Here is a 72,089-nt window from a genome sequence, read left to right as displayed (position 1 = left end):
AGAATTGCCTCGCTGGTGCATTTACCCTTCCTAAAGCCAAACTGATCGTCATCTAGCACATTCTCAATTTTCTTTTCCATTCTTCTGTATTACATTCTTGTAATCAACTTGGATGCATGAGCTGTTAAGCTGATTGTGCGATAATTCTCGCACTTGTCAGCACTTGCAGTTCTTGGAATTTGTGGACATGATGTTTTTCCGAAAGTCAGATGGTATGTCGGCAGACTCATACATTCTACACACCAACGTGAACAGTCGTTTTGTTGCCACATCGCCCAATGATTTTAGAAATTGTGATGGATTATCTATTCCTTCTGCTTTATTTAGTCTTAACTCCTCCCAAGCTCTTTTAAATTCTGATTCTAATACTAGATACCCTGTCCCTTCTAAAAGCTCTCTTAAATTCTCATTCTAATAGTAGATCCTCTGTCTCTCCTAAATCGATTCCTGTTTCTTCTTCTATCACATCAGACAAATGTTCCCCCTAATAGACGCCTTCGAAGTACTCTTTCCACTAATCCGCTGTCTTCTCAGCATTTAACAGTAGAATTCCCGTTGCACTTTCTGTGTTACCACCCTTGCTTTTAATTTCACCAAATGTTGTTTTGACTTTCCTCTATATTGATTCCGTCCTTCCGACAATCATTTTTTCTTCTTCACATTTCTCATGCAGCCATTTCGTCTTAGCTTCCCTGCATCTCCTGTTTATTTCATTCATCAGCGACTTGTAGTCCTGTATTCCTGAATTTCCCTGAACGTTCTTGTACTTCTTTCTTTCATCGATCAACTGAGGTGTTTCTATTACTATCTACATATTTATTACAATACATCTACGTCTATACTCTGAAAAACCACTGTGAAGTGCCTGGCAGAAGGAAGAATCAGTTGTAGCTCACAGGGCTTCTTCTCGTCCCGTTAACGTAAGGAGAGCGGGAAAAACGGCTGCGGACATGCAAGAACAGCGCGGCAAAAAATTGTCACGGGCAAGAGACATCACGCGAATACCGTGTAATACCACCTCAGTAAAAAGATGCAGAGGGGCCGCAAGTTTCTTCGGGTATCTCATATCCATATGAAGCCACCGATTGATGACTGGACCCCAGAGAGCTACCAAACTGCGAGGATGTTGCTTACTCCGTTTCACCCACCGTTGCGAAGTTCAAACATTTTCTACGGAATTAAAATCGAGTGATTTACAGGGGCAGCCCAGCCCAGGAACGCATGCTGCCGCCCTAAGAACACAGCCGTTGTCGTCTTTTGTCTTGTCCGTGCTGTCCACGCCATACTCATCATATGCTGTCAGAAGAAAGGACAACACTTGGTAATTGAGAATTATGAAATATAAATCCTGTTTCATGAACATGGTAGCCTGAATGCGTGGACACAAGTCTTTGTGCGAAAGAAAAGACCCCTAAAACATAAGAGAGTGGTATGTGATCTGAACTGCACCTTCCACAGACTTTGGGTTAAACGCCTTCCATCGTTTGAGAGGAGGCAAAACTGCGACTCGTCGATCCATACTACCCGCCCTATAGCTAAACGCAGTCGAATTTTTGTGCTATGTTAATCTTCGTATAGACTGAAACTTCGTGGCAGATTAAAACAGGGGTTCGACGTTGGAACCTTTACCTTTCAGCGGCAAATGCTATTACCATCTGCGCTATCTAGGCGCAACTCACGATCCGCCCTCGCTGCTATGGAACGTAGCAAACAGTAGCGATCCGGTCCACACTTTTAATCTCCCAGGAAGTTTGAAAACATTGTACACTCTCCTACAGTGCAGAAGAGTAATTCTGTTAATCTTAAATTGAAGAGCAGAAAACCATTTCTCAGTTATTTGGGAATGCTTCTGTATGTCTTCCAAATTGTTGGCCATTTGGTTCGTTAAATATATGAAGAGTAGAAGAAGAAAACTTTCTAAGTACCAAACTGATATCACTCAAAAAAAAAAAAATTGGAAAAAATTAGAAAATAAATATTTTATTACCAATGTTCTACGTACCACACCAGGAAACTGGTTCTAGGTTCCAATAAAAAAGTTTGTTTTACATTCGGTGCTGTTTGTGTTAGTAATTGGCTGTTTTTCCCTAAAATTAATGTAGACATCAACAGATGAAATACAAACGTGAACAGTCTCCTGAAGGCGAACCCGTCGATTCGAAACCGTAACGGCGCTTTTTGTGCAAGTAATTAGCGGTATTAACAGTAGCTGGTTGCTGTTTGTTTCTTTGCAAAAATCAATTTATACTTTATACGCAGCCACTGAAATGTCAGTTTTCGACAAAATAGCAGGAAGAAAGTTTTTGTTAGAAACGTCATTAATACTAAGCCGCTATATTTTATTTGCGATGATATAAGTACATAAACACAGCATTAGGCTTTTTAAGTATTAGAACTGCGGTCAACAAAAAGTGCTTTTCATAACTCTTTGGAACTCCAGAGGGAAGAACAGCCTGGCACAGGGACCATGCGACATTTTGTCACGAAATCTGGCAGAAAATCAAAAGAGGCTAGTGGTATGTAAAGCATGCTAGCGGCAAGACACAAACAGTGTCTTCTCTGGGCGATAGCAGTGAAATACTACCGATGACAGTGCTGCTAAAGCAGAGTTACTAAACGCAGCCTTCCTCAATTCCTTCACCAAAGAAGACGTAGTAAATATTCCAGAATTCGAATTAAGAGCAGCTGCCGATATGAGTAACCTAGCAGTATCCTCGGAGTAGTGAAGCAGCTGAAATCACTTCATAAAAGCAAATCTTGCTGTACAGACTGTACCACAATTAGGTTCCTTTCAGAATACGCTGATGCAATAGCTCCATACTTAATAGTCATATACAACCGCTCGCTCGACTAAAGATCCGTACCCAAAGAATGGAAAAAATGGTTCAAATGGCTCTGAGCACTATGGGACTTTAACATCTGTGGTCATCAGTCCCTTAGAACTACTTAAACCTAACTAACCTAAGGACATCACACATATCCATGCCCGAGGCAGGATTCGAACCTGCCGTAGCAGTCGCACGGTTCCGGACTGAGCGCCTAGAACCGCGAGACCACCGCGGCCGGCAAGAATGGAAAGTTGCACAGGTCAACAAGTATTCAAGAAAGGTAGTAGGAGTAATTCATTAAATTACAGGTCCATATGATTAACGTCGATATGTAGCAGGATTTTGGTACATATATTGTGTTAGAACATTATGAATTACCTCGAGGAGAACGGTCACACATTCAACACGCATTTAGAAAATAGCGGTCTTGTGAAATACAACTAGCTCTTTATTCACATGAAGTGCTGAGTGCTATTGACAAGGGATTTCAAATTGATCCCGTATTTCTAGATTCCCAGAAGGCTTTTGACACTGTACCACATATGGCGGCTTGTAGTGAAACTGCGTGCTTATGGAATTTCGTCTCAGTTATGTGCTTGCATTCGTGATTTCCTGTCAGAGTGGTCACAGTTCGTATTAATTCTAGGAAAGTCATCGACTAAAACAGAAGTAATTTTTGGAGTACGCCAAGGTAGTGTTATAGGCCCTCTGCTGTTCCTTACCTACATAAACGATTTAGGAGACAATTTGAGCAGCCGTCCTAGGTTGTTTTGCAGATGATGATGTCGTTTATCGACTAGTAAAGTCATCGGAAGATCAAAACAAATTGCAGAACGATTTAAATTGGTTCAAATGGCTCTGAGCACTATGGGACTTAACATCTGTGGTCATCAGTCCCCTAGAACTTAGAATTACTTAAACCTAACTAACTTAAGGACATCACACACATCCATGCCCGAGGCAGGATTCGAACCTGCGACCGTAGCAGTCGCGCGGTTACGGACTGAGCGCCTAGAACCGCTAGACCACCGCAGAACGATTTAGAAAATATATCCGTATGATGTGAAAATTGGCAGTTGACGCTAAACAATGAAACTTTTTAGGTCAACCACATGAGTGCTGAAAGGAATCCTTTAATCTTCGTTTACACGATAAATCAGTGAAGTCTAAAGGCCGTAAATTCAATTAAATAGCTATGAACTACATTTACGAACAACTTAAATTGGAAACAACACATACAAAATGTTGCGAAGAAGGCAAACCAAAGATTGTGTTTTATTGGCAGAACACTTATGAAACGTCCTCTTAGAAAAATTATAAATGACTGTGCTTAAACTGACACACAATATTTTTAGCGCAACGCAATCTGACTTTCAAAAATCCCTACAAAAGAATGGCCCTGACTAACAATATCCTATACCTTTCATGAATCACTTACCTCACAAAAATCTTCGTTACTCAAACTACTGCAATACAGCGTGCGCCAATACTGCCAGCTAAATAAAAGATTCTAACTACTGAAGGCACTAACTAGTGATAGGTATAGTTAGCAAATGAAAGATTTTGATGAACAAACAATGTATTTACTTCAATAGTGTTCAAAAGTCATAATATATATATCAGTTCATGACATCCAGTCTTACAAATTTATTCTCTCTGATGGACACACGTCCAGATCATCCGCTCTCAAAACTCCGCCATCTCTCTCCCCACATTCACCACTGCTGGCGGCTCACCTCCAACTGCGCAACGCTACGCGCTGTTCACATCCAACTGCCCACCACTACAATAGCAAATATTGCAACAATGCCGACAAGCCTCAGACTGCACATAGCACAGTCAGTGATTTTCATACAGAGCGCTACATGGCGTTACCAACATAAAAACCTAAACAGCCTACTTACATATAGAGCGCTACATGGCGTTACCAACATAAAAACCTAAACGGCCTACTTAGAATATGTAACAGATCTACTAAAGAGACTGCCTACACTACGCTTATGCGTCCTCTTCTGGACTACTGCTGGGCGGTGTGTAGTTCTCACCAGATATGATTAACGGAGGACATCGAGAAAGTTGACACCGTCCCGCATTGCCGTTTAATGAAAAAACTACTAGCTTACGGAGTATGGGAGCAGACCTGCTATTGGATTCAAGACTTTCTTGCAGATAGAACTCAACACGTCGCTCTTGACGGAACTAAATCGACAGATTTAAAGGTAATACCTGGAGTACCACAGGGAAGTGTAATAGGACCGTTGCTGTTTACAATACACCGGGTGTCCATAAAGTTCCTTTACAACTTTAAAATTTTATTGTTGTACGCTTACAAAGTGCAACTGTACAGACACTTGAGCCAAATGACAAGCCAAAAAGGAAACAGTTTGCACTCAACATGCTGGAACGTCTTTCGGAGGATGAAGCATTCCTCAAGCGAGTTTGTTTCAGTGACGAGGCAATTTTTCATGTTTCTGGGACATTAAGCAGGCACAATGTGAGAATCTTGGGATCTGAAGACCCCCATGTAACTAGGGAGCTTCACCGGGCTAGACCAAAAGTGAATGTGTGGTGTGGAATCATGTGCAACCGAATAATTGGTCCCTTTTTCTTCAATGAGTCAACAATTACTGCAGATGTTTACCTCGACGTTCTGACCGAATATGTAGCACCACAATTGATTAACTTACAACAAACTACCATTTTGCAGCAAGATGGTGCACCACCACATTGCGGACTGCATGTTCGTCGGTTCCTCAATGAAACATTTCCAACCAGATGGAATGGGAGGGATGAGCCAATTTCTTGGCCACCGCGTTCGTCAGATATCACTTCCTTGGACATTTTTTTATGAGGGTATGTAAAAGATATCGTGTATCAAACACAGATGCGGGACACTGCTGACTTGAAGCAAACGATTCGTAATGCCATTGCCACCACTGATGACGCTATGCTACAGCGAACATGGCAGGAAATCGAGTACCGCTTGATGTGCTTCGTGCAACTAAAGGCGTCAATATAGAGGTCTATAAACACTGTCAAAACATCTTTTATAAACACTGATTACAGTAAAAGAAATGTTGTTAAAATATTTCAACAACTGCCGTTGTAGTAAAATTTTAAAGTTGTAAAGGGACTTTATGGACACCTCGTGTATACAAACGATGTAGTAGAAAGCTTCGGATGCTCTCTAAGGCTATTAACAGATGGTGCAGTTGTCTATACCAAAGTAGCAATGCCAGAAGATAGTAAGAATTTTCAGAACGACCTGCAGAGAACTGATGAATGATGCAGACTCTGGCAGTTGATCATGAACGTAAATAAATGTAAAATATTGCTCATACATAGGAAAAGAAATCCACTATTGTACAGCTACACTATTGATGTCAAAAAGCTGGAGACAGCATCTGCCGTAAAATATCTAGACATAACTATCTAGAGCAACTTTAAGTGGAATGACCATATAAAACACGTAGTGGGAAAAGCAGACACCAGACTCAGATTAATCGGAAGAATCTTAAGGAAATATAACTCATCCACGGAAGAAGTGGCTTGTGAGGCGTTTGTCCGTCCGACTCTTGAGTACTGTTCACCTATCTGGGATCCCTATCAGGCAGGACTGATACAGGAGATAGAGAAGATCCAACGAAGAGCGGCGGCTTTCTTCACGGGATCGTTTAGCTGGTGAGAGAGCGTTACGAAGATGCTAAACAAACTCCATTGGCAGACGTTACAAGAGAGGCGTTGTGCATCGCAGAGAGATTTACTATTGAAATTTCAGGACAGCAGTTTTCAGGACGCCAGTCTGTATAGCCGAGCGGTTCTAGGCGCTTCAGTCTGGAACCGCGCGACCGCTACGGTCGCAGGTTCGAATCCTGCCTCGGGCATGGAAGTGTGTGATGTCCTTAACTAGATTTAAGTAGTTCTAAGTTCTACGAGACTGATGACCTCAGATGTTAAGTCCCATAGAGCCATTTGAACCATTTGAACTTTTCAGGCGGAGTCGGACAACATATTACTTCCCCCCACATACACCTCGCGTATTGACCACGAGGAGAAAGTTCGACAAATTAGAGCCAATACAGAGGCTCACCGACAATCATTCTTCCTATGCACTATTCGCGAATGGAACAGAGCTGGAGGGATCAGATAATGGTACCGAAAGTACCCTCCGCCACACACCATCAAGTGACTTGCGGAGTATGATGAAGAGCAGCACATTCTCTATTATCGCGAAGTAGGGCAAAGAGGGTCACTGACATGATACAGGATTTGGGGTGGAAGTCATTACAACTAAGGCGTTTTTCGTTGCGACGGAAACTTCTCAAGAAATGTCAAGCACCAAATTTCTCCTCCGAATGCGAAAATATTTTGTTGTCGCCGGTCGGCGAAACGATCATCATAATAAGATAAGGGAAATCAGAGTTTGTACGGAATGATATAAGTGTTCGTTTTTACCGCGCGCTGTTCGAGATTGAAATAATAGAAAATTATTTGTGAAGATGGTTCGATGAACCCTCTGCCAGGCACTTAACTGTGATTTGCAGAGTATCCATGGAGATGCTTGAAAGAGTATCTCCATAGATCAGTCATAGGGATATGCCACAGAATTTATAAAACGCAGTAACAATGGAAACGTGATTTTTAAAAGAGAGAATGGAATTTGGAACATTCTGCACTTGCGACTGCTGGTGTGTAACGCTGACTGTGCCTCGTTGTTGAAAGCCGAAGGTCGCATGCGCGTGTTTCTCGTCCTGGCGCCTGCTGAGGACTGTTTTCACTACACGAGCGAGTACAATGTTTGCTCTAGTGATATTCCATTCATCACCTGTGAGGGGTTAATGTTTTGTGGAATCTTGAATGGGCTTACGTCAGATGAGTAGCAGCCGCCCTTACCGGTTTGTTCCAGTTCGTAATGCCTGACAGCGATAAAGAAGGCAACGAAATGGCAGTGGAACCTTACTAGCACCGCAAGGTTACCTAACAGAAGGCATTTCGGGAAACTACGTCCTGTGTTATTACCTCAGGAGAAGGAAACAGCTGTACCAGACGTACGAGGGTTGGAACTTAAATAGTGGCAACTATTTATTCACAGCTCGTACAAAATAGATACGTGTTTCAAAGTTTTACTGACTTTCAAGGTAGACACCAGCATTGTGTATAACCCGTTGCCAGCGATGTGGAAGTCGTAGGATACTGCTGGCAGTAGCAGTTGTGTTGACAGTTCGAGCGGCGCGGTCTAATGCCCGACGAATTTGTAGCAGTTCTGAAGCGAATGCCGTGAAGTGTTTCCTTCAGTTTAGAAATCGAGTTGAACTCACGAGGGCTTAAGTTAGGGGAGTGCAATAGGTGGTATAGCAATTAGCAGCCCCATCTGTCAAACAAATCAGTAACAGCTTGTATTGTACGTGCTTCAGCATTGTTCTGCAAAATGATGGTCAGTTCCTGCAGAAAGTGTCATTACTTCTGTCTCTAGGCTATTCATTTTTGGAACACAACCTTCGACCAATTTAGAAAAAGAAGTGATGACACTTTCTGCAGGACCAGACCATCATTTTGCAGAACAATGCTCAAGCACGTTCAGTGCAAGCTGTTACTGATTTGTTTGACTGATGTGGCTGCTAAATGCTATACCACCTACTGCAATCCCCTGTCTTAAGCCCTCGTGAGTTCAAAGCGATTTCTAAACTGAAGGAAACACTTCGCGGCATTTGCTTCATAACTGCTACAAATTCGTCGGGCAACAGACCGCGCCGCTCGAACTGTCAACACAACTGGCACTGCTAAGAGTATCCTACGATTTCCACATCGCTCGCAACGGGTTATACACATTGCTGGTGACTCCTTTGAAGGTCAGTAAAACTTTGAAACAGGTGTCTATTTTGTACGAGCTGTAAAATAGTTGCCACTATTAAAGTTCCAACCCCCGCACTTGTGGAAGGGGAAACTTGTAGTAAGTCAGCATTACTAATTGCAATGGGACGTTCAACAGTATAGGGGAAAAGACGGCTTCAGAACATTCATTCATTTGTATTTACGAGGGGAATTTGCAAAGTAGTAATTATCATCTCTGTTTAAAGAAGTTATAAATACATGTAAAGAAGTCGTCTGGATTGGCCTGACACAGGTGCAATATTTCCGCTGCTCCTAGCGAAAACGTATTAGCAAGCAGTTTTCCACATTATAAACAGGCAGTATGTTTTGCTGCATCTAATCGACAGTCCGATCTCTGCAGGCCACGGACTAATGTCACCCACAACCCAATTCAGTAAATAATTTAGTTTCGGCTCCTCTAGCGGAGTGAGGAGTTTAGTGTTTATCATGACTGCAAACATGTACCTGCAAACAAAACAAAAAGTTAACCACATTGTTTTTTGGAGGTGTTAATACTTTATGACTATCCTGCCATTTTTTACTATGAAAAGCTTAGCGGGTGACGATATCCCAATTCCATCACCAAGGATCCTATTGTAAAGATTCTGCTATATTTGGACACAGTTTTCTTTTTAAAAACGAAGTTATCAAATACTGTGCAGTACTGTTAAGGCAAAAATACGACGACACCTATGTCGCACTTCCAGAACCGATACTGCAGCGTTCATATACCTGAGGAGAATGGTTACTGGGAAATTGTTTAAGACAACGAAATGAGGAAGCCTACTTAAACGTTGAAAGCCAACTACTCTTTTGTGTATTGCTCTGACTACATAAAGTACGTCTTCAGAAAAATAGCCTGAATAATTGACCCTTTCTGCAAGTAGTACGAAGTTCGTTCAATAAGTAACACCCTACATTTTTTAAAACGGTATTATTATACATAGTCAAAACGTCCGTGTTGGTGCTTCTCATTTGATGTTTGTTCTGTGCGGCGGTGAAGTTTCGAATAGTTTTGGCTGATGACTGAGCCGTAGTACAAGGTCAAAATGGCGTCTATATACGACTCAAGGTACAAGGAGCGTGCTGTTATTGAATTCTTGTGTGCAGAAAAAGAATCCGTGGTGAACATCCATAAACGTTTGTGTGCAGTGTATGGCGATGCTACAGTTGATAGGAGTACAGTTGGGCGATGGGTAAAGAAAGTTACAGCATCAGGAAATGCAAAAACAGAGCTTCATGATAAAGCGCACTCGGCACGGCCTGTCACAGCCACTGCTCCAGGCATGCTGAATCGTGCGGATGCCATTATTCGTGCCGACCGGCGCCTCACAACTCGACAATTGGCTCTACAGTTGTCGGTGAGCATTGGAAGTGCATCTGCAGTGATCGAGATATTCAAAGAGGTGCTCACTGTGGGTTCCACGAATGCTCACAGCGGACGACAAGATTCAAAGAACGGTCATTTGATCTGAATTGTTGGAGCTTAAAGTTTCTCTACGGGGAACACACTTTGAAGATGACGAGAGTTTGTCATGCATTGAAAACATGGCTGCGTCTACAGGAGAAGAGCTTTTACCATCAGTGGTCCGCCCCGGTAGCTGAGTGGTCAGCGTGACAGACTGTCAATCCGAAGGGCCCGGGTTCGATTCCCGGCTGGGTCGGAAATTTTCTCCGCTCAGGGACTGGGTGTTGTGTTGTCCTAATCATCATCATTTCATCCCCATCGACACGCAGGTCGCCGAAGTGGCGTCAAATCGAAAGACCTGCACCAGGCGAACGGTCTACCGGACGGGAGGCCCTAGCCACACGACATTTCCATTTTTCCATCAGGGAATACATGCTCTTCCACAACGTTGGCGTACGCCCATAGAACGTGATGGAGACTACGTAGAAAAATAGGACATGAACAAGACATGTTGATGTATATTGTCACTAAATTCTGACTCTTAACAATAAATATGATCTGAGAAAAAAATGTGGGGCATAACTTATTGAACGACCGTCGTAATTTGTAACGCGACCTGACCGTATTTCGAAAGCATATTCAAGAGTAATTAGGGCTGACTTTGCGCAACAAAAATAATTGTGGGTATAAATTGATACTTAACTGACTTTTATGATCACAGTCAGTTCTAGCGATTTCATAATCTGATTGGCAGAACATGTAGAAGGCAAACATGACGTCCCAGGAGGAATGCTGCATATTAGGGGATATGACAACAACGATCATTCGAAGCAAAAAACTGTAATAAACGTGGATTCTAAAATCCACACCTTAAGAGCGATGGCCACTTCTTCATCTTCGATACCGTGAAACAAATCTCTTCACTGCAAGCTCTTTGCTTCCCATTTTTGGGAGGTTGTAGTACTGACCAAAACACGAAAAAAGTCCAGTAAACATCGGGTCTAAAGTGCCTACCTTAGGAGCTATGAACACTTGTTCGTCTTTGCTACTCTGGAACGCATCTGTTCTACAGACTAAGTTCTCAAACCTCTTGAGATAAGTCCATGTTTGCTGGACTTTTTTTTCCTTCTTTGGTACATACTACCTACCACCTCTCAAAATCCAGAAAGCAGAGAGCTTGCTGTAGAGGAGATTTGCTTCACAGCATCGAAGATGAAGATATGGTCATCGCTCGTAAGATATGGATTTTAGAACCCACGTTTACTACAGTCTTTTGCTTCGAATGATCGTTCCTATCGTACCCCTGAATATTTACCATTCCTCCTAGGACAACCAGTATATGATGCGCCTCGTAGATGAAACATGTCCAATGCATGGCTCTGTCTGATAACTTGACGCGCTTCTATAAATATAAAGGTCCAAAGAAATCACATCGAATATAATACGACCATCAAGCAGTCTCGGAACCTCCAGTCTGTCACTTACCTTCTAACCAGTAAACCATGCAAATGATAGCAAAAGGCTTGTACTGACAGCAGTTCCGAAAAAGTTATACTGACTACAATTGTGGCTCACCTTGGCTGACATTCTTGCCGAAGGCAGAATGTGGATGAGCATTCATACTTGAAGGTAGACTGCAAAATGCGTACAATTCCACGTACGTAGTCGTATCTTTAAACACGAAGTCATCAGTGACGCAGGAAAGTAAATAAATGAAAGAAGCTTCAGTCCAACTTGTAATATGCCGTCCCAAAGACGAATACAGTTCTCTGTGCGTGCAGCACGTCGCGCAAGGGCGACCACATAAGAAAGAAATGAGTAAATAGTAATTTAAGACACATTATAAAACCTTGGAATCTTTTAACTAAATAAGAGTATGATGTATTCAACAAGCTTACTATTTGGGTGGATTCATGAAAACTTAGTTATGTACACTACCGGCCATTAAAATTGCTACACAACGAAGATGACGTGCTACAGACGCGAAATTTAACCGACAGGAAGAAGATGCTGTGATATGCAAATGATTAGCTTTTCAGAGCATTCACACAAGGTTGGCGCCGGTGGCGACACCTACAACGTGCTGACATGAGGAAAGTTTCCAACCGATTTCTCATACACAAACAGCAGTTGACCGGCGTTGTCTGGTGAAACGTTGTTGTGATGCCTCGTGTAAGGAGAAGAAATGCGTACCATTACGTTTCCGACTTTGATAAAGGTCAGATCGTAGCCTATCGCGACTGTGGTTTATTGAATCGCGAAATTGCTGCTCGCGTGGGTCGAGATCCAATGACTGTTAGCAGAGTTGTAAGTAGGCCGTTTATGTTTTCTTATTGGCAAAGTTACGTAGCGCTCAATATGAAAATCACTGGCTGTGCTGTGTGCAGTCTGTGGCTAGTTTGCATTGTTGTCTGCCATTGTAGTGTTAGGCAGCGTCAGCTGGATGTGAACAGCGCGTAGCGTTGCGCAGTTGGAGGTGAGCCGCCAGCAGTGGTGGATGTGGGGAGAGAGATGGCGGAGTTTTGAAATTTGTCATGAACTGCTATATTTATATATGATGATATCAAGGTAAATACATTGTTTGTTCTCTATTAATATCTTTCATTTGCTAACTATCCCTATCAGTAGTTAGTGCCTTCAGTAGTTTGAATCTTTTCTTTAGCTGGCAGTAGTGGCGCTCGCTGTATTGCAGTAGCTTGAGTAGCGAAGATTTTTGTGAGGTAAGTGATTTGTGAAAGGTATAGGTTAATGTTAGTCAGGGCCATTCTTTTGCAGGGATCTTTGATAGTCAGATTGCGTTGCGCTAAAAATATTTTATGTCAGTTTAAGCACAGTCATGTATAAATTGTTCAAAGGGGAAGTTTCATATGTCGACCCTTAGCCGAGGATACCTCACTGGAATCTTCTGATTTTTTGTTGTAGTTTGTGTTGTAGTTTGTGTAATTAGTGTAGATTTTGTTTATTGCTAGCACGTAATTGTAGAGAAAATCTCCTTTGTAGTTGCAGTCTTTCATTGTTGTACAGTAAAACAGTTGTGGCATGCATGTAGATTTGCACCAAGTATTTCACAGCTGCAATTAACTAGATATTATTTTCAGTGTTATGTTAATGTGTTCTCTTATTTTTGCTCTTCAAATTGTGCTTTTCTGTGCTGTCGTGTGAAATATTGTGACAATAATGGCGTGTGAAAAACGTAATACTAGGCTCCAAAGTAAACTGAGAAATGACAGTGAAAATGAAAGCAGTGTGTTAGCGCCACCGAGTAATGAATTAACTGATGTTCAAAGTAGTAATTTGGTAATTGTGCATAGGGAAATGGAGCGGGCTGCAAACAATGGTGTAGACAGTGAAACAGGTAGTGAACAGGGAAGCATTATCGATCGATCGGTCGGCAACAGCTCGCCTCAGGAATCCGAAATGACAGGACACAATTTTCCAAATACTGTACATTCAGGTTTTGCGTCCTCACCGTTTTCTCAAATAAGTCAAGACACATTTTCAGCTTGTCAAAATGTGAATGTTGCCGGTGCAAATGCACTGCCGAAAAGAGTAGAGGAACAGATTCCAGACACTAATGCATTGTTATTACAACTAATGCAACAAATGGAACAAAATCAGAGACAAACACAGCAAAAGCTGCAAAAGTTAGACACAATGGAACAAAATCTTAAAAAGTTAGACTCATTGGAACAAACACTTGAACAAACACGTGAAGATTTAACTACTGAGTTACATAACATTGAATCGAAATGTCAAAAAGTCTGTAATGACGTAAAAACACAAATTTGTGAGCATTTTCAACCTATTTTTTCGCGGCATGAAAATGCATTACAGAATCACGAAGCAGCCATAAAAGAACTGCAAGCCATTGTTCATGAAAATCATGAGACCTTGTGGGCTAAAATTGACTCAGTTGCATCTACTGATTCGGTTACGCAACTTGCAATAACTCAGGAAAACTTAAAGGACACAGTAGATTCGATTTCAACACAAATGGACACTCTGAAACTTGGTTCAGAAAAACACACTGAGGAAATGTGTTCACTATCGGAGAAAGTAGCCAAACTTTCGGATCAGGTCACTAACTTATCTACAAAGGTAGATGATGATCTGAATGACACACGACCTGTAGCCTTCACTGACACAGAAGAGTATGAACAAATTAGGAAATTCAAACAGAATCAAAATCAAATCAATACACAGTACAAAAGAGAAATCCGGGAAGTACAAGATCAGCTGACACAGGTAATACAAGAATTACGTATTTCAGAGGATACTCGCGCCCCAATACGGGAAGAGGGACACAGAAATACGGAACAGCCACAAAATAATAACACAGGGCATTTCGGAAGTTATGAAAGAAATTGGCAATGTGCACCGAATTTTGATATGGAACGGCCGACACGACCTAACAATGACCGATATGCGACTCGCCGACATGATGATTTTGACTATAAGCTGTTCATTACAACACGTAAATTCAAAACATTTAAGAATTCTGGCAACGACATTCATCCACAAGCATGGCTCCATCAATTGTCGCATTGTTTTCCTCCCAACTGGTCGTTAGAACACAGATTAGAATTTATGTGTGGCTACTTGGAGAATGAACCAGCTGTAAGAATGCGATCGGTAATTCACGATTGCCACAGTGAAGGAGAGTTTTACCATGCCTTCCTCTCAGCATATTGGTCTCAAGCCACACAAGACCGAGTAAAACATAGCATCATAATGATGAAACATTTCGAACAATCTGAATTTTCCAGTCTTGTGAAATATTTTGAAGACATGTTGCACAAGAATCAGTACCTGTCAAACCCATACAGCCCCTCAGAACTCATCCGCATTTGCTTAATCAAACTGCCTGAACATTTACGACATATTATTTTGGCAGGACATTGCAAAGACGACATTGAAGCATTTCAGGGACTCTTACAAGAATTAGAAATTGACACTGACAATCGCAGAACGCGAAACTAGGAACACAACAATTACAGGTCACATCCGTCGCAATTCCGCGATGAAAGAAGTAATAACTTGACACGACAAGGCTATTCTCACAACACAAATCGTGACCAAAACAGACACCACCTGTATGACAACCGTTGGCAGAGTAGTAATAATTACAGGGAAAGATCACCTCTCCGTGGTAATGACTATTACAGAGACAATCAGAGAAACAGAAAATATGGGAACCAAAATAATTATTATTACGGGAGACAGAATAACTTTAGACGCAACAGTTCAGCGCGCAGTTATGACTCAGGGAGAAATTCTCCACCACATGACCGACAAACAAGAAACTATGTAAACTACCGACAAAACGACAGACGTGAATTTCATCAGAACTGGCGGGATTCTAACAGAGCTGGGCCCTCTCGGTAAGGCGAATTCGTAGAAGTTAGGTCTCCTAATCCCAATAACAACGCGCGCCAACAAAGAGACAGACAATGACTCGCGCCGCAGGCACCCACGTGCGCCGGCTGGCTCAGAGAAAAATAACATAGACGCTAACCTTGTAAAAAATTCCAGTATTCTTTACTGACGTATACTGCATGATAATTGCGTTCAAGCTGAAATTCTGAGTACTTTGAAGAGTAAAAGATTGTACCACATTTCACATGTAAAACCGTTTATTGAGAGATAATCTGCCTTTTAACTTTGTCTTTCCCACAAAATTTTTCACTTCACATTTCTAGTATGCTTTGCCAGACTTAGAATCTGTTAACATGCAACAATGTTTGAAGTTAAATATCCAGTCAAGAACCAAGAGAACTTATTTAAACAGAAATTACGAATGCATTGTTATAGTGAACAGACTACACAGTGTTGCATTTGTACATTCTTGCTTGTTAGTTGCTTGATTACGTAACAACTATCAGGCTCACATACTTAGAACATATACCGGCACTGCCAATGAGATTTTCATGTAACATTTTGGTTTACTTGAAAAGACATTCTTTATTTCAAGTACTTTTTGTGGGATTAAATATGAGTTAGCACTTGGTTTCTTTGACAGCTACACAATTATATCACGACGCTACTAATGTGTGACACAATTTACATTGTTGCTTTTGTGCTGTATCTGCTTTATATCTGCACAGTTTTTTTGAATTCTTCTGCAAAGTAAAATATGTTTTAGTAGTAACTTTTGTGGTATAGCTACATGAGACTGCCTTTTCCGTAGCACAACAATACGTTACAGCACAGTACTTTCTTCATCATGGCAATAAGCGTAATAACTAAGATATCTATACGCAAAGCATTTCACTTTTGTTTATCATGAGGTAAGTACATTGACTTCTGCAGAACTTAGCTTTCGGAGGACAATAACTACAGCACTTCCACAGAGATTATCTTACAGCAAAAGGCACATTTAGCGCTACAGTACACGTATTTGAGTCATTAATTTTGTACTTAAAACATTTCTTTTTAAAGATTTTTGAATTACAAAGAAAGTTTTCCGTGATACATTTCATTCCATTGCTGTAATCTGTAACACCTGAGGGTATAATTACATTTATCCTCAGGGGGGTACACGCTTACTTTGTGTACCATGTGTGTGGCAACCACAAGGAACCCTAGCTAATATGGTATTTGCTTATACAACTTTACACATCGGTACCATATTTCTCTAACACACAAATTACACAGCTATCTGATCATTTAACTGAGAGATAAACATTTTTTTTACTACATCAGTGACACATGTTTACGCAGTTACACAGTTGGATTACTTCACACTTATGAAATTGTATTTTGTCTGTACTGTGTGAACTGTTCATATTTTATCGGACCCATTGTGATACTATGAGAGCTTTGAATGATATATTTGGTATGAGATCATGATTTTTAAAGTACGTTTGAGGCAGATGACACTTTTGACATGAGCAGAGAATTTTTTTAGGTTTTGAAATTATTGCAGAAAGCTACGACGTTTTTGAGATTTGACTGAGGTGTTATGATGTTATTATTACGACGACGATGTGTATTATGCTGCTGAGGTATGTTTATGATTAATAGGCTGATGCTATATGAGTTATTTGATTATGCTTCATATTTATAATGACGAAATATTGACGAGTGTCGATGGATATGTATATGTGTAATATGGTAAGGAATAATGAGTAGTGTTTAGGGACTCTGATTTGTGGAAAAGGTTGTTGGAAACCAAGAATCATACTTTAAGAGTTATGAAATGTGTGTGTATATGCGTGAATGTATCACAATGCTGGCGAAAATTTTTTGGACGCTGTTATATTTATAGGATTTTCTTTCTACAGTTTTGCAACGCTAATTCTTGACCTGTGAAATATTTTTATGTGAGACTGTCACTGTAGCGGAAACTGGTGTCGTAAATATTTCCGTAAGAAAGTTAAGTGACCACCTGCACGTAATGCGTCGCGGGCACCCACCTGGGCGACAGCCGCCCGAAAAAAAAAAGCCATTAGCCTTTCAGCGGCACAGGTAGAAAAAAAAAAGGGGAGGCCATTATCCTCGCGTTTTTATGCTTTGGTTTGCGTAATTGCTTATATCATTTGACATCTGTTTTCCAGCTGTATTGCAGCATTGGTTTCATAAAATAAAATTAAATGCATTTGCTAATGTGAACACTTTCTGTCAACAGATCTATTAAATAATAATTTTGTGATCCACATTCTTCAAAAAAGGAGCACTTGGAAAGGAAAGAACAATAAGAAGGGACTAGTAACAGTAACTGCATACATAATATTCTTTTCAAGTACATGGTAATATTTCTTTTACAATAAGTTGTTGTGGTGTACCACTTTAATTACGTAGACATTAAGATGTGAGTATACATTTCCCTTATCTGCATTGTTATCTTTAGTGTACTATTTTTTCTGCTTGAGCTATGTCATGTTTAGATATAAGCTGCTGTTTGCCAGGCTTAGTGCTACTGAACTTTAATTTGTGTTACTCTGCTAAGCCAGATTTATTTTTTTGTTTGCTGCGCATTGCCTCATATTAGTTGTAATGTTGAATTGCTTGGTAATTTAGATTTACTGTAGCTTGCTTTGCTATTTTCCATTTTTTTCCATTGCTGTTTATATTAATTGTTTTATGTGCTGCTGCATTGCCTCGTCCCTTAGTTTAGCATCTGAGCTCAGTAGATTTAAGTTAGCTTAAGAGGGGGTAGACTATATAAGAAACTGACTATGGAGAATAGGTAAAGAATGCATTGAGAAGTTATACAAAAAAAAAGTACAGAAAACAGGTTTAGGTAGGATTTTCTTGGAAATAAATGTTGAGGTAAGAAATGTGTGAACATATAAATACAGAAAGCATGCTTAGATAGAATTTTTTTTTGGTGGAAACAAAGGATGAAATAAGAGGAAAGATATATGAAGTTTTGGGTTGGACTGCAGTACCACATGTTACACTGAAAACGAACCCTGTCCTTTTCTATTGGTGTTATCCCACTATATGTTTGTGTACCCTTGTGTATTTGTTTTCTTCGTGTCTCTGTGTACTGTTTCATAGAACTTTTTTCTCTTCTAATACTAAGTTACATTCACTATGATGAGGAATACTGTTATCCTCAAATACAATTGGCATTAATAATGTGTTATTTACTTTGTAAAGATGTTTAGACATTATTTATTCTGTTTTGTGTTAATGCTCATGTGTGAAGTTGATGTTCCAAAAGTTATTCTGATCTTTTATGCATCTACTTATCTCATATTTCCTGTAACACTGATGTATATGTATATTTCTATTCTTTTGTAAAGCCTGTGTTACTACAAATGTTATCTATATTGCTATGTTCTTTAATGATGTATTTTGTACCTTTATTGTATTCTTATGTTATAAAATTGTAATTGTCACCAGTTCATGATATTATTAACTTGTAAGTTACATTTCACTGCACACGTTTCTGTTGGTCATAGTATATGGACAATATGTGAGATGTTGGGACTGTTAGTGTTTGCACGTGTGTTAATAATTCAGCAAGGGACTGGATAACAGCATTGCTGGTTCTAAGGACAATTCCAAAAACTTTGTGAGTGCACAAGTGGTGGTTATGGACTTGCTATATTATCCGCAAGACTCTTCAATGGTGATTGTGCACCTGCACAGTCACAACAGATGGCTGCTGGCTATCTCTACAAGGACTACAGTGGGTCTACATCTTTGATGACCCACCATGCCATTATTTCTACAAGGACTGCAGTGGGTCTGCACCTCTGGTGGCCCACCAATACCACAATCTCTACCAGGACTCCAGTGGGTCTGCTCTGTGATGACCTACCTACCAATATTCTTCAAAACTTCGAATGACTCTGCTGTGGGTTTGCTCCATTGTGGCCCATTACCTGTCAGCATGTCAAGAGTCAGCACTGTCTTTCCGTTGGAAGGACAACACTACTTCTTCAAGACTGTATGGAAATCCACTACTTCTATGTACAATTTCTTTTACTAATGAGAAACTGTAATTACTATTATGATGAATGATCAGGACTATCTTTATGGACTGTGAGAAAATTTTAGCTTTTGACCAACATTGTATCAATAAGTGTGTGCATTTTATATCTTTGTTCCTGTAATTGTGAAAAATTCTTGTCAAATCTGTATTGGCCAGTGCCCAACACCATTTGTAAAAATTTTTTGTGGGGAGCATGGGGGCTATGTAAGTAGGCCGTTTATGTTTTCTTATTGGCAAAGTTACGTAGCGCTCAATATGAAAATCACTGGCTGTGCTGTGTGCAGTCTGTGGCTAGTTTGCATTGTTGTCTGCCATTGTAGTGTTAGGCAGCGGCAGCTGGATGTGAACAGCGCGTAGCGTTGCGCAGTTGGAGGTGAGCCGCCAGCAGTGGTGGATGTGGGGAGAGAGATGGCGGAGTTTTGAAATTTGTCATGAACTGCTATATTTATATATGATGATATCAAGGTAAATACATTGTTTGTTCTCTATTAATATCTTTCATTTGCTAACCATCCCTATCAGTAGTTAGTGCCTTCAGTAGTTTGAATCTTTTATTTAGCTGGCAGTAGTGGCGCTCGCTGTATTGCAGTAGCTTGAGTAGCGAAGATTTTTGTGAGGTAAGTGATTTGTGAAAGGTATAGGTTAATGTTAGTCAGGGCCATTCTTTTGCAGGGATCTTTGATAGTCAGATTGCGTTGCGCTAAAAATATTTTATGTCAGTTTAAGCACAGTCATGTATAAATTGTTCAAAGGGGAAGTTTCAGAGTATGGAATCGGTGGGTTCAGGAGGGTAATACGGAACGCCATGCTGGATCCCAACGGCCTCGTATTACTAGCAGTCGAGATGAGAGGCATCTTATCTGCATGTCTGTAACGGATCGTGCACCCACGTCTCGATCCCTGAGTCAACAAATGGGGACGTTTGCAGGACAACAACCATCTGCACGAACAGTTCGACGATGTTTGCAGCAGCATGGACTATCAGCTCGGAGACCGTGGCTGCGGTTACCCTTGACGCTGCATCACAGACAGGAGCGCCTGCGATGGTGTACTCAACGACGAACCTGAGCGCACGAATGGCAAAACGTCATTTTTTCGGATGAATCCAGGTTCTGTTTACAGCATCATGATGGTCACATCCGTGTTTGGCGACATCGCGGTGAACGCACATTGAAAGCGTGTATTCGTCATCGCCATACTGGCGTATCACCCTGGGTGATGGTATGGGGTGCCACTGGTTACCCGTCTCGGTCACCTATTGTTCGCATTGACGGCACTTTGAACAGTGGACGTTACATTTCAGATGTGTTACAACCCGTGGCTAACGCTCTGTTTGACTCAATGCCCAGGTGTATCAAGGCCGTTATTACGGCCAGAGGTGGTTGTTCTGGGCACTGATTTCTCAGGATCTATGCACCCAAATTGCTTGAAAATATAATCACATGTCAGTTCTAGTATAATATATTTGTCCAATGAATACCCTTTTATCATCTGGATTTCTTCTTGGTGTAGCAATTTTAATGGGCAGTAAGTGGTGTATCATGTGCATCGAACGCTAACACCCTCACTGAACAACATTGGTTAAGTTTGAGGACAAGTACAGCAAATTACTCCATTCGTTCGATTGTTTCAGAATAGATTTCTCACAAGAATAGTATTATTTTAGCGTATCTTTTTCCAAATATAGTTGATTATTTCCGAGACGTGATGCAATATACTTATTCTAAAGATTTATAACACCAAAATCAGTCACACAAAGTTCAATTGTTTGCAGTACATCATGTACCGTTTTTACGAAAATACGGTCAAGCCTTTGGCACGTGTTTAATTTTGACATTTGACTTTAGCATATCTGCTCGAAACTCTGACCATTCCCTTTTCGCAATGTAATTTTACGGTTTGTTAAAACTTCATTTTATTGACGATATCCTTGGAGGGGTTGAAACCTAGGTCAGTGTACCAAACAGTTATTTGCAAACGGTCAGCTGTGTAATTCCTGTGCTGAGACTTCATGTCAGTTACCTTGGTATACAGAGAGCAAAGTGCGCCTTCAGTTCGTTAACTAATGTATAAACCAGCTCTGTTGTTTCTGTTGGAATCGATAACCACTGTTTTCGGTGAGTAAAACTTTGTTTCTCTTTCAACGGACTCAAAAAACTGCCTTGTTAGTAATTCATTTACGACACGAAGCTCTGTAGGATTTTGTCCCTGACGCCGTAGAACCGTTGCTTCTGCTTGAGATGCCACTAGTTTTAGGATGATTAGCTGTATTATCGCAGTGAGTTGCCTTTGAACAGCCCGCAGCGCACTTTGTTGTCGCATAGGCACAAATTTTTTGCATCACCACGCTTTGTACTTCCCGTCTTCCGTCGTTCAAAACCCTCCTGTTTTCATAAATTTATAACGTATCGCCTGCAGTGGCACAGTCTGCACCATTACACGAGTCACTAAAACCCCTTTCTTCCAAAAAACATCGAATTCCCGTCGTGACTCACTAGGCACACGAAACGCGGACTAAATGCACGTAAACTCGATCTGACCCTCAGTTTCAGAAATGCGCAACTTGTGCCATCTAACGGTATCACTCCATAACAATTACGGAAAGCAGCGACCTACACAAGGCTCGCTTGTTGCGTCTACAGTGCCGCACTGCAACACACGAGTGTCCTATGACGGCTGTACCAGTTATTGTACGCGAATGGGTTAAAACATCATACTTTTGCAACTCGTTGCGTGAGAATGGGCATCAGAAAGCAACTTCAAAACAAGTCACTACATCAGTCGTCCATGCCAAAACACGGGCACGCAACAGCCGGACCTACTAGTGGAAGACCAGCCGAACACGCAGGCAGGAATAGCTAGACCTCTTTGTGTCACTCATCTGAGGCACATCGCCGAGACCACGCAGACGTGATGGCTTAATATTGGCTCAGACCTCTTCACAGGCAGCCAGATTCCTCCCAGAGAATGTAGACACAAAAGCTCCATGTTTATAAGTCACATACAGTCGTTCAAAGATCCGTACCAAAAGACTGGAAGGTTGTGCCAGTCACACCAGTACCCAAGAAAGGAAACAGAAATAATCCGCTGAATTACAGACCCACATCGCTAACGTCGATTTGCAACAGGATTTTCTAATGTATCACTGTGTTCGATCATTACGAGTTATCTCGAACAGATACAGAAGGTATCGTTCTTGTGAAACACAGGTAGCTCTGCAATTCAAGTATCATGTCTGTGGCACTATCTCCCCTATTTTGCGATAATACAAAAGGAGCTGCCCTTCTTTGTACTTTTTCGATGTCATCCGTCAGCCCCACCTGATGCCGATCCCACACCGTACAGCAATACTCCAGAATAGGGCGGACGAGCGTACTGTAAGCAGTCTCTATGGTAGACCTGTTGCACCTTCTAAGTGTCCTGCCATTGAATCGCAGTCTTTAGTTTGCTCTACCTACAATATTCTCTCTGTGATCGTTCCAATTTAGGTTATTCGTAATTGTAATCCCTAAGTATTTAGTTGAATTTACAGCCTTCACATTTGTGTGACTTATCGCGTAATCGAAATTTAGCTGATTTCTTTTAGTACTCATGTGAATAACTTGACACTTTCCTTTATCCAGGGTCTATTACCACTTTTCACACCACAAAGATATCTTATCTAAATCATTTTGCAATTCGTTTTGGTCATCTGATGAATTTACAAGACGGTAAGTGACAGAATCATCTGCAAATAATCTAAGAGGGCTAGTCAGATTGTCCCCTATGCCGTTAATGTGCCGAGTGATCAAAAAGTCAGTATAAATTTGAAAATTTAATAAACCTCGGAATAATGTAGATAGAGAGGTAAAAATTGACACACATGCTTGGAATGACATGGGGTTTTATTAGAAACACCCCATATTGCTAGACTCGTGAAAGATCCCTTGCGCGTCGTTTGGTGATGATCGTGTGCTCAGCCGCCACTTTCGTCATGCTTGGTCTCCCACGTCCCCAGACCTCAGTCCGTGCGATTATTGGCATTGGGGTTAGCTGAAATCTCAAGTGTATCGTGATCGACCGACATTTCTAGGGATGCTGAAAGACAACATCCGACGCCAATGCCTCACCATAACTCCAGACATGCTTTACAGTGCTGCTCACAACATATTGGGGGATTGAAGAATAAAATTGATGAGCTTCTGCTTTGTTTAGAAGATATAGAAACTGAGAATGTAATAGATGTACTATGCCTGTCTGAGCATCACATTGTCACTGATATGCAAAAGGTTAGCATCAATGGGTACAAATTAGTTGCACATGTAAGTAGAGATAATATGATGAGAGGAGGAGTTGCCATATATGTCAAAAGCTTCCACAGTGTAAAAAATTTAGAAACTAAAAAATTTTGTGTAGAGCAACATATGGAAGCATGTGCCACTGAACTAAAGCTAAATGATGGCACTTTCATAATTGTAACAGTGTGTAGGTCCCTCTCAGGGAATTTCCAGCTATTTCTAGAAAACTTGGATGCTTTGTTGTGCTATCTGTCAGACAGGGGGAAGCAAATTATCATTTGTGGGGATTTCAATGTTGATTCCCTGAAAGAGTGTAATAGGAAGAATGACCTTGTAGTATTACTCAGTTCTTTCAATTTGAGCTCCGTCATTGATTTTCCTACTCGGATAACAAAGAACAGCAGGACATTGAAAGATAACTTTTTTATAGACCAAGATAAGTTTAAGGACATAAATGCTTATCCTGCTGAGAATGGTCTTTCAGATCATGGTGCTCAGCTAGTTACAGTACATGACATAGCTCCATGCAGTATATCAAATCAGAATTTCAAAGCAGTGCGTTCAATTAACAATATAAATATTGCAAACTTTAGGGAAAGCCTACAGCAGCTAGACTGGGATGAAGTGTATAAGGAAGTTAAACATAATTCCAAGAAAACATATAAAAGACCTTGGCTAACTAAAGGAATAAGAATATCTTGCAACCGTAAAAGAGAACTGTATCTAACAGCAAGAGGGAGTACTGACCCAGAAATTGTTCAATATTATAAAAACTATTGTGCGGTACTAAGAAAAGTTATTAAAAAGTCCAGAAGCATGTGTATCATGTCTGAGATCAGTAACTCTGATAATAAAATTAAAGCAATTTGGAATATTATTGAAAGGGAAACAGGGCAACCAAGAGCACAGGAAGACTCTAGTGCCATAAAACTGTATAACAAGTGTACTAACAAACAATCAGAAATTGAAAATATTTTCAATAATCATTTTTTAAATGTTGTGGAGAAAACAGGATCTAGATCTTCACTAGAGGAGGCAAGGCTACTAATAGAAGAGGCCATACCTGTGCAGTTTGAAACAACTGTATTTCCACCAACCTCTCCCACTGAAATCAGTAAAATAATAAACTCACTGAAAAGTAAAAGCTCTTACGGAATTGATGGCATTTCCAGCAAGGTACTTAAAGCTTGTTCCCCACAGATAAGTAGGATTCTCAGCCACATATGTAATAGCTCTTTGGAGCAGGGTGTTTTCCCCGATAGACAGAAATAAGCCATTGTAAAACCATTGCATAAAAAGGGGGATACTCGGATGTCAACAACTACCGCCCGATCTCTCTTCTGACAGCTCTATCAAACATTTTTGAGAAAGTAATGTATACAAGAGTAGCCTCCCATATTTGAAAAATAAAGTACTAACAAAATGTCAGTTTGGTTTTCAGAAAGGTTTTTCAACAGAAAATGCTATATACACTTTCACTGATCAAATATTAAATGCTCTGAATAACCAGACATCACCCATTGGTATTTTTTGTGATCTCTCAAAGGCCTTTGATTGTGTAAATCATGGAATTCTTTTAGAAAAGCTACATCATTATGGTTTGAGGGGGGCAGTGCACAAATGGTTTAATTCATAATTAACTGGAAGAATGCAGAAAGTTGAAATAAGTGGTTCATGTAATGTTAAAACAACAGCTGATTCCTCAAACTGGGGGGCTATAAGTACAGGGTCCCACAGGGTTCGGTCTTAGGTCCTTTACTGTTCTTGATATACATTAATGACTTACCATTCCACATTGATGAAGATGCAAAGTTAGTCCTTTTTGCTGATGATACAAGTATAGTAATAACGTCCAAAAACCAAGAACTAAGTGATGTAATTGTAAATGATGTTTTTCACAAAATTATTAAGTGGTTCTTAGCAAACGGACTCTGTTTAAATTTTGATAAAACACAGTATATACAGTTCTGTACATTAAATGGCACAACTCCAGTAATAAATATAGACTTTGAACAGAAGTCTGTAGCTAAGGAAGAATTTTCAAAATTTTTAGATGTGTCCATTGATGAGGGGTTAAGCTGGAAGCAACACACTGATGGTCTGCTGAAACGTCTGAGTTCAGCTACGTGTGCTATTAGGGTTATTGCAAATTTTGGTGATAAGAATCTCATTAAATTAGCTTACTATGCCTACTTTCATTCACTGCTTTCGTATGGCATCATATTCTGGGGTAATTCATCGTTGAGTAGAAAAGTATTCATTGCTCAAAAACGTGTAATCAGAATAATTGCTGGAGCCCACCCATGGTCATCCTGCAGACATCTATTTAAGGATCTAGGGATCCTCACAGTAACCTCACGGTATATATATTCACTTATGAAATATGTTGTTAATAATCCAACCCCGATCAAAAGTAATAGCAGTGTGCATAGCTGTAACACCAGGAGAAGGGATGCTCATCACTATGCAGGGTTAAATCTGACTTTGGCACAGAAAGGGGTAAATTATGCTGCCACAAAAGTCTTTGGTCACCTACCAAACAGCATCAAAAGCCTGACAGATAGCCAACCAACATTTAAAAATAAATTAAAAGAATTTCTAGATGACAACTCCTTCTACTCATTGGCTGAATTTTTAGATATAAATTAAGGAAAAAAACCAACTTAAACATTAGTGTTATGCAATGTTTTGTGTAATGTAATATCTTGTACAGACATCTTTCATTAACCTGACACGTTCCACATCATTATGAAGTGTCGTATTCATGATCTATGGAACAAGTATTAATCCAATCTAATCTAATCTAATCTACTACAGCTGTTGTTGAGGAATGATGGTGGACATATTGAGCATCTCCTGTAAAGAACATCATCTTTGCTTTGTCTTGCTTTGTTATGCTAATTATTGCTATTCTGATCAAATGAAGCGCCATCTGTCGGACATATTTTGAAGTTTTGTATATTTTTGGTTCTAATAAAACCCCACGTCATTCCAAGTATGTGTGTCAATTTGTACCTCTATATCTACATTATTCCGTGATTTATTCAGTTTTCAAATTTATACTGACTTTTTGATCACCCAGTAGATCAGGAGCAACAGAGGGCCTATAACGTCTCCTCAGGGAACGTCGGATATCACTTCTGTTGTACTCGATGACTTTCCGTCTATTTCTACGAACTGTGACCTTTCTGACAGGAAATCACGAATGCAGTCGCACAACTGAGTCGATATTGTACAGGCACACAGTTTGGTTAGAAGACGCTTGTGAGGAACGGCGTCGCAAGCCTTCTGGAAATCTAAAAATATGGAATCAATTTGACATCCCCTGTCGATAGCACTCATCACTCCATGAGTATAAAGTGCTAGTTGCGTTTCACAAGAACGATGTTTTCGGAATCGGTGCTGACTATGTGTCAATAGATCGTTATCGTGGAGGTAATTCATAATACTCGAACACAGTATATGTTCCAAAACACTACTGCAAATCGACGTTAGTGATATGGGGCTGTAATTCAGTGGATTACTCCTATTTCCCTTTTTGGGTATTGATGTGACTTGAGCAATTTTCCAGTCTTTAGGTAAGGAGCTTTCTGTTAGGGAGCGGTTGTATATAATTGCTAAATACGGAGCTACTGTATCAGCGTACTCTGAGAGTAACATGACTTGTTTCTCATCTTGGCAGTTGTTCCTGATTGGAATTCTGGAATATTTACTTCGTCTTCTTTGGTGAAGGAGTTGCGGAAAACCGTGTTTAATAACTCTGCTTTAGTGGCATTGTCATCAGTAACTTCGCCGTTGTTATCACGCAGTGAAGGTATCGATTTCGTCTTGCCACTGGTGTGTTTTATGTATGACCAGAATCTCTTTGGATTTCCTGCCAGATTCCGAGACAGAGTTTCGTTATGGAAGCATGCGCTATATTTCGAACTTCTGTAAAACATTGCCAATCTTGGGGACTTTGCGTTCTTTTAAATTTGGCATGCTTTTTCTTTTGCTTCTGCAAGAACGATCTGACCCGTTTTGTGTTCCATGCGGGATCAGTAGAGGAAATTTATTCTGTATTTGGATCATTGTTTAATTCGCGACTATGTTGTAGCTGATGCCACTTCCAGACTTTCCAAGTCACGTGATCGCAATGCTACTTGACTACATTCTACGTCTGCGTTATCGATCCGCAAGTCGCCTGACGGTCTGTGGGGGAGGGTACTTCCGTTACCATTGCCTGATTCCCCCTTGCCGGCCGATGTGGCCGAGCGGTTCAAGGCGCTTCAGTTTGGAACCGCGCGACAGCTACGGTCGCAGGTTCGAATCCTGCCTCGGGCATGGATGTGTGTGATGTCCTTAGGGTAGTTAGGTTTAAGTAGTTCTAAGTTCTAGGGGACTGATGATCTCAGATGTTAAGTCCCATAGTGCTCAGAGCCATTTGAACCATTTTTGATCCCCCCTTCCCTTTCCCCATCGCCCGTGGCCCGTGGGAAGACAGATTGTAAGCCTCTTTATTAGTTCTAATTTGTCCGATTCTCGTTCTGGTCATGGATGTACCTACAGTCAAGCTCATAAATTAAGGATAACGTTGATACATTGTGAAACAACGCTCTGGTGGGCGGTTTGCGGGTTTAAATCATCTCGGGGTATGACAATGCGGTGCATTTGACCTGCGGTCGTCGCACAGTGGCGGTGGCAGCAGTCCACATACGCAGAGGTATGTTGGTGTATGTCAGAGTACGATGCAGCGAGTAAGTCTGCAGACGTTTCCAGACATGCTAATGGTGACTGTGTGTTGAAAATGGCTCAAAGAACACAGGTCATAGCACGGGCCCTCTGTGTGTCACAAAGTGTGATTTCAAGATTATGGCAACGATTCCAGCAGACAGGAGACGTGTCCAGGCGCTACAGTACGGGACGTCCACAGTGTGCAACACCACAAGAAGACCGATATATCACCATCAGTGCCCGCAGACGGCCACGGAGTATTGTAGGTAGCCTTGCTCGGGACCTCACTGCAGCCACTGGAACAGTTGTATCCAGACACACAGTCTACAGGCGACTGAGCAGGCATGGTTTATCCGCCTGGAGACCTGCAAGGTGCATTCCACTGACCCCTGGTCACAGGAGAGCCCATAGAGCCTGGTGTCAAGAACGCAGTATACGGTCATTGGCACAGTGGTCCCAGGTTAAGTTCACGGACAAGTCCACGTATAGGCTGAACAGTGATTCTCGCCGGGTTTTCGGGTGGCGTGAACTAGGAACCAGATAGCAACCCCTTAATGTCTTTGAAAGGGACCTGTATGGAGGTCGTGGTTTTATGGTGTGGGGTGGGATTATGAGTAGTGCACGTACACCCCTGCATGTCTTTGACAGATGAACTGTAACAGGTCAGGTGTATCGGGACGTCATTTTGCACCAGTATGTCCGCCTTTTCAGGGGTGCAGTGAGTCCGGCCTTCCTTCTGATGGATGATAACGCACGGCCCCACCGAGCTGACATCGTGGAGGAGTACCTTGAAACAGAAGATATCAGGGGAATGGAGTGGCCTGCCTGTTCTCCAGACCTAAACCCCATCGAGCACGTCAGGGATGCTCTCCGTCGACGTATCGCTGCACTTCTTCAAACCCCTACGACACTTCAGAGGCTCTGACAGGCACTGGTGCAAGAATGGGAGGCTATACCCCAGAAGCTGCTCGACCACCTGATCCAGAGTATGTGTGCATGGTGATCATATCCCATATTGATGTCGGGGTACATGCACAGGAAACTGTGGCGTTTAGTAGCACATGTGTTTCGGGACGGTTTACTCAACTCATCAACAATACCGTGGACCTACAGATCTGTGTTGTGTGTGTTCCCTACGTGCCTATGCTATTAGCGCCAGTTTCGTGTAGTGCCACGTTGTGTGGCACCACATTCTGCAATTATCCTTAATTTATGAGCATGAGTGTAGGAGGAAGTAATATGTTCCCAGAATGAAATTTTCACTCTGCTGTCTGGTGTATGATAACATGAGACTTCCTGGCAGATAAAACTGTGTGTAGGACCGAGATTGTCGGCCGCGGTGGTCTCGCGGCTCTAGGCGCTCAGTCCGGAACCGCGGGACTGCTACGGTCGCAGGTTCGAATCCTGCCTCGGGCACGGATGTGTGTGATGTCCTTAGGTTAGTTAGGTTTAAGTAGTTCTAAGTTCTAGGGGACTGATGACCACAGATGTTAAGTCCCATAGTGCTCAGAGCCACTTGAACCATTTGGACCAGGATTGAGAAAGGCAGTATATGAGGAACTGGCGGAAGTAAAGCTGTGAGGAGAGGTTGTGAATCGTGCCTGGTTAGCTCATTCGGTAGAACAACTGCCTGCGAAAGGCAAAGGTCCTGTGTTCGAGCCCTGGTCCGGCACACACTTTTGATCTCACAGGAAGTTTCAAGTAATATTTTCATCGACCCGTCCGCGAAAGCGCTCCCTCGAAATTTCAGGGGTGAACATCTCCGTGATTCACAATGCCTTCGGAGTACCCCAAGGCAATGTGACAGGGCCGTTACCATACATATTGTAAACAGTAACGGTACTATCACACTACCTCTGGCTACTCCGGATATTTAAACTGGTTTTTTTTCTCTAAGTAACAGTGTGTGACTACGATTTGCATTTAAAAAAAGAGCGAACTTTTGAAATAGCGCGCCAGCCGGAAGAGGGAGCTCGCTGCGGCCAGGCTACAAGGCACCCGGAGCGGCAGATGTAGACAACAACCTGCCATTACCAGAATGAGATTTTCACTCTGCAGTTGAGTGTGCCCTGATATGAAACTTCCTGGCAGATTGAAACTGTGTGCCGGACCGAGACTCGAACTCGGGAACTTTGCCTTTCGCGGGCAAGTGCTCTACTTGGAAGGTAGGAGACGAGGTACTGGCGGAAGTAAAGCTTTGAGGACGAGGCGTGAGTCGTGCTTGGGTAGCTCAGTTAGTAGAGCACTTGCCTGCGAAAGGCAAAGGTCCCGAGTTCGAGTCTCGGTCCGGCACACAGTTTTACTCTGCCAGGAAGTTTCAACCCGCCATTAGCCTCGTTTCAGTCTGATAGTAAATGAGCTGCAACTAGCGAAGAGATCAGGTGCACAAACAGCTCGTCGGATTACTGCCAAAGTGACAATGAAGACCTTGAAGAAGAACGTTTGTGTGTGTGCGTGAAATTTCGGCACAGACTTGACAAAATGTGCTAGGCCAAGCATATGGGAAGGACTATACGAGTTCGACGCAGTGCTGTGAGTGAGTTCATCGTTTCCAACAGAACAGAATGACGGCCGGAACAGATTCCAAGCCTGGACGACCCTCTACATCGACAGATGATGACCATGTCGAGAGAGTTCGTGCTGTGATCTTTGGAATTAGTTGTCTAACTGTTCGGCAAGTTTCTGACGAATCCTAGCTCACGTGAGGGATGCTATGCGCACGAAGAAGCCTATTGTGGAGAGACAAGAGTCACATGTTGCACGACAATGTGCAGGCTCAAGTGCCGCTCCTTGTCCGCAATTATGTAGCAAAATTTCACATTCCCGCTCAACCCCGTCCACCGTATTCTCTTCACCTAGCCCCAGAACACTTTTCCCGAGAATGAGATTTTCACTCTGTAGCGGAGTGTGCGCTGGTATGAAACTTCGTGAGTCGTGCTTTGGTAGGTCAGATGGTAGAGCACTTGCCCGTGTAGGGCAATGGTCCCGAGCTCGAGTCTCGGTCCAGCACACAGTTTTAATCTGCCAATAAGTTTCATACCAGCGCACACTCCGCTGCAAAGTGAAACTCTCATTCTGGAAACATCCCCCAGGCTGTGGCTAAGTCATGTCTCCGCAATATCCTTTCTTTCAGGAGTGCTAGTTCTGCAAGGTTCGCAGGAGAGCTTCTGTAAAGTTTGGAAGGTAGGAGACGAGGTACTGGCAGAAGTAAAGCTGTGAGGACCGGGCGTGAGTCGTGCTTGGGTAGCTCAGTTGGCAGAACAATTGCCCGCGAAAGGCAAAGGTCTCCAGTTCGAGCCTTGGTCCGGCACACAGTTTTAATCTGCCAGGAGTTTTCACACTTTTCCCTGTTTCCCACACTTAAAGCAACGTTGTAAGGACGTCATTTCCAAATAATAGAGGAGATTCAGGACAATGCGATACGAGTCTTGCGTTCCATGACAATGTGCGTTCCAGGAGGCTTTCCAAAAATGAAAGAAACGGTGGGAGCGGTTTACTGTTAGTAGAGGCGACTACTTTGAGGCGACAGTGCTTAGAATGTTGTACGACAAGGAACAAAGGTATTAACTAAAAAGTTCGGTTTCATTTTGAATACACTTTATGTATCAAATGCCTTCCTGAAGTCAAGCAATACGGCACCAGCCTATCTGCTGGGTAGTGGCCATAATGTTTTGGTTCCTCAGTCGTATACCGCGTGTTTCCGTGCAAAATTTAAGAGGACATAGAGGATGCTGCAATGAACAATTTGGGGTAAGAGAAACCAGCTTACGGAGATAATAGGAATAAAATGACATTCTGCGTATTTTATTGTTTACATGAGCTACAGTTAACTGCAAGTATCATCATTGACAGAATGACGTACTGTTTGTACTGTATCTTACAAAAGTTGATGAAGCTGACGCCCATCAACATCAATGCAAGCATGACATTGGCGAAAAAGATTGTGACGCATCCTGCAAATATCCCTTGTGTGCTCCTCATGTTGCCAGGTCCCTCGTTTCTTCTTTCCAATGAACCAGTTACCCGCATTCGTCGATCGAGAGAACCAAACACTTATTGTGAAGGATATCTGTTTCGGAAATCGTTTTTTGTGCAGCCTTTCACCAGCGAGAGTACTGCAACGTAGTTTCCCATACACTAGCTGCATGTCACTGAGTTCTGCGAGACTGTGCTGGCACTGCTCCATCGTATTGCACTGTACGCACACTATGAGATCAAAAGTATTCGTACACCACCGTAAACATACGTTTTTCATATTAGGTGCATTGTGCTGCCATCTACGACCGGGTACTCCATATTAGCGACCTCAGTAGTCATTAGACATCGTGAGAGAGTAGAATGGGACCTTTCGCGCAACTCATGGACTTCGAACGTGGTCAGGTGATTGTGTGGCACTTGTGTCATACGTGCCGGCCGGAGTGGCCGTGCGGTTATAGGCGCTACAGTCTGGAACCGCGAGACCGCTACGGTCGCAGGTTCGAATCCTGCCTCGGGCATGTGTGTGATGTCCTTAGGTTAGTTAGGTTTAAGTAGTTCTAAGTTCTAGGGGACTGATGACCACAGTAGTTAAGTCCCATAGTGCTCAGAGCCATTTGAACCATTTTTGTGTCATACGTCTGTACGTGAGATTTCCACACTCCTAAACATCGCTAGGTCCACTGTTTCAGATGTGATAATGAAGTGGAAACATACAGGACAAAAGCGTACAGGGCGACCACGTCTGTTGACTGACAGAGACTGCCGACAGTTGAACAGGGTCGAAATGTGTAATAGACAGATATCTATCCAGACCATCACACAGGAATTCCAAACTGCCTCAGGATCCACTGCAAGTACTATGACAGTCAGGCGGGAGGTGAGAAAACTTGGATTTCATGGTCAATCGGCTGCTCATAAGCCACACATCACGCCGATAAATGCCAAACGAGCCTCCCTTGCTGTAAGGAGAATAAAGGTTGGACGATTGAACAGTGGAAAAACCTTGTGTGGAGTGACGAATCACAGTACACTATGTGGCAATCTGGTGGCAAGGTGTGGGCGTGGCGAATTCCCGATGAACGTCATCTGCCAGCGTGTGTAGTGCCAACAGTAAAATTCGGAGGCGGCGGTGTTATGATGTGGTCGTGTTTTTCATGGAGGGCGCTTGCACCCCTAGTTGTTTTGCGTGGCACTATCAGAGCACAGGCCTACATTGATGTTTCAAGCACCTTCTTGCTTCCCACTGTTGAAGAGTAATTCGGGGATGGCGATTGCATCTTTCAAGACGATCGAGCACCTTTTCATAACGCACGGCCTGTGGTGGAGTGGTTGCACGACAGTAATATCCCTGTAATGGACTGGTCTGCACAGAGTCCTGATCTGAATCATTCAGAACACCTTTGGGATATTTTGGAATGCCGACTTCGTGCCAGGCATCACCGACCGACATCGATACCTCTCCTCAGTGCAACACTCCGTGAAGAATGGGCTGCCGTTCCCCCAGAAACCTTCCGGCACCTGATTGAACGTATGCCTGCGATAGAGGAAGCTGTCAACAAGGCTATGGGTAGGTCAACGCCATATTGAATTACAGCATTACCGATGGAGGGCGCCACGAACTTGTAAGTCATTTTCAGCCAGGTGTCCGGATACTTTTGATCACAAAGTGTATCTGAACAGCAGTGAGTGATCAAAAATGGTTGAAATGGCTCTGAGCACTATGGGACTTAACTGCTGTGGTCATCAGTCCCCTAGAACTTAGAACTACTTAAACCTAACTAACCTAAGGACAGCACATACATCCACGCCCGAGGCAGGATTCGAACCTGCGACCGTAGCGGCCACACGGCTCCAGACTGTTAGCGCCCAGAACCGCACGGTCACTCCGGCCGGCAGTGAGTGATCGGTCTATCGTTCATTCATAGCGGGTTCCGTCATGAGACATTGTGAATACGATACAATAGAGCCACCTTCTGGACAAGCGAGTAAACAAAGTCTGTATCAAGACTCCCTAGTAATCAGGCTTATCATCATTGTTTCCTTGCAAGAAATAAATAATGTACGAGTGCATGTAAATAAACAGCACAGTACGTGTAAACTTGTTCAAATGTTATAAATAAACTGGAAAACAGTAATGCTAGACGAGATGGTTGACAAGTTATCTTCGATATCTCCTTAAGCTGGCCTCTCCGACCCCAGGTTCCCTACCTCAAATTGTTCAGTGGAACATTCTCTATGTCCTGTTATACCGTGACGTCTGTTGTTGTATCGTAATGCGCCACGTATACCGTTTGTATATGTATACGTGTATGTCGTCGTTGTCGTCTCTTCTTTCCGTTGTCGATATCAGAGCATGAGAAATGTTTATGTTTGTGTTTACCTATTTGCTGTCGAGAACATACAACTACACGGCCACGGTATCACCTGATTCCGGAATAGCTAGCTTAATATAGTATAAAGATAGTGGATTTCGATGCAGCCTTATTTAAGTTTGATATTAATCTTCACTTAACCTTTGAGACTTTAAGAACAAGCTACTCTTAATCAGGCCCAAAACTCGACTTGTAACGAGAGCACTTACGATCAGTCTGTCACAATATTACTAATACGTAAGGCTCTACACCAGTATAAGAAAATATCACTGTTCATGAAATAACAAAATATACGAATAAACTTCTTTATGTTTTTCCTTTTATTTAATCAAATGCTTGCAAATGTTTATTTCGCGCCCACAAATCATCCACACCTCGATATAGAGTGTAAACGTGTGCATGAAAAATAGCACACTGTTTCTGCTGATAACCACGTATGAGCTTTTGGGTTGCTAGGCTACTTCGATCAACAGGATTTATATTGGATTTTGAAAATGATCTTTCTATCCAAACTTACGCCCTCCACAATGGCTCATCAAATACCGTTTCGCGATAATTAAGTATTCGCGTAAATCGTATTTTCGCGAGTTTAAAGCAAACCATCGGCGGTGCGAAAGCAGTCTTGATGCCGCGACACACCCGCGACGCTTACTAGCCCCTCATGAAACTGATCTGCATACAGCTACAACCAATTTCAAGGTCATAATTCACCCTACACGATTGTGTGCAATTGAACTGCGTGAAATCAATTATTTCTGGAATCGTAATCGCTGATCTCGACACTGACCGTCCATAAACGCACATAACACTCCTTTTTTTTCTAAGAGTAAACGAATGACGTCACGTCATCTACATAGTTATTAAAATATTATTCCAAATGATCTCAAACATTTATCGTCATTATATTTTAACGTTAATCAGAAAAAATATGATTTATTATCGGAAAGTAACACATAACAGCCAGCCACGGTGGCCGAGCGGTTCTAGGCGCTTCAGTCCGGAACCGCGCGACAGCTGCGGTCGCAGGTTCGAATCCTGCCCCGGGCATGGATGTGTGTGATGTACTTAGGTTAGCTAGGTTTACGTAGTTCTCAGTTCTAGGGGACTAATGACCTCAGATGTTAAGTCCCATAGTGCTCAGAGCCATTTGAACCATAATACATAACAGATTGCAAATCGCACGTAACTAAATGACAGTTTTGCACAGCGTCGGGACTTAATCACGCAAATTTACACAGGGTGTTACAAAAAGGTACGACCAAACTTTCAGGAAACATTCCTCACACACAAATAGAGAGACGATGTTATGTGGACATGTGTCGGGAAACGCTTAATTTCCATGTTAGAGCTCATTTTATTACTTCTCTTCAAACCACATTAATCATGGAATGGAAACACACAGCAACAGAACGTACCAGCGTGACTTCAAACACTTTGTTACAGGAAATGCTCAAAATGTCCTCCGTTAGCGAGGATACGTGCATCCACCCTCCGTCGCATGGGATGATGCGCTGATGCAGCCCTGGAGAATGGCGTATTGTATCACAGCTGTCCACAATACGAGCACGAAGAGTCTCTACATTTGGTACCGGGGTTGCGTACACAAGAGCTTTCAAATGCCCCCATAAATGAAAGTCAAGGGGGTTGAGGTCAGGAGAGCGTGGAGGCCATGGAATTGGTCCGCCTCTACCAATCCATCGGTCACCGAATCTGTTGTTGAGAAGCGTACGAACACTTCGACTGAAATGTGCAGGAGCTCCATCGCGCATGAACCACATGTTGTGTCGTACTTGTAAAGGCACATGTTCTAGCAGCAAAGGTAGAGTATCCCGTATGAAATCATGATAACGTGGTCCATTGAGCGTAGGTGGACGAAACTAAAATGTAACACCCTGTATAAAGAAATCCCCCAAATCTCAATTTCTCCATACCAACTGACAGATACCAATAAGATATTCAACACCTCATAGATCAATCCCGACCTGTAATATTATACAATTTTACGCGCTCTTACAGAAACGCCCTGTATGGATGTAAATGTAGACAATGCCCGAGATGGACCGGCGATGTGACGTACGGTAGATGGTTGCCGAACCGAGCCTCACTGGATAGTGCGTGGGCCTCCGTGCTCCAGATGCTTGGCCACGCCGTGACTGCCCCTGCGATAAGCGCCGGACCGCCTATCGTCTGTGGGCGGCCGAAGGTCCCCGGGACGGGCAGTACTGGAGCAGTTCGCGTGCGGCGAGCTAATGCGTACGTAGCGGGCGGCGTCACCCACCGACAGCGGGCGGCTGCCACGCCCTCCAGCAGGTAAACGCCGCCGCTGCGGTACTTAACACGTCTATGCACTTCGAGAGACACTTGGCGGTGTGTGAAGGTGGCGCGCGCTGCACATGGATTGTTTTCAAAAAGTAGCGGGAATTTTGTAATTTCGCGTGTTGCATTAGGCCGATTCTCGCTATGTTTTCATTATTGTTTTGGTAAACATCTCCGCAGTCTCGGTACAGTTAAAAATACCATTAAACAATAAACAGCTGTACCACTATTTTTTTGGGGTTCCGTAAGTGAATCGGTAAAATCTGATCACTTTTTTTTTTTTTTTTTTTTTTTTTTTTTTTTACAAGGGAACCTCCCCATCGCACCCTCGTCAGATTTAGTTATAAGTTGGCACAGTGGATAGGCCTTGAAAAACTGAACACAGAGCAGGCGAGAAAACCGGAAGAAGTTGTGTGGAACTATAAAAAAAAAATAAGCAAAATATACAAACTGAGTAGTCCATGCGCAAGATAGGCAACATCAAGGAGAGTATGAGCTCAGGAGCGCCGTGGTCCCGTGGTTAGCGTGAGCAGCTGCGGAACGAGAGGTCCTTGGTTCAAGTCTTCCCTCGAGTGAGAAGTTTAATTTTTTATTTTCAGACAATTATCAAAGTTCAAGCACTCACACATAATCAACTTCGCTCTCCAAAATTCCAGGACATGTTCAGATTTGCTTGGACATATGCAGAATTTGACGGTCTACATAGGGAAAAAATTTGAAAACGTTAAAAACATGTGTTTTGACAGAGCACAGGGAAAACTGTGCGACTGTGAAACTGTTGCATTCATTTGTTGCATTTTTGTGACAAACTCTTATGTTTTCATCACTCTTTTGGGAGTGATTATTACGTCCACAAGAAAACCTAAATCGGGCAAGGTAGAAGAATCTTTTTAGCCATTCGCCAAGTGTACAAGTTAGGTGGGTCGACAACATATTCCTGTCATATGACGCACATGCCGTCACCAGTGTCGTATAGAATATATCAGACGTGTTTTCCTGTGGAGGAATCGATTGACCTATGACCTTGCGATCAAATGTTTTCGGTTCCCATTGGAGAGGCACGTCCTTTCGTCTACTAATCGCACGGTTTTGCGGTGCGGTCGCAAAACACAGGCACTAAACTTATTACAGTGAACAGAGACGTCAAAGAACGAACGGACAGATCATAACTTTGCGAAAATAATGAAAGTAATCTTTTCACTCAAGAGAAGACTTGAACCAAGAACCTCTCGTTCCGCAGATGCTAACGCTAACCACGGGACCACGGCGCTCCTTAGCTCACACTATCCTTGATGTTGCCTATCTTGCGCATGGACTACTCAGTTTGTATATTTTGCTTATTTTTTTCATAGTTCCACAAAACTTCTTCCTGTTTTCTCGATTTATCTGTGTTCAGTTTTTCAAGGCCTATCGACTGTGCCAACTTATAACTAAATCTGAGGCGGGTGCGATGGGGAGGTTCCCTTGTTAGAAACGGGTCGTTGCTATCAAGTTGAAATTTATGTCACATTCTCAGGTCTGTACACCTCTGATGGTGTCTGTCCCCGGTAGCTGAATGGTCGGCGCGACAGAACGTCAATCACAAGGGCCCGGGTTCGATTCTCGGCTGGGTCGGAGATTTTCTCCGCTCAGGGACTGGGTGTTGTGTTGTCCTAATCATCATCATTTCATCCCCATCGACGCGCAAGTCGCCGAAGTGGCGTCAAAAAATGGCCCTGAGCACTATGGGACTTAACTGTTATAGTCATCAGTCCCCTACAACTTAGAACTACTTAAACCTAACTAACCTAAGAACATCATACACATCCATGCCCGAGGCAGGATTCGAACCTGCGACCGTAGCGGTCGCGTGGTTCCAGACTGTAGCGCCTAGAACCGCTCGGCCACTCCGGCCGGCGAAGTGGCGTCAAATCGAAAGACTTGCACCCGGCGAACGGTCTACCCGACGGGAGGCCCTAGTCACACGACATTTACATTACCCCTGGTGATGTATGTAATGCTAAGGTTTTAAGTCAGTGGTTCCCAATCCCAATCCTTCTTAGACCATTACCCCTCAGTGCAATCAGACATTAGCTAGTACGCACTGCCCCCCCCCCCCCTTTTCCACTACTCAATATTATCACCAATTTAAGCACCTAACTAAAGTGTAGAATGAAAGACTTTTCTTGGAACACTTATTTTTAAAATAAGATGTACGATACTTAGTTAATGTGTGTGTGTATGTGTGTGTGTGTGTGTGTGTGTGTGTGTGTGTATGCGGGAGGCGTGAGACGTGGGGGGAGGGGGGTTACAGTGAATGACGAAGGAATTCGTGGTTCATTGCAAGTGCTACCCACATCTCCTTCTCAGATGAGAAAGCCAACTGTCCACAGTGATAGCAGACACTTGTTAAAAAACAAACGTCCCCTCCATTACTTTGCTACGTTGCGGCACTTGCTTGACCTGGTCACTGCAACCCCATTTAAAATCAACCAAGTTAAAATATGTGCACTATTCTTACTGTTCATAAACAGCTTGATTGCTGCACTCCTTATTCCTGAACTGACAGAAATGTGAAGACTTGAGGGTGTTAATGCGTTGTGTCTGACCACAGCCTGTAATAGTAATAATAATAATAATAATAATAATAATAATACAGTGTACAGCACTATAGTAGCCCATATGTAGTTACTGCTGTGTCGTCCTGTCAATTAATTCGTTTAGATGTTTCGAAGCGAGTAATGAAGCAACTGATGGACTTCTGAAGATTCTATCTACAACATGGAAAACACATTTTCTTGAGATATTTAGCATATGTTACGTATATGTCTCATTTTTATCATCAGCGATGTGTGGGACAAAACACAACATATGTCTGTATTGTGTGGACTATGTGAGAAACTTGTAAATTCCACCGCACTAATGCTGTTAATTCAGAAAAAGTAATTATTGATAACTTATATGATCAATATTAGTAACTTACAAAAATGATGATAATAATAACGACATTTTAAAAATAATTTACTTTCGTGACTGAAACAGAAACGAATCGTTTTGTTTCTACCTCTTAGACAATTTCATTTTACCCCTCAAGCGGTGATACCCCCAGGTTGCGAACCACTGATCTAAGTCATTGCGGTCAAAAGATACGGCTATTTATGTCACTTATTTTGATACTCGCAAACTAACTCATTAAAACCTATAGGATACTTCCTCTTGACGTAGGATCATTAAAGTTAGCGAAAAAAACGTCTCACATACAAGTAAAGAAAAAGAACATCAGAAAATTATTAATTTTTAATTGTATGACACGCAAAAAATTTGTCGTCTATCATTTGTTATCCGACTTCACACTTGAAATTAAAACTTCGTCGAAGGTCTTGGAATCCCTGGGACCTATATCTTGCCAATATCAGTGTCGACAGCTGCCAAAAATCGTCGAGATCCTCCGTCCCGGAATGGACGAACTGTCTATATATACACAATTAAGTTTGTACGGAGCCCTGTGTGCGTGAGCCCGACCCGCACCTGGCCAATTTTTCATTAAAAACCTCGATTTCAGACCAATATCAGACAATTTTAGGGTCTCAAAAGCAACTAAGGTATGCATTCTCCCAGTTGCAATACCAATAGACTGTCAACAGTATAGTCTGAGATAGTTTATAACTTACAATTGATACTGCAACTGGAAAAATGCGCAGGCCGCTGTGGCCGAGCGGTTCTAGGCGCTTCAGTCCGGAACAGCGCGACTGCTACGGTGTCAGGTTCGAATCCTTCCTCGGGCATGGATGTGTGTGATGTCCCTAGGTTAGTTAGGTTTAAGTAGTTCTAAGTTCTAGGGGACTGATGACCTCAGATGTTAAGTCCCATAGTGCTCAGAGCCATTTGAACCATTTTTTGGAAAAATGCATAGCTGAGTTTCTTTTCAGATCCGAAGGTGGTCTGATGGACCGACATCAGAGTTTTCAATAAATAATGGTGATTCAGCTGTGTATTTTGTGATGGAATTCTTAACCTTTGTAAAAGCTGTTCAACATCACCATCACAAAATATTTCCATATATACCGTGTTAGCCGTGTAGGATATTTAATCCATTGTCAGCTGGCAACAAATTTACATGTGTTTCGGCAGTATGGGCGATCATTGCTTGATACACAAAACGCGATGTCTTGACTGACAAATTCATCACCGTCCAGCCCAAACCGCCAACGACAGACACCTGAAATTTGCACAGGGTGTTGATCTTATACTGTAGGAGTCGTTCAAGAAGAGATTTTTCGGAATTCAGTGGATGAAAGAGTTTTTGAAAATAGGTTGCTGTTACGGCAGTTTTATAGCTAGATCTACGAAAACTGGTATTTGGTTTCTCAGTCAGAAATAAGTTTCAAGATTTTTGGAAATTTAGCTCCTATGGGGGGAGGGGGAGGTAAAACAGTGGGCATTTTTTAAAAAAATAAACCACTAGTAAGGAACTATCAACGTACCTTTAAAGCTTACGTCTATCACAATTGGTAGCTGACTTACTGGTTACAAATAAAAAAATAACTGTTTCGATGTTCTGGGAAATACAACCCCTAATTGGGGGAAATTGGGGATGGAATGGTTTATGAATAATTTCCTTATGAAAGCCGTTTTAAGGCAAAATCTATGAACTTTTTAATTTGGCTTGTCAGTTATAAATAAGAAAACACATGTTTCACTAAGTTTGGAAATTTAGCCACTAGAGAGGAGAAGTAGGGTGTGGTAGTCTTATGGAAATACTTCAGCATGCAAATATTTTTGAAGCTCTAACTATGAGAATCTGTTTTTCTCTTCTCTGCTAGAAATAGAAAAACACAAATATCACTGTTTCTCGAAACTCGGGCCCTAATGAGGTGAAATCTGTGCCACAATGTTTTATGAAAACATTTGATTGTGAAAGCATTTTTAAATCTATGTTAATTGGTACTTGCTTTCTCTTTCAGAAATAAAAAAATCCGTGTTTCACTGTTTTTGGAAATTCAGCCCGTAAGGGGGCGAAGCAGGGGTGAAAATTTTTAAGAAAATATTTCGTTATATATAAAAAAATTAAACCTAAATGTAAAAGTTGGTATACCCCTTGTCGGTTGGATGTAAAGAACTACCTTAGGGGATGAATGTTTCTATAGAAATATCACAAGAAAGCAAAAGTCATAATTAATAAAATCCTTGGGCTCCAGCTACGAGAATCGCTTTTTGCTCAGAATTAAATTCGGAAAAACCATGCTTCTACGGCCTTAATTAGCTTAAAAGTTTACACGATGTTGCAATTTTTGAACAACATAAAAATTCGATTACACAACAAAAAAAAGGTGGGACTGTACAGTCTACGTGAGCGAAGCAGAAAGCGCGATGCAAGTTGCATTACAAAACACAAAACTGTATCACCACATTTTTTATTGACAACATTGATTTCGGTCAAACATCATGCACTATTCGGGTATCAAGGGCAGCTCAGTTATGCATTCTCCCGGTCGCAGTACCAGTAGAGTGTCAAACGTATCGACTGAGTCAGTCTCTAGGTTACAGTTGGTATTGCAACTGAAAGAATGCATAGCTGAGTTGCTTTTGAAGCCCGAAGATGGTCTGATGTTTGATAGAATTTTATGTTTTCAGTAAAAAATTGTGGTGAAGCTGCGTTTTTTATAATTCAGTTAATAATCTCTCTAAAAGCTGTTCAACACCGCCTACAGAAAATATTTCTGTCTGTATGGTGTTAGCCATATGAGATATTTAAACTGTTGTCAGGTAGCAAAAAACTTGGGTGTGTTTTTGATAGTATGGGCGATTATTTACCCATACATGCTATAAAAATGTGTGTGCGTGTGTGTGGGTTTTTCGTATGGCCTCCTCAACCTATGGACTGATTTCAATCAAACTAGGTGTACATATACCTCACTGCCAGGCGTCAATTGTCGTGGGGGTAAGAACCACATACTTATCAAAGGGATGGGGGCGGGTGTGAAAAACAAGCCTAGTCGGCGACTCATGTGTTCCCAGAATTCATTCATCTTGTATTTGAGAATGACAGCGACTAGCAAGAAACTTTACACATAATTTCAAAAATTTCAAATCTTTACGAAATCTTTTTCTCGCTGAGAACTCCTGCTAAGTAATGAAACGAAAAATGTTTATGGCTTAGTACTTTTTCGCTGCATGAGGCAGGAGGTATTATTTCTTTACTACTAATTGCATTCGCGAGACATTTTACAGACAGTATGCACATATATCAGTGAACAAAAGTGCAAAATTACATCATTGTGTGACAGATAATTCAGTAGACATGGACTCATAAGCAGTGAGACGCTTGAAAAACTGCCGCATCATGCATGATGTGTAAATTTATTACTTCTTTGCGACTAACTCTGTTCGCTATAAATTTCTCAGACAGTATCCACATGTGCTGCTGAAAGTACCTACAACATTACACAGTTCCGGAGATGTGAGGTCATAAACAGTGAGATGCGTGAAAAACCGTCACATAGCACTTGGATTTTAAGTTTATTACTTCGTTGATACTACCTCCATTGGGAACACATTTTGCAGACAGTATCCACATATGCCGCAGAATGTAGCTACATAATTATCTCATTCTACTACACACAGTTCAGGAGATATGACGTCACAAACACAAAGCACAAGGCGAGATGCTTCGTGGCACGGGCGTGGACGTACAGCTATGAATAATTACCTGGGCAACGCAGTGTTTCTTCGCTAATTGCTTATAAAATGGATCAGAGAATATGTAGTAAATTTTACTACAACAACTCAATAAAGTACAGCAAACTTTCAGAGCCGTTAAATACTCCTATGTTACAGGTAGAACTACGGATTACGAGTGGTATAAGAGATTCAAAGCAGGGCCTGAGGACGTTGAAGATGGCGTGCGACCTGCACGCCGCGGCACATCAGCCGATGAAATCTTGCAAAATGTGAAGGAAATCATAATTCACGGCCGTCTGAAAACAGAGAAGTCCCTTAAATGGCTTTCGTTTTATAAACACAGATGAGATTAAAATTGCATCGTTGAAAATGCCCAGAAATCGAGGACAAGAGATTTTCGGGGATTGGAAAAGGGGTTGGCATATGTGTGGAATATCTATCGAAGACTATTTGGAAAGGGATAACATTTATGCAGAGAAATAAATTTCCTCTCTAAAAAAACAAAAACTCTCGATTTTCTTTAACATATGCAGTACGCTGTACAATACTGTAATTTTATGTAGGTACTGTGTTGAGCTGATACAGCTACACTATGTGATCAAAAGTATCCGGACACCGTCAGAAACATACGTTTTTCATATTAGCTGCATTGTGCTACCACCTACTGCCAGGTACTCCATATCAGCGACCTCAGTAGTCATTAGACGTCGTGAGAGAGCAGAATGGGGCGCTCCACAGAACTCACGGACTTCGAACATGGTCAGATGATTGGGTGTCACTTGTGTCATACGCCTGTACACGAGATTTCCGCACTCCTAAATATCACTAGGGCCACTGTTTCCGATGTGATAGTGACGTGGAAACGTGAAGGGACACACACAGCACAAAAGCGTATAGGCCGACCTCGTCTGTTGACTTGACAGAGACCGCCGACAGTTGAAGAGGGACGTAATGTGTAACAGGCAGACATCTATCGAGACCATCACACAGGATTTCCAAACTGCATCATGATCCATTGAAAGTACTATGACAGTTAGGAAGGAGGTGAGAAAACTTGGATTTCATAAGCCACACATTACGCTGGTAAATGCTAAACGGCGCATCGCTTGGTGTAAGGAACATAAACATTGGACGATTGAACAGTGGAAAAACGTTGTATGGAGTGACGAATTACGGTACACAATTTGGCGATCCGATGTCAGGGCGTGGATACGGCGAATGGCCTGTGAACGCTTCTGCCAACTTGTGTAGTGCCAACAGTACAATTCGGAAGCGGTGGTGTTATGGTGCGGCCGTGTTTTTAATGGAGGGGGCTAGCACCCCTTGTTGTTTTGCTTGGCACTATCACAGCAAAGGCATACATTGATGTTTTAAGCACCTTCTTCCTTTCCACTCTTTAAGAGCAATTCGGTGATGGGGATTGCATCCTTCAACACGATCGAGCACCTGTTCATAATGCACGGTGTGTGGCGGAGTGGTTGCACGACAATAACATCCCTGTAATGGACTGGCCTGCACAGAGTCCTGACCTGAATCCCACAGAACACCTTTGGGATGTTTTGGAACGCCGACTCTGTGCCAGGCCTCACCGACCGACATCGATACCTCTCCTCAGTGCACCACTCTGTGAATAACGGGATGCCACTCCCCATAAACCTTCCAGCACCTGATTGAACGTATGTCTGCGAGAGGGGAAGCTGTAGTCAAGGCTAAGGGTGGGCCAACACCATATTGAATTACAGCATTACCGATGGAGGGCGTCTCGAACTTGTAACTCATTTTCAGCCAAGTGTCCGGATGCTTTTGATCATATAGTGTATGAATGTTATGAGGCAGGAGTGGCTCGTAGTCAAAGGTGCTCAGATGGGGCCGCAGCGAAAGTTATGTGAAAGCATATTTTTCAACATTATAGGTGTACACTGGCTGACAAAGAAAGTGAAGTACTTGGAAGTCAACGATGGGATGTCCGTGTGACTTCGCATAAGTTGTGTAACTTCGTATACGTAAACACCGTCGGCGCGTATGTACGAGTTCTGTCCAAAAAATTCCGGAACTTTGTCCGCAAAATTTTTCTACGCTGACTTTTTACTTATTGTGCATGGTCTTCGAAATATACTCCTCCACAACTGATAGAGCGCTCGCAATTCCGTTTCCACTTCCGGGAGAAGTCTTAGCACGCCTCTCGCTCGATCACGCGTACCGCCATCTGCGAATTTTCTTTTATCTAGTCTATCCCTGCAAATCTTCGTCCTTTCAAAGGGGTTTTCAACTTTGGAAATAAAAAAAGTCCACAGGAGCCAGGTCTTGAGAGCACAGAGGATGAGGCAGCACAGTGATTTTGTTCTTTGTGCAATAGCGACGCACCAGCTGGGATGAAAGTGCGGGTGCGCTATCGTGATTCAAGAGCCATGAATTGTCTCGCCACATTTCATGCCGTTTCCTTCTCACATTCTCTCGCAGGTGTCGCAACATGTCCCGACACTACCATCCCTGTGGCATGAATTTGTGATAAACTATTCCTTCAAAATCAAAGACCACTTGGGCAGAACACTACACCCCTCACCTGACGAGTTTTTTTTTAAATCTTGGAAAACGTTTCCTGACCCATTGTGAAGACTGAACCTTGGTGTCAACATCATAAGCGTTGATGCACGTCTCAATACCAATTAAGGAACATTTCTTTCTCAAATTAAAAGGAAGGTCAGCGTTGGTCGTAATATTGATGTTTTATTGATAGCAGAATATCATCATCAATATTACGACCAACGCTGACCTTCCTTTTAATTTAACATACATGGTCGTTGTGCACACAGCACTCCATGAAGTCACCAATCAGTTTCTTTCTCATCTGCGTGATTCAATTGCTCTTCACGCATTCCTGGTCCTGACTCATCAACCGTGGGATGAACTCGGCGGCAACGTGATTCATTCCAAGATGCTGTGTCAGGATTTCGTGACACGATCCAGCTGAAATGTTACATTTTCTACCATCTCTCGGACAGTCAGTCTTCGATTGGCACGCACAATTTCTCACGTGGGCGTCGTCGGTAGACGTCCAAGGCCGTCCTAAACGAGGGTCGTCTTTAACCTCCGTCGGGTCACTTTTAAATCGTTTGTGTCATTCGTAACACCGAGTACGGCTTGACCACTCATCACCGTAGGCTTCCTGCATCATTTGGTGTCTCTGCAAAGGTTTTCTTGGGTTTCACGCAAAACTTAATGCAGACGCATTGTTCCTCTAACTCTGCCATCTCGAAAGTTGCAGACTGCGCGACACAACGTTATACTCAATACAGCGCTGAACAACAACTAACAGACATACAACAATGAAGGTTTTGGGAGTTACACATTAGACACAGGCGTGTGCAGGGATCCGACCACATTTCGCTGCAACGCACCACTGCTGCGAAATTACGATGTTCCGGAATTTTTTTGCACAGGCCTTGTATAAGGGGACGCGGACAGCGCTAGATACTTACTGATGACTGTGAAGGACAAGGAGATACCGTATACTGGTCTGAGGCTTCGTTATCAGGAGCGTTGTCAGAGTGTAGCATAAGCCGGTATGGGAAATTACCGTCCCATGCCTAGATGACTCTAACAACACAAACAGCTGGTTTTGGAGCGTGTGATGATCTCACCCCATACGAAAAATAATTATCAAAATCTGAACTGTGAAGTTACCCAAAATTCTAGTTAGAAAACAAAACTATTTGTTGTACTTCTCAATTGGTCACAATCCCACTTCATTTATAAACTGAAAAACCGAATGTTTAAGAGAAACTGCTCTGAAAATAACCCGAGTCAACAAAATTGTGTATGTAGGCCTACTCTCTGAAACTTCAAAAACATCACAGATAATATCTGATAGAATTTAGAGAAGGTGACAAAATTACGTGAATCACATAAAATATTATTAATAACTGCATGAACACTGGGGGGATTCACCATACATCTACCCACTTCTGTGTATAACCAGCATCTCTCAATACTACGACTCGTAGCAATACAAAATCAAAGCGTTTAATACTGTGTAAACATTCCCCACGTGTTTTTGCAACTGGCATATGTGATTCGCGCTCTAATAACCCTACAACAGTCATATTATGTGGCAGATGTTATTAGAGCACAGTTAACAAAGTCATTTCATGTAATAATCAAAAAACTAGGCACTCATCTTTTTGTGTTTCCCACGCTGGTCTCGTCGTAAAATCATGGCTCAATCGTTGAAAATCTAGGTGGTTATGATTCCAAGCTCGGATGCAAAAAGGCCTAGGTTTTATTCTGCTATATTCAAAAGTTATGTAGATGCGCTTCACAAACCATCCTTGAAGACTACACTTTTGCTGGACAATGGTGATGTAAAAAAATACTCAGCACTCCGAAATTGAGTTACCCTTCCTTATAATTGCTTTTATTGCAATATCACGTAAACACAAAACATCACTTCACAATACAAAAAAAAAAAAACTTGAAAACATCTTCCTCACAGTCACTGCTAAAGTTCACATTTTATAAGCGGACTACGTTATGCGTCTTTCCAACATGACATCCAACACTTGACTTTCTCAAGGTCCGACTCTCTAACAACTTAACAACTAACTAACTATCGCTTACGCGCCCAAAAATCAGAGTTACAATTACGTCAAAGATCATAGTGACAAAAGAAAGAATACACATAAGAATAATATCATTGCAATATAAACATATCGATGTATCAAAAGTGAAATCAAATCTGAATGTTGTCTCAGAAACATGTAAACTACTTTACAGAAACACAGTAGAATATTACTGGTATCGAGAGGTTCAGATGAGGTACCATAATGGTTACGTAATTCAAGTACCATTACAGCGCTCAAGACAGGAAATGCACCAATGGTGAAATAGTAGCTTTTATGTCATTGGTAGGATTTCAGCGCAATTATGGCGTTCGCCGTAATTTACGGGCGCAGCTGTATTTCGCGACAAAATACTCTTATTAGTCACTATCACATTGCTGTACTCATAACGATACACAAAACCACCTAAAATAACGCGGCTACAATAATTTTGACATGCAAGGAGAAAGAGTTGCAATGAGAGGAAGAAGTTAACATTCACTGGTGTTTCAACATTGACTACCGTGCAAGTGTTAGTTCACTAATGGTACTTTTATTTTCGATAGCATAAAGCAAACAAACAAGCAGAGAACTGATTTGAATCGAGTCCATAATTCTAATACTTTTAATATAGAAAGAAAGTTTTTCGATCAGGGGATAACGTTCGGCGAAATATCTTAACTTTTCGTTGCACACGAAGCGTTGCGCTGGTCAGCACGACGTCGGCGGGTTACGATGTTGTGAGCAGGACACAGGCAGTTCCGCTTGTTAATCTTCTCCTGCTAAACGCAAACTAAGTTTCTGCACAGCTGTGTCAGTAACCCAGTGTCGATTAACACACCACGACACGCTGGTATGCGACCGTTGTTGACATGTCCCCTCTTGCAAAGCACATTACGTAGAGAGCGTTCGTTTACATACTTCGTCCACTGTCCATGACGCTTTCGTCCATAACTACACAGTTCGTCACATTCATAGAGGCGTAGCCACAAATACACAGTTCATAGACTTCTTTTATTACGTGATTCGCACTGTAAACAATGCCCACTCTGTTCTCGCAGTTGAAACTTTTGCAATGTCATTGAAATTCATATATACTGCACAGTTTGTTTAAGTATCCTCTTTCGTAGGTTGATCACAACAGCTCCACCATCCGAATGTCAGTGCTAGCAAAGCTCTGTTCGTGTCAGTCACAACAAAGTCTCGTTTCCTGCACTTCCGCAGTCCAACTTAGTCCCTGAAGTAAGCTGGCGATGGCATTACGCACCGCCGTGGTAAAACGAATTGACATTCTCATAGTTCGGCATCACTGTCCATACAATTCCGGGTGCTAAAAAAACGGCAAACCTAACTAACCTAAGGACATTACACACATCCATGCCCGAGGCAGGATTCGAACCTGCGACCGCAGCGGTCACGCGATTCCAGACTGAAGCGCCTAGAACCGCACGGCCACAACAATTCCGGGTGCTTTTCATAAAAACATCGTTTCATTTTCCTACCTCCGATTCACTTTTTTTCTCTAGGGTCGATAATAATTTGCGAGGCGGGTGCGAAAGATCACTGCAAAATCTTGGGCGGTGCACATGCGGTGTAGCGTAGGTAGTTTTTGTAGGCCAATTTGGGGTAGTTTCCCGACCTCACACACCACAACTATCCATTACCAAATTGTTCAGCCGGCCGGTATGGCCGAGTGGTTCTAGGCGCTACAGTCTGGAACCGCGCTGCCGCTACGGTCGAAGGTTCGAATCCTGCCTCGGGCATGGATGTGTGTGACGTCCTTAAGTTAGATAGGTTTAAGCAGTTTTAAGTTCTAGGGGACTGATGACCTCAGCATTTAAGTCCCATAGTGCTCAGAGCCATTTGAACGATTTTGAACCAAATTGTTCATCTCGACTTTCTTTACATCACTGTGGCCGTTCAAAACAGTTTGCATCTTGTACAAGAAGTGTCACGAAACATGAGCCGGCCGATGTAGCCGAGAGGTTCTAGGCGCTTCAGTCCGGAACCACGCCGGTGCTATGGTCGTAGGTTCGAATCCTGCCTCGGACAGGGATGTGTGTGATGTCCTTAGGGTAGTTTGGTTTACGTAGTTCTAAGTCTAGGGGACTGATGACCTCAGATGTTAAGTCCCACAGTGCTAAGAGCCATTTGAACCATTTTTGAAACTCATCATCCGGTAAAGTGACACGTCGGAAGAAAAAAATGTCGGGTACGGCTTTTCTGCCATACACCCCCCAGACTGAAGCGCTTAGAACCGCACGTCCACACCGGCCGGCAGGCAAACAACAGCGTACGCATCAGTTCATCCGGTCTATTGATATTTTCGATTCCTTTTGTCCTCGTAGCTTCTTCTCGTAGGCCTACACGTGGCTTGGGAAGCAGACACTGAACGATTAATTTCCTTAGTGGCAAAGCGGCTTTTTTTGTGGGGCAAAACTCTACAAAATTGTAAGGACACAGGGTGACCATACATTTCCAACTGGAACTTGAATTGTCCAAAGATGTAATATTTATTTATTCATTTAAAAATACATACATTTAACATTGTCTTCTCCGATTATAGTATATGAACACTTAAGGGGACCACACCCTGCCTATCTAGCCCATGATAATTTAGGCAAGTATTTGACCCATTTCTGAAAAATCTATTTGCTGCAGGACCTTAATATTTTTACTGTATGTTACATGATGCTAATAGAGTCAACTCTACTAAAATCTACTTTATCCGTTTTATAGTTTTTAAGAAATACGTTTTTTAAATTTACTAACAAAAAAGTTAAGTTTTTTCTGCAGAAAATATTGTGTGTGAACTTCCTAATGGGGTAATATTAATTAATGTAGTGCTGGAGGTGGCTTTTTATGTTATGCAGAGTCTCTGAAAATTTCATTCATTTATCTATGATAGTTTCTGATATACTGGGGCATATGTACTGAAAATTTTAGTTTGTGGGAAATTGAATTTAAAGAAAAAACTTTTGAAATTTGTTACTTACAGTTAATTAAAACTGTCCTGCTGCATATGGTGGCCCTTCTTTGGCCTCTAGCAGGTCTGCCAGCTTCTTTTTCACCTTCCTGGATGTTTGTCTTGCTTTCTTGGCCATATTAGATGCAGACCTGTTTGCATCGGCTATCCTCATTTTATCGCAATGTTGCAGCCCAGTGATCATATTTTCACCAGGATTAATTCCCAGCTTTTTCAGTACCCAACACTTTCCAATATTACCACAATTGAATGTAATAACAGCATCATGAACTCCTTGTTTCATTGTATGCATGCCTACAAATACAGTTTTAGGAACGCGGTTCCAAATTATGCTGTTGAAACATTCATTTGGGTTCTGTGTCTGCTCATGCAGACATTTCCTTAGAGGGTCAGGATGAATGGCTCTGAGCTCTACGGGACTTAACTTCTGAGGTCATCAGTCCCCTAGAACTTAGAACTACTTACACCTAACTAACCTAAGGACATCACACACGTCCATGCCCGAGGCAGGATTCGAACCTGCGACCGCAGCGGTCGCGCAGTTCCAGACTGTAGCGCCTAGAACCGCTCGGCCACCCCGGCCGGCGCTCAGGATGAGCTAAGTGTCTGAAAATAGGTTTAATTGCTGTAATAACAGCAGCAGGAAGAGAATGCTGGTGTATTTGCACTACCTCTTGTACAGAAAGCTTTCTAAACTTGTTTCCTCAAAATTGTTGTTTCTTGAAAATGTCTTTACGTTTCGTCATATTCAATAAACACAACAAAACACACGTAAATAAGCTCTGCAAACGTAAGCATAGCAACTACTCGCAATCACACTTGAACAAAACTAACCGCGGGTTTGAAAGTCCGTTGTTTACAAACAACAGAAACAAAAGAATACCGACCGTTGCATTCTAAGGATAGCCAACACACTCGGAAGTAAAAACAAATCCCTAACGTGCAATGTAGGGGATATAAAGCTCTAAAATATATGCAGAAAAGTGGGTGACAGAAAAATGGGCGCGGCACATAAACACGCTTAGTAGGAAAATGCTCTTTAAATGATCGAAAAAAAAATTTTTCAGCAAAATCCTTTTCAGAGTACTTAAATACAACCTTAATCTATCGAAATATGATGAAAACCGAAAATCGATTTTCTCGACCTGAACCACGGTGTGGTCCCCTTAAGACTGTTGTGCTCTGCAGCTTGGTCCTTCCTTATTAAATTTTTTTGAGGTTCCCACTTTTTCGAGGAGGATGGTCTCTTTTCTAGTGACATCCCAAACCTGCTGGGAGTTGTAGTCATAGTTACTTTTTATTTTCATCACACTTTCCACTGTCTCTGCTGAAAGCCTACTTTTTTCAGACGACCAATAGGTTAACACTGAACACTCTTTCGCAATCTGCATTGGTTCCTGTAACAGCGAAAATGAACTCCACAAGCCTTTCAAATTCTGTATTTAAACCACAACCAGCCTTCATACAGCACTGTAGGACAGTGTCCCATTTTTTCTGAGGATACCAAGTATTCTTCATTTACTGACTTTATGGTGCAGTGCATATCAGAAATAATGTTTCGTCACCATGGTGTTCAGTTATATTTTCGTACAGTTCAAAGCATGTCCACCTCGTTAGCTGAGTGGTCTGTATGAAGGCTGGCTGTGGTCTGCCGGCACGGTAGCTCAGCGTGTTCGGTCAGAGGATTTAGCTACCCTCTGTAATAAAAAACTGAGTGAACGGATCAACGAACAACCTGAAAGGGTGTTATCGGGCGTCCGCCCCGAAGTAATTCAATGGACAATATAGAACAAAAAAAGTGGTCAGCGCGACCGAATGCCATGGGACCCGGTTTCGATTCCCGGCTGGGTCGGAGATTTTCTCCGCTCAGGAACTGGGTGTTGCGTTATCCTAATCATCATCATTTTATCCCTATCGACTCGCAAGTCGCCGAAGTGGCGACGGGTGTCCCTAGCCATACGACATTTGATTTCTGTCCAAAGCATGATTTAAATTATTCGTATGTTATAACAAAATTTAAGAGCAACTTCCTTAGTTCAAGCATGTCTGTAATAAATCGTCTAGAGCATTTGTTTAACTATAGGATACATGAGTAGTAAAACGCCCTGACAGTTTCCTGAATCTGAGTTTTGTTTCGAACACCATTCTGTGCTAATGTGCTCTGCAGTGTCAAGACTGTACATCGAATAAATGTATTCACTTGCCTGTTTTCTAACTTCTGGAGTAGATTGTTATATTCTGCTGCTACTTCAATTGCAGTAATATCTTCCCTCTGAATTCTTGTAAGAAAATTACTGAACAAATTAAGTTGTGCATTAATAAACCGACCACATTTCACTATGTTGCTGTTCAAAGAACTTTTTAAAGTTATTGGTATTACTTAAAAAATAGCTCTACAACGGTTCAAACAGTTTTAGGATACGCTCCGCCACAGAAAAGAGAGAGATCCATCGAGTCTTCCCATGCTGCAACACTTGCTGATACTGGATTCCAATCAAGTCACAGAATTCTTTCAGCTTATTGACACGTGCTGTGTAAGTGTATTGTTTATGTCAACAGGTGTCGTCTTTGCCATTGCAGATTTCAGTGCATTACGAATAATATGTGCAGTACGCGCTACTGTCAGTATCTCCTTCTTAAATGTCTTTTACAGTGCGCAGTGTACATTGTTACCTTGACCTGTTTTTGCCAGAGAGTCAAAATTGACAGGTGCACTATCTGCAACAACATAACCAATAATTCTTTCTTCCAACATGCAACACCTTACACAGATTGAACATGTTCTGCAACAGTCTGCCGGTCGAAGTGGCCGCGCGGTTCTGGCGCTGCAGTCTGGAACCGCGAGACCGCTACGGTCGCAGGTTCGAATCCTGCCTCGGGCATGGATGTGTGTGATGTCCTTAGGTTAGTTAGGTTTAACTAGTTCTAAGTTCTAGGGGACTAATGACCTCAGCAGTTGAGTCCCATAGTGCTCAGAGCCATTTGAACCATTTTGCAACAGTCTCGGTAGTCTCGTTTGGAAGAATGCAAACTCGCAGAAGCCTTACTTTTACATTTATATTCATGTTGTCAGGCATGATGCAAAATTTGCAGAATCTAATCAGAACAGGAAGCATCTTCCTTTCTTTCCTATTTGCTGAATCACTTGCCAGTACTCTGAAACTTGTTGACTTAATCTGTTCTATAAATCTTTCTTCGGAACAGCTTCTGATTTAGTCCTTGCAACAGAAATTCGCTGATCACATGACTTTTTGAGAAGAGTGTTTGTACAGCACATACTTCTAAACGATTGATTGTGTGCAGCATTATGATATGATATCACGAGTTCCATGTAAAGCAGTTTCAGCTCCTCTGAACACAGCTGCTTTGGTCTAAAGAGCATTTCTAACCTAGTTTTGGGACCCGAACGTTAAGTTGTTCAAATGGTTCAAATGGCTCTGAGCACTATAGGACTTAACTGCTGAGGTCATCAGCCCCCAGAACTTAGAACTACTTCAAACTAACTAACCTAAGGACATCACACACATCCATGCCCGAGGTAGGATTCGAACCTGCGACCGTAGCGGTCGTTCGGTTCCAGACTGTAGCGCCTAGAACCGCTCGGCCACCCCTGCCGGCCGTTAAGTTGTGCAGTGGCGTACTTAAATGCTGTTCACTATCGTGCTTACCTTTGTTTTGAATTGACAAAATTGCATTGCAGGTGACAAATTTTGGCTTGCAGTCGTCGTCTTTAATCCGCTTTATGCCAGGACACTCTCAAAACGATCTTGAAATTTACATTTCCGGCGTGCCATGTCAGTTTTCCCGCTGTTCGTGTTGAGCAGCTGTTCTCTAGTTGATCATATATCGTCCACATTGAGGTAACAAATGCAAGCTAATCGAACAAAGACCCACGTTCACTTGTGTGCATGTACAACTCTGCAGGTAAGTGCGGTGACGGCTAGACAGTGGTGGGACTGCGTTGCAAGTTGGCGTCTGCTCAGTAAAGACATTTCCATTCTAACACAGACAGCTTCTCCCTGCAATTAACGGAAAACTCTCATCCTGGGTACACGAAGAGAACTGGTGTACAACACATTTGGCACACTGTGCCGCGATACGCCAGAAACCGTCATTAGCGCTGCCAACTTCGAACTCAAAGCATTTCAGACTATGCGAAACTGAGTCGAGTACAGCGTATGTAAACAAAGGGAAAGTGTAGAGTATATAGAGAAGAAGATGAAAAAGAGTACTTGTACTCTATTTAGAGTATGTCTGGTCATCCTGCAAGGACATGATTCATAAAAAATATGACTGCATCGTTCTCTTCAAGGAACTGAGCGGTCCATTTTAAAATACGACAAACGAAAAAAATGAATGCTGTAAGTTATCCAGCCACTTAAAAATGTTTCATTGCATCGTTTTCTAAAATGAGTTTATTTTGAATGGCGTAGCAAGTCTTTCCAGAAATACGAAGTTTTATTAGTTCAGGAACAGCATTCATTAAGTATAGGGACCATTATTTTCAAGTTTTGTTTTATTACAAGGACCAATTTCACATCAGTAGTGTTGCATCAGATGCAATTTTCGTATTACATAAATCCATGCAGTTTTGGTTTGATTTAAAGTTATTGACAGTTTACATTCTCGCAGCTAAATTACATTTTCGCAGTGAGAACAGCTCAGTATAAGCAAACTGCATATACGACGGGATGAATTGCACGTTTACATGCCATTCCTATTCTAACAGTTGTGCTTGAAATTACTGTCAGTTGTGTAATTTGCTTTTACAATGCCTGCAGAAAACCCAGGAGTTCTCAATGTATTAATAATTCTCCATTTCTTGCTCGGTATTCTGAAGGCACATTGTACGTACCTTCGTACGCTGTAAAGACGATAACTCAAAATTCTCTTTACAGCTGTCGAAAATCCCCTCTATACGGTCGAAGAAAACGTCCTTGCAGTCCAAAAGCCTCGTCCGTCCACAAAAAAAGATATCTTGGGGCTTACTTCTGTGGCAGATGTAGTTCGTCGAATGTTGGTAAACTCATTCGAAACTACTGGAAGAGTTTCTCGGGATCACTACAGAATTCTTGAAATACAACGTGAAACGCCCGCGTTCTTTTTTAAATTAATTGGATGAATCAACTGCATTCTGCTTTTTTTTTGTCTTCTTTTTAAACGACTATAAAGCAAAGTCCATGCAAGCACTTCATTTTACGGCTCGCCCGGATCGCACTGGAAGAATTGGAAGGAACAAAATGATGAAAGTGCCGTGACCGTCATGCACAATAGCTGCCGGATAAACGTGGAACCACCGTTACGGCGAACCTTGTACTCGGTGCCGTTTAAAGGACTGCCGCACAAGTGTGAAACCAGAAACAACGGCAACTTGACACACTGAGAACTTGGTTCTTCACCCTTATAATTAACATAACTGATAATATTCATGTGAAAGACCCATCATCTATGGACAAACCATCATAGCCGCTGGCTTTCATTGTTTTGTTTAAGAAATCCAACACCGATTCCTAGGCGTTATTGTCACTGATGCGGAAGGCACATCGGAGTGACGAGCGCTTCTAGTTCAAATGGCTCTGAGCACTATGGGACTTAACATCTGTGGTCATCAGTCCCCTAGACTAAGGACACTACACACACCGCAGCGCGGTTCCGGACTGAAGCGCCTAGAACCGCTCGGTCACAACGGCCGGCAGTGTCGAGCGCTGAATGGTTCTGGGCTGCATGGTGATGCGAAGTGGAATCAAAATACTTATTAGTAGGCTTTTGATACAGTTTATGTCCTAAGATATTCTGGTATCTATGAAGCTACTCTATACTGTGTAGCCGGCCGAGTGGTTCTAGGCGCTACAGTCTGGAACCGCGCGACCGAAGCGGTCGCAGGTTCGAATCCTGCCTCGGGCATGGATGTGTGTGATGTCCTTAGGGTAGTTAGGTTTACATAGTTCTAAGTTCTAGGGGACTGATGACGTCAGCAGTTATGTCCCATAGTGCTCAGAGTCATTTGAATAATTTTTTACTGTGTAGCCATGTAATAAATGTGCCATCCACAGAGCAGAGCCAACGAGAAGCCCTTAGTGGCGCATTTCTTACTGTGTGTTGTTCAAAATATTCGATGAAAATCTCAGCTGCTACTGGTGATGAGCACCGTCACATTGTTCATAAAATTCTCATTCATTTTTAAAATATTTTGATCTCAGACATAATTCGATGTGTCCATACTCATCTGAAGCAACTTTCTCCCCCAAGACCTCCATTATGCCTCCCACTGGTATAGCAAAAAATGAATTCATGTCCAAGGTTACTTTTAGGTTTGCTGATAATATTGTAATTCTATCAGAGTCGCCAAAGGAGTCGGAGGATCAGCTGAATGGGATGGATAATGTCTTGAGAAGATACTTTAAGATGAACACAAACAAAAGTAATGCAAGGCTAATGGAATGTCCTCGCATTAAATCTGGCTGTGACGAGTGAGGGAATTCGAGGGTGGTTTGAAAAGTTGTCGGAATAACCGTGAGAGGTCAGCGCCAGCGCAACGAGTTGTTCACGTGATATTCATTGGACTGTTGCCTGTGCCGGCCCTGTGGCTGAGCGGTTCTAGGCGCTTCAGTCCGGAACCGCGCGACCGCTGCGATCGCAGGTTCGAATCCTGCCTCGCGCACAGATGTGTGCGATGTGCTTAGGTTAGTTAGGTTTAAGTAGTTCTAAGTTCCAGTGTACTGATGACCTCAGATGTAAAGTCCCATAGTGCTCAGAGCCATTTGAACCATGTTTGAACCACTGTTGCCTTTCGCGTGCCACGTCAGTGCTCTTGTAAGAGAGCTGTGGCGGTGACGTGGCTCTGTTGTTCCCTCGGAGTGACGTGCGAAGATGGAATCGAGATTCGAGCAACGAGTAAGTACTTCGTAAAAAGAGATATGAAAGCAAAGGACATTCATGCCGATTTCCAGAATACACTGGCGACTCTGCTCCTTTATATTCAACTGCTGCAAATTGGACAAATGATTTTATATTTGGTCGGGAGAGCTTAGATGATGATCCGCGCAGTGGTCGGCCAAGATGTGTCAATACTCCAGAAATCATTGCAAATGTGCACAAAATGACCATAGACGATCGCCGATTGAAAGTGCGTGAAGTCGCTCACACTTGCCAGATGTCATCTGAAAGGGTATACCATTCTTAACTGAAGAATTAGAAATGAAAAAATTATCTGCAAGATGGGTGCCGTCACTCTTGACGCTAGATCAAAAACGCATGCCGTAGCCACGGCCAAATTACACGATCTAAGGTATGAATTGTTGCCATACCTGCCTTATTCACCTGATATGGCTCCGTCTGACTTCCATCTCTTCCCAAAACTCAAAATTTTTCTTGGTGGACGAAGATTCACTTCAAACAAAGAATTTATAGCCGGAGTTGACAACTATTTTGCAGTCCTGGAGGAAACTCATTTTCGAGATGGGATCAAGGCACATGAACATCGTTGGACCAAGTGCATTTTCTACAAGGAGACTACATTGAAAAATAAAAAAAATTATCCAGTGATGTAAGTACTTTTTTCTATTCTGTTCCGAGAACTTTTCAAACCACCATCGTACATTAGGAAAAGAGGTACTGAAAGTAGTACACGAGTCTCGCTATTTGGGCAGCAAAATAACTGAAGGCCGAAATAGAGGACATAAAATTCAGCCTGTCAATAGCAAGAAAAGCATTTCTGATGAAGATAAATTTCTTGACATCGAATATGAATTTAAATGTCAGGTAGTCGTTTGAAGAGACATTTGTCTCGAGTATAGACTTGTTTCGGACGTGAAAAGTGGACCACAAACAGTTCGGCCAAGCAGAGAATGTAAGTTCATGAAATGTGGTGGTGCAGAAGAATGCCGAGTATCAAGTGGGTAGATCGAATGACAAATAAAGAATTACTGAACTGAACTGGGGTAAAAAGAAATTTATGGCACAACTTGACCTATCGGTTGATAGGACACATACTAAGGCATCAAGGAACCGTCAGCTGGGTAATGCAGGATGTTGTGGAGTGTGAAAATTGTAAAGAGAGGCCAAAGCTCGAATGCAGTATGGAAGTTCAAATGAATTTAAGCCGCAGTTGTTATGCAGAAATGAAGAGGCTTGCGCAGGAAAGCATCAAAGTAGTCTTCGGGTTTGATTCTCTTGACGAGGATGAGTGTGTCACAGGCATATTTTTAGATATTTAGAAGGCCTGAGGTGCTGTTGACCACATTATTATACTAATTAAGCAGGAATCGTGAGGAATAACAGACGTAGCAAATGAATAGTGCTGATCGTACCTAGCAGACAGGGTGCAAAGGGTAAAGATATTATGCCTCAAATAAGGCTAAACTTTAAGTGAACACTTATCAGAATCAATATACATTAATACCTCCTGGTTAGGGCGCATACTGTTTATCACGCATATCAAAGACTTTCCTAACACTGTTGCTCATGGGGAAAGAGTTCGGTTTCCTGTTGACTGGTGTAGTGTGTGCAGGGACAGGGAGTGAGAACTGAATGAACTTTTAGCTCTAGCCTTTAAATGACTTCTTTGCAAACAGTGTTGTTCAATAGGGATAAACCAAATGCCATAGTACCGTTGTAAACAAACTGGCCTAGTATTCGAGAGGATGTAGGCTCCAATATTCAATTGGCCATTTAAATTTATGTTTTCTGTAGTTTCCCTAAGCCAGTTCAGGCAAATGATGGTACGGTTGCTACTGCAAGGCCACGGCCGGCAACACGTCCCAAACTTATCAACCCAGATCCTAAGTATTGAAACATTCCAGTGCGAGTCGCTTCACAATCATCATACTTGCGATGCACCTTGCGTACTAGCTGCTCTGGGCCGTAATTCTGGTAGCTTCCAGCTATGACCTTCTGAATGTACAACTTTTAAGCAGTTGCTCTGCCCCACTGCAGAAAAGAAAGCTGACTATTCACGCTGAGAGTAGACAGTTGTTTCAAAACGTTGCTACGTCCAGCCATTCCTCTCCCTAGCGACACTTGCTTAACCCAGTCCGTGCACACCCCTTCAGTATCAATCAAGTTAAAATGTGTGCACCATCCTTATTTCTGGTATTTTGTGGGAACTGCCTAGAACTCGGAAACAGCATTTTCATGATATATTTAAATATATGTGTCATATATGTCTCAGTCATAAATGTATGCTAGAAAGTATGTTTGTAACAGGTGAATTATGTAAGGAAGGTGTTATGCATACATTAGTTTCACAAGCTGTAATCTCCACCACATTGTATCACGTGATAATTCTGGCATTTGAAAAACTGTAATTATTACTAATTTATTTAATCAGTATTACAGTCTTAGAAATAATGATAATAATAATGTTTTAAAAAAATTCGTTTCGTGTCAGAAACACAATGGAACCCATTTATTTTAACCGTCAGAAAATTTCCTTTTACCTCTCAAGGGGTAGCTACTCCCAACATGGGAACGACTGTTGTTGTCGATGTCGTCGTCGTCGTTGTTGTTTTTGCGGTGTAGTAGTAGTATTAGTAGTAGTCCTACTCATCTGTGGATCACATTTACAACGATATTGGACATGTCGTGGTATTACAGTTTACGAATAACAAAAATAACGTAATTGATATTCACAGAAGACATTAACATACTAAATAATACTCGGATAAGACAAAGGATAATGAAAAAAAACTAAGCTTGCATGTCATGGAAGATCATAAACTGGCTATGACATCGATCTATAATTATATTACGTGTCTCTGTCTCACTTTTATATTAATTTTTATGCGGTGTGTATATGCCTCACATGTAAGTAAACACATGTAGGAGGATAATAAAGGATCAGGATTTATCAAATGAATTACCGAAACACAGTGTTTCTATATTAGAGGGAACGGTGAGGGTTTATTTATAGGAAAAAGTCAAACACGTGGGAACATAGACAACAAAATATTACAGCACTTTTATCGGATAGAAATGCAAATTACAAGTATGAACACATTATTACAAGGAGTTACTGCTTGGAGGTTCCTTAGAATATTATTATAATGGAGCTACAAGAGTACAGAGAATGTGAACTGCATCAGAGTATTAAGATTCCAAACAGAGTCACCACAAGAATCATATAATTTATACACATTCGCACCATAACGAAAGTGGGAGATGATTTCTTTTACCCCTACATACTATTAAAACAAGCAGAGAACGAAAGAAGAGGTCAGTGGCCACCTTGGTTGAAATTACATGCAGTTTCAGTCATTTTGTCCAAAATTGAAAAAAGGATTTAACAGGAGCAATTCTGTATGTACGTTGCGATTTGTTGGATACAAAATTTCAAGGGCTATAAAAACCGTGTGAGCGCTATACAAAAGCTATGAGATTATGGACATGTGGTACATGGTAGGTAAAGGCTAGTATGCACACAAAGGATGATCATTTGGAAACGGCATAAAGTCCACGATAAATTTCCCACGCAACACCTACATTGTTAAGCAAACAAATTTAACAATAACTTGAGCTCACAATAATTCTTAAGGCACTTAACTCTGAAGACATGATATGATGAGCCGAGTTCACACGAAGAAGGGACTATCAAACTGCTCTCCCACACAAAACTAATTAAAATGCCTTCCTGTCCAAACTGGTATCTAATCAGAACAGATTGCACTCTTTTACAAAGTAACATATTCCAATACGTGAGCCCACACTGGAACAAGGCAGCTAGGAGCCTAGCCGAAACGGTCCCACTTTCAAATTGCGGTGGTGGGGAGAAATGACCGTTGTCTCTATCTATATCACGGCAATAATCTGAACCCAGCATTTATCTATGGCTAAACTACCTCACTGCGTTGTTGACAAAAACTTTAGACAACACTTCCTAACTGTGATTGTCCGCAAAAACATGTCAATTGCAGACCCACTCATGTTTACTCACTCGTGAGTAAATATAGAATTAGATATGGACAGAGAAGAATGTTTATTGTCGTCGTGAGGAACCTGTGAGATCATGAACACGTGGTGGAATGGTAGACAAAGGTCAAGATGCTAAATACAAAGGATGATCACGAAAATAAATCAACAGATTGGTCCATTCCTTCTCCAGAAGCCACTGGTAACACACGTACAGCAACGTCGTCAAATTAAAAGAGAGGCATTCGACGATAATCGTTTTTCATTCCAAAGGCGGTAATGTTGATGATAGCGGAGAGATGGGGGATGGGGATGGGTGGGTACTATAGTCTGATTAAAATTACTTGATGTTTGACACTTCACGCGTTGGAGCTGATTTCCTCCATCCAGAGCGCCCAACGTCACGCCCAAATCGTTCCCCCTTGCCAAACTGCCACAACAATTGATCAGTTCATTTCCTATTTTTTGTCCGGCATTCTTTCTTGATTTGTTTGAATTCCCAATCATGGGTCCGGCACTATTATTTCGTACTTCAAATGGCTCTGAGCACTATGGGACAACATCTATGGTCATCAGTCCCCTAGAACTTAGAACTACTTAAACCTAACTAACCTAAGGACATCACACAACACCCAGTCATCACGAGGCAGAGAAAATCCCTGACCCCGCCTGGAATCGAACCCGGGAACTCGGGCGCAGGAAGCGAGAACGCTACCGCACGACCATTTCGTACTTCATCACACATGATAACCACGCCAAAAACAACACACCCATATACACACAAAGATGTTAATGAAATATAGACGTTTCATAAACAGGAACAACCAAACACCACTGGATACATCCTCATAAGACGCAGTTCAAGTCCAGCGTCACATAGCCTAACAGTTATCATAAACACCGGACAGGCTGCATTAGATGAGCTTCGCACGAAAGTGCGTGAAAACATAGTGAACAAAATAACAACTTCATTCACGTCGCAGCCTAGTGCATGAAGCTGACGTGCAAAATGTCGTAGATTGAAATTTCAGCAAACGTAGCAGCAGTCTTTGTTATTTCTAAATCTAATCAAAAGAGTCTGGTTATTGTTTTCATTTAATTAATTGGTTTAAATGTAAATCTTTATTTCTAATTCATTACCAAGTCATTTTCATCGTCGTATTGACATTTTTATTTGCTCTTTTTTTTCTTCCTATCCTTCTTATTTCGTCTGGAAGCTGCCTATGTCGCCTATAATCTGCATCGAAGTGGCAACGATGGCTGCTGTTAGGTTGTGCAACGCCGGTAGCTTGTCTAGCCGGTGTGAGGATAGTTTCAGGTAACCAGCGATAGCGAGAAATTACAGTTTGCTTTTAGCGCTGGAACTATGTTTTTTCTGTCCAGAGTTTGCTTGTAGACGTTAGCTTTAATAGCCGTGAACAAGGTGATCACTATTTTCGTTCCGCCGGAGATTGTTGACCGCAGTTTCCTCGGATACACTGCACATCGCGAGGTTTCAGTTAGGTTAGCAGATGAGGACTACGAGGCGAGAAGTCTGACACAGTTCATGTACTGGCCACTTAAAATAAGCTGTCCACACAGCATCTCGCATTTCCGTCATACACTATGTGATCAAAAGTATCCGGACACACCAAAAGACATACTTTTTCATATTAGGCGCACTGTGATGCCACCTACTACAGCGACCTCAGTAGTCATTAGACATCGTGAGAGAGCAGAATGGGGCGCTCCGCGGAGCTCACGGACTTCGAACGTGGTCAGGTGATTGGGTGTCACTTGTGTCATACGTCTGTACGCGAGATTTCCACACTCCTAAACATCACTAGGTCCACTGTTTCCGAAGTGATAGTGAAGCGGAAACGTGAAGGGACATGCACAGCACAAAAGCGTACGGGCCGACCTCGTCTGTTTACTGACAGAGAAGGCCGTCAGTTGAAGAGGGTCGTAATGTGTAGTAGGCAGACATCTATCCAGACCATCACACAGGAATTACAAACTGCCTCAGGATCCACTGCAAGTACTACGACAGTTAGGCGGGAGGTGAGAAAACTTGGATGTCATGGTCGAGCCGCTGCTCATAAGCCACACACCGCGCCGTTAAATGGCAAACGACGCTTCGCTTGGTGTAAGGAGCGTAAACATTGGACGATTCAGCAATAGAAAAACGTAGTGTGGAGTGATGAATCACGGTGCACAATGTGGCTATCGGATGGTAGGCTGTGGGTATGGCGAATGCCCGGTAAACGTCATCTGCCAGCGTGTGTAGTGCCAACAGTAAAATTCGGATGCGGTGGTGTCATGCTGTTGTCATGTTTTTCATGGAGGGGGCTTGCAGCCCTTGATGGTTTGCATGGCACTATCACAGCACAGACCTACATTAATGTTTTGACCACCTTCATGCTTCCCACTGTTGAAGAGCAATTCGGGGATGGCGACTGTATATATCAACACAATCGAGCACCTGTTCATAATGCACGGTCTGTGGCGGAGAGGTCACACGACAATAACATCCCTGTAATGGACTGGCCTGCACAGAGTCCTGGCCTGAATACTACAGAACACCTTTGGGATATTTTGGATCACCGACTTCGTGCCGCGTCTCACTGACCGACATCGATACCTCTTCTCAGTGGAGCACTCGGTGAAGAACGGGCTGCCCTTCCCCAACAAACCTTCCATCACCTCATTGACGTATGCTTGCGAGAGTGGAAGCTGTCATCAACACTAAGGGTAGGCCAACACCATACTTAATTCCGGGATTACCGATGGAGGGCGCCACGAACTTATAAGTCATTTTCAGCCACGTGTCCGGGTACTTTTGATCACATAGTGTACATAGCTGCAGCCACTTCAAACATGAAATGTATTCGCAATTTGGAACAAGGACAACCACCAGCTGTAGAATGGAATGACGACACTGAAAATTTGTGCTGGACCGGGTCTCCAACCCAGATTTCCAGCTTATCGCGGGCAGTCGCCTTACCATTTTTTTTTCTTTGTAAGTCGCATTTTGTCCGTTATCGTTCGTTGCATTTGTTCGGGGCCATTCATCATTGATTCATTTACTCTGTTATTTTGTTACAGAGGACGATTAACCCTCTGACCGAACAAGCTGAGCTACCGTGTTGGCAGCCATCATGCTATACGTGCAGGAGTCACGGCTAGACCCAAATTTCCATATGTCATCAACCAATCATCTACGACCTGTACTCGTATATCCATTATCTTTATTCCCATACAGGTCAGACATTGTAGTTGCTTGCCTGGTATCGGCACAGAAATAGGATATTACAGTGCCTGCGTTATTCTGATAATAACACAGGTACTGCAGTATCGTACTTCAAACGTTTCTCCACGTTACGCATTAACAGCATTTGTGAAGCAACTCGACGTGTCTGTCTCCTACAGCCGACAGTATCAGGTAGCCGACGTGGCAACACTGTAACGGCAAGCGACAGGCGTCAACTATCAAGGAATTTCAAACAGTCTATAGCTAATACCCGATTACACAAAGGGGTAACGCCCCTGGAAAGATTAGCAACCACTAGACTACAACAACAGTATGGCAGAATTTTGTTCCACGATCAAGAATCAAGAATCAAGAATTTTATTGACCATAGATCATTTTACAGTGATACTGGCTTCGTCATACAGGATGTACTAGTACATACAGAATAATAAAATAAACAAGTGTCAGTGCATTATAGTATACATTTCAAGCATGACAGTGCACCAAATTACACCAGGATAGCTTCTAAAAGTTAATGCAATAAGCTGTACTATAATCTAATATAATATACTATTGTATTGTTTATTGTATACACTATGTAATTACATACGATTAACCACAGGACACAATAGTATATTTAACTACAGACATCTTTTAAATGCTAATATCCTCCTCAGTCATCTCAAAGAATTCTTTAATGTCATAGAATGGATGATCTGCCAGCCAGCTGTACCCCTTAACTTAAAAAAATTATAGCCATAGACTGAACGTGAATTGATGGTTTATTGAACTTTTTGAGTGGGTTAACTTTGTGGGAATTTCTTCTTGCTAGTCTGTGGCGCGGTATGTCTAAATTACCCTTAGCCCTGGTGTTGTGTTCATGTATTTCCCCTCTGGAAATAAATTCTGAAATATCATTTTTAATACAGAGTACAGATACATAGATGTATACATTTATAATTATGAGTATTCTGAGTCTGGAAAAAAGTGGACGACAGTGCTCCCTATGACCTCTTTTACATATTATGTATAAGACTTTTTTTTGTAATTTCAAGATGTTCTTGATGTGAGGGGAGTACCCCATATAATCAGACCATATGAAATATGTGACTGGAATAGCCCAAAGTATGTCACCTTAAGATACTCTAAGCTCACTACTTCCCTTAGTTTCAAGATAAGGTATGCCACCCGAGATATTTTTTCACATACGTGACTTACATGATTCTCCCAATACAGTTTAGAGTCAATGTGAATACCTAAGAGTTTTATTTATTGCCTACTTCATTTGATGTTCCCATTAAAAGTTGTTGGGTTTGATCAGGATTGCACAGGAGCTTATTGGCTGCAAACCAGTCCAGGGCCTTATCAAGTGTTTCTTTTGTTAGTTTATTCAGATCTGAAATGTTCTGATGTGTGGTAAGTAATCAGCATAACACACGACAGGGTGCGCTATGTTTTAGGTAAATCATTAATAGGAACAATGAAGAAGAAGGGTCCAAGTGTAGACCCTTGTGGTACACCTGCGCTGATTTCCATTACGCAAGAATTTACATTTCTGACTGAAACGAATTGTTTTCGGTGACTTAAATAAGAATTTACCACAGCTAAAGTGCTCCCTCTCACCCCATAAAACTCTAGTTTCCCCAGTAGTACGTCAACATGATGCTGGTGTCAGGGCATCTTCTCAGACTGTACTTTCCCTGGCTGCATAGGTCGGTCCCTGTTGACAATGGCGTACCGCTGCCCAATAGATACGACGCAACGGCTGCTGATCGCGCCCATCTTGTGTGGACACTGAGTCCTATCTTGAGCTGCTGCTGTAAGTGCGTCGCAGCCGAAGGTGCTGTTACTCGGTAGGCTGTTTATTGTGTAAGGCTGTGCCGTCCACGGCTTCCCTTGCAGTCACAGAATTTGTACAGCGAAACACACCAACGTGGACTGGTAAGAAATTTAGTTTTACTGTGTAGTTTCTGCGTAAACAGTGCAGATGATTTTTTCCCATCGCACTTCCTCAGCTATTTGTCGGATCTATTCCACTCTCGGACATCCCTTTCAGTTTTTACCCTCCGCAGCTCCGACAAGTGCCGTGTAGGCTATTCTGTAATGCCTTAACACATGTCATATAATCCCAACCCTTTTTTTATCAGTGTTTCCCCACATGCACCTCATCGCCGATGCGAAATCTTCCTCAATCCTTATCTGTAGATCCCGCGTCTCCATGCAAATGCATGTGTGCATCTTTTCACCAGTTAGGGAGTACATGCATATTTCAGAGGTCCCATCGATATAACTGCACCAATTTAGACATTTACAATGTACATTGCGTCATTTTTCTGACCTCAGTGCATATATTGCTATAACTTCATGTTAGCATCTTTTATCAACGTTTTCTCCTGTGAATTACGCCAAAACTGCAGAACGTGAGGATTTTCGCGAATTTTGTTGTAGTCTATAAACTTCATAGTGAGCTCAAGCGCCTTCGGTCGGTTCGGTACATGTCCGTGAAAGTCAATATACCGCCTGTTTCAAAATGAATACCAGGATTTTAAGGCTTTGTAGCATTTATTATATTCAGCTTACAATTATAAATAGTACACAAAATGAAAGGACAACTGAAACAGTTATGCTTGTATACAATCCTTGCAAAGGGAAGAGTACGGGGCGACTAAGAGTGACTGAAGAACGTGCTGAGCGAGTGATACGTTCTTTCACGCGTAGCTCCAAGAAACCAGTTCTGAAGGCTAGTCGTGAATTAGCAATTCTAGTGACGTCTTTGAGGAGACATAAAGAGACCCTTACAACTACGTCATCATCGTAGAATGACATTACATTATTACTTACTTTTTACCTAAAATAACGTTGTTCAGAAGTGCCTTTTTTGCGAACATTATTACTTACAACTTAGTTATTAATTTAATGACACACTCGATAAACCTACTACTTACAAAGCATATGAAGCAAGTACGGCGACAAAACAACATAAAATTTAAACATATTTGTTTTTCAAGCAAGGGCCGTTTTGGCGCTGGAACCTTGGGAATTTTCGGACACTACCTGAAGTATTCCAGTACATAACTTCAGTTCCTTTTTTTTCTAAAATTCGTTTATTACTGCGTTCCACGAAGTCGACACCTGTCTCCGTCGGAAAATTTACGGGTCTCAGTTCAGTAACTAGGTGTGGTGCACTGACATCCTCGTTTCTGTGTCACTGCGAAGAATCTGTATTAACTTGCCATACAAATCAAATTGTTTAAATACACTCATATTTTATTAGAAACGAACAGTACAATCCCATCAGCCATAATTTTCGGGATTTGATCGATTTCTGCTTGAATACTTATATGGTCTTCGTCTGCTGTTTGCACTTTATGGTTCGGTTCAGTGACTGCGTTCATTGATTCAGAAGATTAAGGCGACAGAACAAGGGACAGGATCAGTAAACGAGATTTCAGTTTTTGTAAAGCCACACGCGGGATACCACTGTCGATACCTTGATATATGCATACGAAGTTTTTAAAGAATTCTGAAATCCAAATACGGAGGTTTGGCTTCTGAAGCGACGCAGTATCAGGCTTCGACTTACGTAGTGGTAGGGAAGATACAAACAGAGCAAATTGCAGTCTGTTCTTGTGGTCGCAATTCGTAACCTTTTTTCAACACATAGTTTTCGCCATACACTTTGGATTATGGATCCCTTTGGAGCACGCAAAGACACTCCTTGAGACGATTCTTCGAGAACAGAACTCGCAGATAATTCAAAAACTACCAATACAATCGTCTCACACAACTTATACCTGCAAGGTAAATACCAGAGATATTTGTGCAAAACGTTTTCAATCAAAATACGCGCCTCGTTAAAGGTATTGTATTTTGTTGTGACGGAGCAGAAAAGCCATTCAGCGTGAGTTTCACGAACAATTTTTTCCACCCCTTTTCCGTAAGAAGTTAAACGACCGAATTACGCGAAAAATTAGTAGCTTCAAAATAGCAGTGGAATTTTCTTTTATTTTATTTTCAAATAAATTTGTGTGTATCATTTATCTTTTTAAGTACATTAATACGTAATTTTCTGCTTTGTTGATTTTCATATTCGTGTCACTCTCGTCTGTTAATTGCTGCCTGTGCTCACTCAGAAGTTATCTTTCTCAAATAACTAATGACGGTTCCATGCATGTATCTTGGGGCCCTTTTCAATGGCTAATTGATCAAAAATGAGTTACCTTTCTCATTTGTAAAGATCTCCAAAACAATGACGGTGCTAATTCGCCAAGGTTTTGGAAAAGAAATCTTTCTTTGCCTTTCAATGGTACACTATGTGATCAAAAGCATCCGGACACCTCCAGAAACATACGTTTTTCGTATTACGTGCATTGTGCTGCCACCTGCTGCCAGGTACTCCATATCAGCGACCTCAGTAGTCATTAGACATCGTGAGAGAGCAGCACACGGCGCTCAGCGGAACTCACGGACTTCGAACGTGTTCGGGCGTCACTTGTGTCATACGTCTGTACGCGTGATTTTCACACTCCTAACCAACACTAGGTCCACTGTTTCCGATGTGGTAGTGAAGAGGAAACGTGAAGGAACACGTACAGCACAAAAGCGTACAGGCCGATCTCGTCTGTTGACTGACAGAGACCACCGACAGTCGAAGAGGGTCGTAATGTGTGATAGGTAGACATCTATCCAGACCATCACACAGGAATTCCAAACTGCATCAGGATCCACCTCAAGTACTATGACAGTTAGGCGGGAGGTGAGAAAACTTGGATGTCATGGTCGAGTCGCTGTTCATAAGCCACACACCACGCCAGCAAATGCCAAACGACGCCTCGCTTGGTGTAAGGAGCGTAAACTTTGGACGATTGAACAGTGGAAAAACGTTGTGTGGAGTGACGAATAACAGTACACAATGTGGCGATCCGATGGCAGGGTATGGGTATGACAAATGCCCGGCGAAAGTCATCTGCTAGCATGTGTAGTGCCAACAGCAAAATTCGGAGGCGGTGGTGTTATGGTGTGGTCGTGTTTTTCATGGAGGGGGCTTGCATCCCTAGTTGTTTTGCGTGGCACGATCACAGCACGGGCCTACATTGATGTTTTAAGCACCTTCTTGCTTTCCACTGTTGAAGAGCAATCCGGGGATGGCGATTGCATCTATCAACACGATCGAGCACTTGTTCATAATGCACAGCCTGTGGTTACACGACAGTAACTTTCCTGTAATGGTTCAAATGGTTCAAATGGCTCTGAGTACTATGTGACAACTTCTATGGTCATCAGTCCCCTAGAACGTAGAACTACTTAAACCTAACTAACCTAAAGACATCACACACATCCACGCCCGAGGCAGGATTCAAACTTGCGACCGTAGCGGTCGCGCGGTGCCAGACTGTAGCGTCTAGAACCGCTCGGCCGCCATGGCCGGCTCCTGTAATGGACTGGCCTGCACAGAGTCCTGACCTGAAGCCTATAGAACATCTTTGGGATGTTTTGGAACGCCGACATTGCGCCAGGCCTCAACGACCGATATCTATACCTCTCCTCAGTGCAGCACTCGTGAAGAATGGGCTACCATTCCCCAAGAAACCTTCCAGCACCTGATTGAACGTATGCCTCTGACAAGGGGAGGCCGCCAATTGTGAAATTCAGATTCGATTCGTACTGCGCATAATAAAAGCTCATGGCCAGAGGTGTAATGTGGCAAAGCACCAAGATGCACTTCTCGGCCGTTGTCGAGAAAATCGACAGTTAAAAGAAACCGTTGCGGTGAAATACTCTCTAAGATTAATAATTTTTCACAGCGTCGTGGCGCAGCGGTAAGCGCTTGGGTTTGTAATCCGAAAGTTGCCGGATCGAATCTCGCGCCATGCGATTTTTTTATTATTAGTTTTTTGTAATTCATATATATATATATATATATATATATATATATATATATATATTAATGAATTGCTTATGCATGTTGGTGAAGGCGGATCGCTCTCCAATTGTACCGCCCCCATTTTTCCGTTTTTTTTAACGGGGTGTACCAAAGCTCTCCCGTCCGCACTGATTTTCGACGATGTTATAAGTTGCGCTAGGGACCGCATCTACCTTCTTTCGAAGTTAGCACGCAACTACGCTTTATACGGCGGCTCGTTTCGGCCCATTCAACATCTGTCCTTCAAGTGTAACGAGCGGGTAATGGAGTTTATATTTCATACCTGCCATAGCGAATTTGTGTTCGTGGGGTCTCTATTCTAATTCGAACGTTTGACTTACGCTATACGTATTCGTTTCGGAATATCGTTTCTACGTCTTCCGTTAACTATACGTGGTTAACATTAAGAAGACAATTAATAACATTTGTGAAATACAACTTTGTTTGCGGAAAACATAATGATGTTCGAAGTCGCCCGACCTTCGGATTACAAACCAGAGCGCTTACCGCCGCGCCACGACGCTGTGGAAAATTATTAATCGTAGAGAGTATTTCACTGCAACAGTTTCTTTTAACTGTC

This window comes from Schistocerca piceifrons, chromosome 9, assembly GCF_021461385.2.
Source record: "Schistocerca piceifrons isolate TAMUIC-IGC-003096 chromosome 9, iqSchPice1.1, whole genome shotgun sequence".
NCBI classification, from domain to species: domain Eukaryota; kingdom Metazoa; phylum Arthropoda; class Insecta; order Orthoptera; family Acrididae; genus Schistocerca; species Schistocerca piceifrons.
The sequence above is the reverse complement of the archived record's forward strand: the minus strand, read 5'-3'. Positions refer to the sequence as shown.